Source organism: Danaus plexippus (assembly GCF_018135715.1).
Source record: "Danaus plexippus chromosome 13 unlocalized genomic scaffold, MEX_DaPlex mxdp_15, whole genome shotgun sequence".
NCBI lineage: Eukaryota > Metazoa > Arthropoda > Insecta > Lepidoptera > Nymphalidae > Danaus > Danaus plexippus.
Window position 1 is genome coordinate 5,609,102 of NW_026869849.1, and position 58,844 is coordinate 5,667,945.

The 58,844-nt window shown below is 28.5% G+C and overlaps 4 protein-coding genes across 6 annotated transcripts; 2 read left to right on the forward strand and 2 right to left on the reverse strand.

Moving 5' to 3' along the window:
• Window positions 1-959: 959 nt before the first annotated feature.
• Window positions 960-1,426, reverse strand: LOC116770095 (uncharacterized). Its single transcript, XM_032661448.2, has 2 exons — window positions 1,406-1,426; window positions 960-1,361 (listed from the first exon to the last, which is right to left on the reverse strand). Exons 1-2 carry the CDS (start codon window positions 1,424-1,426, stop codon window positions 960-962), a joined length of 423 nt encoding a protein of 140 aa, XP_032517339.1.
• A 376-nt stretch (window positions 1,427-1,802) lies between these two features.
• On the reverse strand, window positions 1,803-11,723 carry LOC116770244 (serine-enriched protein). 3 transcript variants are annotated; one of them, XM_061527870.1, is made up of 8 exons: window positions 11,461-11,723; window positions 6,794-6,987; window positions 6,587-6,722; window positions 5,410-5,527; window positions 2,709-2,866; window positions 2,511-2,642; window positions 2,205-2,387; window positions 1,803-1,985 (listed from the first exon to the last, which is right to left on the reverse strand). In XM_061527870.1, exons 2-8 carry the CDS (start codon window positions 6,979-6,981, stop codon window positions 1,821-1,823), a joined length of 1,080 nt encoding a protein of 359 aa, XP_061383854.1. In that variant the 5' UTR covers window positions 6,982-6,987; window positions 11,461-11,723; the 3' UTR covers window positions 1,803-1,820. The 3 variants fall into 3 exon arrangements, with proteins under 3 accessions (XP_061383854.1, XP_032517531.1, XP_061383855.1); XM_032661640.2 differs by lacking the exon at window positions 11,461-11,723 and adding an exon at window positions 7,334-7,456; XM_061527871.1 differs by lacking the exon at window positions 11,461-11,723 and adding an exon at window positions 7,334-7,456 and having other exon boundaries at window positions 1,827-1,981.
• A 20,117-nt stretch (window positions 11,724-31,840) lies between these two features.
• On the forward strand, window positions 31,841-32,900 carry LOC133320193 (uncharacterized). Its single transcript, XM_061527748.1, has 3 exons — window positions 31,841-32,093; window positions 32,279-32,362; window positions 32,746-32,900. Exons 1-3 carry the CDS (start codon window positions 31,916-31,918, stop codon window positions 32,898-32,900), a joined length of 417 nt encoding a protein of 138 aa, XP_061383732.1. The 5' UTR covers window positions 31,841-31,915.
• A 301-nt stretch (window positions 32,901-33,201) lies between these two features.
• Window positions 33,202-35,704, forward strand: LOC116770272 (putative polypeptide N-acetylgalactosaminyltransferase 9). Its single transcript, XM_032661680.2, has 7 exons — window positions 33,202-33,205; window positions 33,325-33,489; window positions 33,645-34,090; window positions 34,224-34,406; window positions 34,943-35,050; window positions 35,160-35,288; window positions 35,483-35,704. The coding sequence occupies exons 1-7, from the start codon at window positions 33,202-33,204 to the stop codon at window positions 35,660-35,662; spliced, it is 1,215 nt and encodes a 404-aa protein (XP_032517571.2). The 3' UTR covers window positions 35,663-35,704.
• Window positions 35,705-58,844: the final 23,140 nt, after the last annotated feature.

The following is a 58,844-nucleotide window of genomic DNA, read 5'->3' on the forward strand; positions in this document are numbered from 1 at the left end:
TGGTACATGGAAAGCTATGTATACCTATAAGTAGAATATTTGTTTTAATTTTGAAAGAAATTTAAAAGATATTACAAATTATATCATGGTAAAGGAAATGCAGATGTAGTTAAGAAAATAAATTATAAAAATGAAATGGACTTAAACAGAGATCACAGGAATTTCACAGTAGTGTCTTTATTAAACGATTAATTAGTTTCAAAATAATGTAAGATAAGTACTAAGAAAAACAAGAACTCACTGTAGAGAAAGAAAAGTTCCTTAAATCTAATTGTTTAAAACATTTATAATCATATCCGTATTCTACATACACCTTATAAAAATAATTTAACATCAGACATTTTGTATAACATCGAAAATACACTTAGAATACATCAATCATGAAATTATTGTATAAAATTACATACTAACCACAAACGCTTCACGCACAAACGCATTCAGGATTCTTTGTGACGAGAAATTTAGTAGAAAACTGAGCTTAGTGATTTACACTTACAGGCACGTTAATATAAAAGGATTCTTATCAAATAACTTATATTTATCATTAAATGTTAAGATATTCCTATTTTAATTTCAAACACCAACATTAATATATATAATGCACATACGTTAAGATAAGTCATGCATATAAATGTGTTCACATTAAAATTATATTACATGTATAATTATGCAACTCTTATTATATTTTATATTTACTGCTTCACTAATGGTCATATTTGGACCATTTAATTTAGCAGTAAAAGCATAAATTACAAATATAAAATGCTTTTAAACATTCATTTTTTTATATTAAATGATAATTGCCCCCCAAATAAACAATTTTTTAGTTGTTAACTTCAAGCAAAGAGTTCAAGTATATTAGCTAAACTATGCTAGCTTTTACTATAAATCGGAGAATAGCGCGTTTTTACCTCGAGTACTCCACCACCGGTTGTTGGCCGCGCTTAGAGGAGGTACTCTCATTGTTCTGGTATATCGAATGAAGTATTCGGAGTGCTTTCTACTTTCTTCAGAACAATTTTAAAAGCAAAAGTATGTTTTGGCGAAACAGACGCTGGCCTTGGTGTTTCTGGAGAACGCGGTGGAGGTTGTGATGGCATTTCTGATCTGGTTCGAGTTCGTCTTGGGGGATGTCCAATCGCAGGTGCAGATAATGGTTCTTTTGGTCGTTGTGGTGAAATCCGACTCGGCGATAAATGACCCGGTGAAGGTTCAGGTGTCGTCGGTGGCAACATTAATGGCGGAAGATTTGCACATGGAGAGCCTCGGGATCCACGGCGTTCTTTTAGGCTCATCGGTGGTGGAGGTGATACTGGTGTATCATCCTCAGCAGCTGCAACCACTACCACTGGTTCAGTTCTCTGAGTTGGAGTTTTTGTTTCCGTTGCATCTGAAGTTATCGAACGTCTAAAATAGTTAAGACCATTTTCGATTTCTGCCAGCGCTCTTCTCACAAATGGAAAACTTTCGGAAACTTCTGAAGCTGATTTCCGCACTGGAAACTCTGTTTCGCTATCACGTTTTCTCGGTCTACAACGCTCAAAAGTTGGATCACCTGAGGCTGCCACTGTCTCAGAGATCTGTCTTGTCAAAGCGGCATGCTTAATTGAGTCTGATTTTGATCGAGGTTCTCTTGTTTTGGGTGTTGGAGATCGGCGCTCAGCAAATTTCTTGCTAGCTGCACGTTTGATTGAGGAGAAAAGACCTAGTTTTTCAGGAGGTTTATCTTTGTCTGTTGCAGGTGTTGGTGTTGGTACGGTTGGTGCAGTGGAGGGTCCGGGGACGGGATCAGGCGCGGGACGGGGGACGTTCCCCTCGCGTTAGTTGTGCCGAGAGTCTGAAGATGGACCATCGCTAGATCCGGTCGAGGAAAGGGTGGTGTTTGAGCCGTAGGGGTCAAGCGATGATTGAACGGACATAGAACGGCCAGCGCGCCGGATTCGCGCAGGAGAGAGTTTGCCTGGATCTACGCTGGCCGGGTCTGCCTGCAACATTAGTGTTTTCAGCACTCCACAGAATATAATTATTATGCATGCAGATATTTTTAAGCATATTTACCTTGTTTTATTACGTTCAATACAATTTTAAAAACTGTGTTATAACTTTAGTATAATGGTAAAACAAATAAACACTCAAAATAAAATATAATATATGAATTCTGTGATCTAGCAAAAATTATGAAAAAATAACCTAGTCTTACGAACCTGATAAGCTAAAGCATTCATAATGATAGAGTAGGGAACCAATCCCAGAGGATGTACTTCTCTCATTAAAACATTTGCTGGAATCTTATGGAATTGTATATATTCTAAAAAATTTCCGATAACATCTTTCAAAATCATATTTGGATTTGTATCACAATACTTTTTACTCCACATAAGTGCAGCCTGAAAAATTATTTTTATATTTTATAAAAAATATTTGATCGTTAAAAGGTCACATGTTTAATTTATTTTATAAAATAAATTAACAAAGAAATAATTATTATATTAAATACATATAAATTTAACCTGAAATTTAGTGAACTCGTCTGCTCGGAGCTCATCTCGTGCCAAAATTAGCCTGACAACATGCTGTGGAAGCAGGGTAAATGAACCCAAATTCAACACATCATTGCCATGTTCATCTACAAACTCTAGTACCTATAACAAAAATAGAGTAAAAATCTTATAAACCTAAATATTGCATTCATATTGTGTTATAATTACCTTCTGAACCAGAGACTTGGTACATTTGTACTGTATGTATCTCTCTGCAGATGCTAGAAGAGCGCACACCGTATCAACAGTGATACAGCATTGGACAAAACCAGCGCAGGCGCGGCGTAGTTCATCCAAACCATAATAATCGGCTGCGTTCATTACTCCTAAAAAACATAGATATAAAATTATTTATCATTTTACCTAAGCAAAGGTTACAAGGAATTAATAGATTTAATATACCTTATTTATAAAATGCATTTTACAAGAATTGTTCAAGGCACATATTAACATGTTATTATAATTATAGTGGATATTAAAATAATAACCACTGAAATTAAACAAAACCTAAATAATTTATATAGAGCTCTTCTCTCTCGTTTTGTTCTCAACAAAACCAACAACAAATGCTTTGTAGAAAGAGAACAAATGCTTTTTATAAAAAGACTAAATAGAATATAAATCCAGATAAAAAACTGAGAAAAGACTTAACATATTCAATTCAAATATTGTGAGGAATTATTAACTTTATCAAGGTCTGAAGTAAAATCGCGATAGAGTACATCAAGTACCAAACAATGGTCGACTGTTTTGTTCAATAAATCGATATAAGGCATTAGTATTCAAAGACCATAACTTGATAGATACTGGCGGTCACAAAGTGGTATTGTTAAAAGAGGACAAAACAATTGTCTTAAATTTTTTAACAAAGGCTGACCAAATTTATGAAGCAATTGAGGAGCAAATTTAACATTTCCAATTGACAGTGTCGTTTACATTTTGTCATGTGAATATAAATAACAAACGAGTAAAATGTTTTATATCGGTTTAATACGACTGAATAAAGCAGATAATTCGATTATCTCATTGACATATTCATGTTATATAACGTCTTGTTTCCGTTTGATAATTATATTTTATTGAACGTACAAGCTTTTGTGATGAAATAAAAGATTAAATATAATTTGAACTAGGTACAGTTTCTAGTATCTCAGAATGCACTTAGTACAAACTTAGTTACCTTTAGAGTAATAGAGCTTTTGAAATTTAAGTAGGAAATTGCTTCCGAAGAAAGTTTATATGATAAGTTCATTAGAAACTAATTGAGTCTTGTTAGATGTAACATCACTATGTTTATGTTGAAATTCAATTTCTTCTCATCACAGATAAATTCCTATATATTGGGTAAACACGTAATTTTTAGTTTTATATATAAAAGTAATTAAATATCAGCATACCTATAAAATGAGTAGACATAATATGTATTTTATAATAATTGGCTTAATCTTGTTTAGAAAAAAAAAACAAAAAATCTATTTTATATAAAATTAATACCGTTTTCTCGAAAATATACTGAAAGCACGTAAAATATTGGAGTTCTATTTTACATTTATTTCGAGACGATAATACTTTGACGTATTGAAATGGAATAATTGTGTCATTGATTTCTTATATCCAATAATCTTTTCTGGATTTGTATCACAGAACCAAGACTTATTGTTTATGCACGAGCTATCAAGATAATACGTTTTAGAATATTCTGTTTTGGAGATAAAATGATTTTGAATTCATTTTATTTATAGACTTTAATGCTTGACAATGAATATACTTCTATATTATATGACTCGTCATAAAGTGTTTCTGGGACACAGAGAACTTTACTATCGGAAATTTATGAAGAGATAGAAGCGTACTTGGTAATATTGAATCTCTATAATACAACAGTAATTATATGCCACATATAAACTGTGTCGCTATAATATTATTAAATTTATTTTATCTTACATTTAATAAAAGCCACCGATATAATATTTTCTTTACATCATTTCGTAAAATACACCGCCTATAGTTTTTAATACCTGGTATAGGCTAGACGATAACGCAATTAGTCGATCATAAAAGGCTCTCAATATTCATTGAGCCATTTAAACGACAATTTAGTAATTGAACAGAATCATTGATTCCGTACTTAAGGTTTTGTGGAAGAACAAAAATGGAATAATAAAGTAATCTATAAAAATATAAGGATGTAATTACTTTCAAAATATACTTAAATAATGTATAAAACTAGTGTCGTCACTTGCAAGAGTTTATCATTCAGGCAAGATATTAAAGTATTAAAAGTATTTATCAAGTATATACTTGATAATATTTAAATGGCCTATTGATGATAAGATTCATCGTTCTACAAATGCCACCTTCTAAAAATATTTACAGGCTGGAGACCGATCAGAATATGACATGAACGAATAGCCCTTGTAATAGTTGTAAATACCTATTTACCGTGAATGAAAATATAGTAATTACTCCAAACTCTCAGTTACGACTCAGTAAGGTCTAGCAGATTCCCGAAGTAGGGAAAAACGTTCGATGTGGTGAAAAAAAAAAAAAGAATAATTGTTGAGAGTTCCACACAGAGGGTTTGCTTGTATTTGCAAATTGGAATCCTATAGAAATAGATCATCAACTGTAGTAAAGAGTTGACCTGTTTTAGCTGTAGGCGCAATTTTTACTTTCATTTATGACTTCTTAACATAAAAAAAATACTAAATACTTTAATATTATATTGTTTTTATAATGAAATTTTTAAGTTTTATAAAATATTCTGAAATAATAAATTTTTAACATCTATTCTAACTCTGTAATTAAATATAGAAATAATATGCAGCCTCAGATAACAGATATTATATATCTATTTAATATGACTCACCTAACAATGTTCTGGGCTGTAGTGTGACGCAGCCAGTATGAATGTATTCGATAAGCTGACGAAAAACATCAGGCTCAAATTCTTCTATGATTAGAGTCTGATGCTGTTGTGAAGAAGGCTGTTGGTAAAATATACCATATAATGAGATTATTAAAATAGTTTTTGATTTTTAAAATTAATCAAATTCACAACATTCATAATTAGTTTCAAAATATTTACAAGAGCAAATAGTGTACCTAAATTTATGAACTTATTAAGAGAAGTGAAATATTTTACATGTGGTCTCGTCACTAGTATATCAAAAAAAAAGGCAATAAAAATTAATCACATAAAAATTTGCAAAAATTTTTAAAGGTAAAAAATTATGTTGTGTAACTGTTTGGCTTCGATTTCCATTATGTCAATATTCGTACAAAAACCAATAAACTCATTAAACAAAGCTTAATTTAAATTAGAAATAGATGTGCTGTGTAAAATAAGACCTTTGTTTAAAACATGCTAAAGTGCCGTAATTGATAAAATGATAACTATAACATTTATTGAAAAGTGGTGAATTTTGAACAATTACAAAAAGAACTCGCCATATTTGAGAGTAGTTAAAAAAATATCTGGACTACAAAATTATATTTATTTTATTAATCAATAAACGAAAAACACGTGTACTACTTAAAAAAGAAATATTGTTTCAAAGATTTCGATGCTACTGTAAACTGTGAAATAAATGGTTAATGTACATATGAACATCGAAAAAATTTATAAAATCCTACAACACCGTCAATTTTGAATTACCTCTTGAATTGGGGCCAATTGCTGCGCGAAAGTCGATCTCTGCAGTAAAAGATGGACATAGTAAAGATGGACTTTAAGTTTTTACCTTTTATAATCATTTTCACACAAAAACAGTGAAAAAATTTTTTCTATAAAGGTAACGAGAAAATTTCTACGTGAAGTTTTGTTCTTGTAAATAGCCTTTACAACATTTGGTTGTTGTTCCTAATTTTTGTATAGCACCAGAAGATGCTACTAAATACATTTTTGTTAATGCCGCAGTATTTCAATTCTCATTGAAATTAATGAAAGGTGACAATGCAGTCTATGGCGATTGAACAATTTTACGTTCTTAGTAAATGTAGAAAGGTTGAACATCGAATCAACTGTAATTAAAAAATAATTGTACCTGTTGAGCTGCATTCTGAAGATTAAGAAGAGGTTCAGATGATCTCTTTAAAAATAATCTCAATTTATTTTCCCGAGGAGCTGGTTCTTTTTTTCTTTGTGGACTCGGAGCTTGATAAAGCATTTTTTGGAAAACTCTGTAATTATTGATTATTTTTGACTTTATGTAATAAAAAAAAAGTAAGTTGATTAATGTTATGAAATTTACCTGCTACGAGCTGCCAATACTGCTTTGACTGCACATACTGGTTCTCGAGTATCTCCAACAAGAAATGTGACGTCACAGAGCTCAGGCATAGAGGCAAGAAACTTCATATCTTCAGCTAGTCCGGATTTGTTTTCAAAAGTACTGAGGTCCGGCTCCGCCTCCATTGCAACTAACGCTCCACTTCTCATTGACGACTATAATTTAATGAAAAAAAAAATTATAATGTTTTATAGTTAAGCATTGATATAAATATAATATTTTTATCAAATGATCTCAATTTAGATATGTAGTTCTCGTTTATCAGCCAATAAATCAGAAGATCATTGTAATATAATCCCTCTCACATTTCATTTGTTAGAGAGAAAGAGGGATTTATTGCAATCGATATCAAGTTCCACAATCCACTATATTCAAATAAAATATGGCTTTCGTATAAAAACATTTAAAATTTTGGGGCACATACATTTTCAAATATATTTGTGGAATCGGATACGTCGTCAAATTCAAAAAGAATATTTTTTTTCTTTTTAATATGCTTACCTCATCTAAGCTGAAATGACGGGTCATTGTAATATCCATTTTAATGTATCGAATTAATAAAACACTTCAGAAATATAATATTAGCTATTTTCATTGAACGACTTTCCAATCCGAAATTCTAGCGACGACTGGCAAGGGGAAATGAAGGGGATGCGAGTCGCGGTGTGATGAAAATGTGTTTGGTCTAAGTTTTTCTCAAAATGTTTTAACATTGAGTGTTACTAAAGAAATTTCCTTCAAATAAATAATGAGTTGAGACATATTTAGATTAAAAAAAGGATAGATGAAAGTAAAAAAAATAATAAAAAATTAATAAAAAATTAATGAATACTTAATTGATTAAACATCAATATACTTATATTTACTTGAATATATATTTTGTAAATTAAAGAATATTATCGCTTAATAGTATTTTAATTGTACCATAGTACAAATAAACTAGGAACCGACGCTGCAGGAAACAGATAGCGGTAGTCAAATTATAATTAAAAGCTTTTATGATGGTTATTGCTTTACTGCATTATGTATGAAATTTTCTTCTCATACATATTCTTCATGTTTTAATATAAAGTATTTATGCATTTAAATCTAACTTTTGTATCATAGTTTTATATGGTTAAATGTCATGAAAACTGACTTTAATTTTTCTAAAAAATTATACAATGACATATTTTTTTTATTGCAAAAAAGAAAACAATAAAGTAAAATGAGATGTGAGACTTTCGCGAAATTTATTCATTTAAATGAAACTAATATTTTTCGGATATACTAAGCGTGCTTTTTTTTTGGTTAAAACTACATACTCCCGACGTTTCGGTTACTTTTCAGCAACCGTGATCATGCGTAGTATATCCGAAAAATATTAGTTTCATTTAAATGAATATATTAAAACTTTTTTTTAGATTGAATGTTAGCAACTTAAAAGTTTTTAACAATAAAAATAGTTTGGAAGCTTAATACACTATCTTATAAACTACACAATTTTTCCTCTCAAAATTAGAACTTATGTTTGATATCGGAATGTTAAAATTTTGGCATTTGTTAGAAGTATGTTTATGTATGCATGTTGTTAGAAGTATGCTTATAATTATATAAAACAAAAAGTTTTAAGGGTCTTTATCGTGTATTATATATATGTGATTTTAATCAAAAAATATTTTATACGTAAAACGAGAAATATTCCCAAGAATAAATTTTACATATTTAAAATGGTGTAAGATTTAGTTTTACAAGTGACTATATATGTATGTTTTTAATTTTTAAATTTTGAACTACTTTGCTCTAGTTTGTGGTTATACATGTGTTCCGCTATATACTACTTACTATATAAGGCTTACTCGGTGAAGCAAGAACAGGGAATTTTATTTGGAAGAAAAAAGTAGTCTAATTTTCTTTAAATGACACAGATTCAAATATGAAATATTTTTTCATAAACATTTATTTTTTTTCCTCATTGAAAGGATGATTAAAATATTTATTTTTATTGCATGTAATTAATTAATAGTTATTTTCTGTGTTAGTCCTAATAAAAAATCCGTTTTTTTTTTAATTTTACTTTTATACTTATTTGACATTTTAATGTTCATATTCGGTCCAAAATTATTGTAAAATAGACTTCAATAATTTTCACTATTATTCAATTGAATTAAACTTCTTCAATACATTTTTTTTTATACCATACATGTGGGCCAGAATATTTCTCTTACAGATAGAAAGCAATGATACTGTTACCATTCCAAGGCAATTCAAAATCACATGTGAAAGATGCTTTCGTCTAAAAGATAAAGTTAGAATTAGCTAACATCTGTCTTCCTGATGAGTAAGGATGAATTCTGTGTTGCCTAAAAATTTAACATTATTTATTGCCTTTGTTAATCACCTTACGCCTATTTCATATATTAAAAAGTGATTTCACTTCAGAATTGGAGACAATAAATATGTATTCTGAAAATACCTACTTTGGGACATACAATATTTTACTTTATAAGGTTATTGCATGTGAAAGTGATCACTGACAGAACATCTTGGAAAATATTTTAATTAAAGTTATGAACCACATGAATGAAGGCAAAAAAAAATTATTCGAATCCAATTCGAGTGCTATTCTTTTTTTCATGGGTCTACTTTATGGGTAGTAGTCACAGTTGCGCATAGACATCTGCAACATAAGAGATGTTGTGGATGCGTTGTCGACCTTGGTTGTTGAGGAAGGAGAGAAATATGGGAATAGAGAGAGAGCAGGAAAGGGTGGGAATAGGGAAAGGGCGACCGGCCCTCTTACTCATGAGACGAAATGCAGCCAATAAAGACTACTTCTATTGCCAAAGAAGGTGGTACTTCCCCGGTCGAGCTAGCCCATATTCGAGCTGTAGTAATTTGACCACAGTTAGGATCTACCATCTTTTAAGATCACCTAGTGCATATAAAATTTCGTTGTGTCTTTTTTTTTAGAAGATATGAAATGTCATGTCTGCAATCATTTTGAAAGATTTCGAGACACAGTTATCGCGGTCTGCACATGTTTAGATCAGTAGCTGAGAACATTAAGAAATCGTTGGCGATAGATGACTAAAAACAAGACTAAGTGAATATTTTCATCTACGTTTTCACTTTCATCTCGACTTTAATTTTATGAAACGGTTTCGGTAACCTTTTGATTACTTTATAAAAGCTGTTATCACGTCATGTTAGTATTTAATTTACATTAGTAAATAAATGTTAGTAATGGTAAAGTGGAGATAAAAAACAAACGAAGTTATCTCCAAAACTATAGACTTGTACATATGCTTATTAAAGCAGTTGTGAAACACCGAAATTATGTATTTGCATATAATTAATTATTATTGATTGACTTCTTTGATATTATTGAATTTTTGTAATGATTGATTTAGTATTACAAATTTTAGGACCTCGTTCAACGTTTGCTGAAATTGACATGAGAATATTCGTAAAAGAGTTTTCATATAAATATACAGATAATGACGTTAGAAATTCCAGATAAACACTAAGATTTATGAATAGTTCTTGAGAGGTAATAAAAAAGAAAAGTTGATGCTCAGATTACTGGAAATTATGACTTTCAGTAATAAAAGGTTATTCATATTAAAGACGGACATTAAAATATGTGTCCATTAATTTCGATTCTCAGTTAAAGTTAATAATGAGAATCATTTATAAAAATTGTATTGTATATTGTAAATTTTTTAATTATACTTTTGCCTAGAAGCAGTACCTCTTGCCTTAAGATAAGAAACCTGAACCAGTTTAGGCAAAATTGATTTCTAAATATCTATGAATGACATTTAAAACTTTCTTTGCTATAAAATTTGTCTTCCAATGCATTTTTTTTTCAACGTGACCACAGTGGTTAGCATATCAAATGAAATAAGAAGTACCATAATTCTATACAAATTACAGAAAAACTCAACGTTAGGGCCTCTATTATAAATATATATACATTTTTTTTTTATTAAAATTCAATTAAGTCAGGTAATTTAGTTTTATTACTAAAATAAAATTTATATCCCTCTTCTGGTAATAGATACTTGATTTTGTTTTTAAATTATAACGAAAGAATTTTACAAAACTTGAAAAAACTTGATTTTGGTATGGGTTGTAATTGGTTTCGAATAAGTTTAACAGTGATATGACGTGTTGTGGAAACTCCGAGCTAGTTTTATTACTTCAGTGTCGGTGGCATAGATCGTTATCGTAGTATCCCTAGCAGAATGTAGGACAGGAGCACCGACCCGAAAATACATATCACAATTATTGATTTTATGATATACGTTACACTTTAATGAAACTACATATACCTACTTCTAAAAAGTAGTTCATAAAAATTATCTCAAACATATGTAAAATTCGTTTGAGTTAATATTAAAACTTAAACTAAGCATTAAATAAATCGTTACTTTTTTTGGATGACTTTGGATCATACTTAAAACATTTCTTTGTAAATTTTCAAAAGATTGTTGACCAATAAAATTCTCTTGTCCTTATTTATCCCTGAACCGTCTACGACGTTAAAATGCTCCACCCACGCAGAACGTCTGGAGTAACGCCCACGCGTCTCATTTACACATCTATATTTCTAACAGATGATAATAAGTAAACATAACACGTACCTGTTGGTTGAAACTCTTTAAAGCTGCTTTGATGAAATTGCTTTTAAAATTCGAATACCTCCAAAAAATTAATGAAGCGACACACTGACATACATTACAATTTTCAACAAGGACTTCAACTTCATATGAATAAAATTCTATAAAACAGACGTTTTACTGTCTGAACTATGTACTCTAAATTTGCTGCTTAGCAGTTTAAAATATTTAATTTAACAAAAGCTTATTATTAAGGCTTGACAGATTCTACAACATGAAACTAGGTGTTTGATGTACACAAGGTCGACATGGAAATACGCATGCGTTACCAAATCCACGCGCATGCTCCGAATAGCCATCAATATGACACGCTCCACAGAGCCGGTGGGTATTCAATGGACTATGTTTAATGAATGGATCCCAATTAATGCGATTAAGTTCATTGTAATATGCATATAATAAAGGGAAAATGAATGAACAACTTACTATTATAATAAGAGTTTTGATACGTATAATACGTCTTTGATGCTTTTAGTTGTTGAAATTGATCACTCTTATGTCTTATGTTGTAATTTTTCTAGTGTAATTAATCAAAACTGTAATTTTTTGCTATTGATGCAATAGAAATAGCATTAAATAAAGTCGCCCTTATATTTTTTAGGAGAATTGACTGCGAAATATATTAATATTTTTATTCAATATATATTTTCTTATAAACGACATCTGGAGTGTTGAAATGGAATGATTAAGGTACTTATATTGAGAAGTGCGGTACAAAGTCATTTGAATTATTATAGATGACTTTTTTGTTTATAAAAAAATCACGAGATGGCGTTTGATTAAAAAGTAGCGTAATCAATCATGACTGGATATGTAAAAAGTAAATATATTGGAAAACATAGATTATGTTAAACGAGAAAATCTAGATAATTTATTTATAGGGCTATATTTCAGAATACGAATAGTGGTCATAAATTACATTAACTTTAGGTTATACGAAAGGCTAATGACAGCGTTTGCATTTTGTAATAAATATTATGACGAAATGAGAATCTTTCATCTCGTGTGCCGACTGCCCGTAATCACGGTTGCTATATTTGAACCCGTCAGGATTATGTAAATATAAAATAATAATAAAAAATGCATAGTATCCAATTTTAGTTTTCTTTAAATGTGTACTCGCGAAAATCTTAGATATCATTTTTCATACCTTTTTCAATTCATTGGCATATAGGCTGCTGATAGACAGAGTAGGTAGCATTATAAGAATTTATAATATTTGCCATAAAAATAATTATTTATTAAGATTTAAGATGTTATCCTACACCTACATCCTACACCTAATAGTATTAAGTTGAAGTTTATTCAGGAATAGACTTCAATAAAGATCAAGAAGGATCTGAAAGAAAGCATCGATTGAGGTATTAATTGGAGGCTTCAGTTTTGATCCTCTTAGGGGTGTAACAGTACTTCCACGTAAGATCTTTAATTATACAGATGAACTACGTAAGTAAGTAAAAAATATTTTCCTAATCGATAATACCTTGACGATTTGTTCTAAATAATTGACAGAGAATTGTTGAGGGTTGAAATATTTTATAATTGATATTTAAAAATTCAGTGGTGTCTTGACATGAAATGTGATCTAGTTTTATATTTAAGTATATGTCAAAGGGCTCTTGGTATAAATAAATAAATTCATTAACAATAAAATTTAATAAAGTCTCGTATGGGTACACATATCTATTAATAGAAGTATTTAAAAAATCGCCCTTGAAATATTAATATATATTATAAATAATTTATAAACAGCGAAACCAAAGACAACATTGTTTGAGAATAATAATATATTTCACAAATAATAAAATTACAGTATACAATAAAAATTGATTTTATCTCGTATTATATTTATATCTCAAAACTTCCTTATATTAAATTAATGTCGTAAATTAAGTACTTTTAATAAATGTAATGTAAAAATATTATAACATTTAAATTTTTATTAATTTTCATACGTGTCAATGTTATCAAATATTATCTCCATTGACGTTATTTCATTTCTCCAACTGAGAAAACTGTTTGACGGCTATTAATCCTCTAAGGGCTCGATGTGGATTTGCAATATTTTCTCAGATGACGTGAGTCGACCCAATTTCGCGGTTAATTGCTCATGATATTTCTTCAGAATTATTAAACGATATATGTTTCCCGTAAATAAAGAGTTATTATTGGATCACTACAATTTAATATAAAAAAATCGTGGGATTAATTTCACTGTCTAAAGGTAGACCTTTAGAGAATCTAGAGAATTCTAGAGAATCTAGATTATAGCGATCTAGTTTACGTTGTATTATTACTGACATCTTTATAAATCAAATTCCAAAGTTATTTATAAAATGTTGAAGGAGAAGAAAATGCATAAATGTGATTTGTGCCTTTTGAATTAAGTATTAAACTTCACATACTGTACGACCTCTAAATTAACAGAAGTATAAAATTTTCGTATAACTTTGAATAAGATACCTCAGTAAATTATAAAAAATAGTACGTATATTCTATTTTATCGCTCTTATAAAGCATTAATCTCTTAAGAATAAGCTATCTGTTTATTACCGAACGACATTCAGATGTTTTGAATATTATTTTTGAAACAACATATAAACATATATATATTTACAAGAAAATAATATGGGACGGTATTAACAATATATACATATATATATTTACTGAGACTTCGATTGCAGATGTTAATCTCTGTGCGTCTTGTATTCCATTAACACGCTTCTCTTATTTAAGCCGCAAGAGGTCGCACAAGTTCATAGTTCGTTGAAGGTATTACGGACGTCCGACATTAGCAGACCTTTGTTTTTGGTTAACGTAAACAAATACTACTTTAGTATCCCTACACTAAAAATAAGTAGATAATTTAAATATAACTAAAAGTACACAGTTCTGATCGTGATCTTAAAACGAATTATAGCAGAGATACACCAAAAATTTTGCTTAATGGATACGTAATGGCTGCGGCAAAGCAATGACGCAAGTAATAGGCCCAAGTGAGATTAATTACCTGGAATCAAATCTCGATTGACGGTATTCAAATCTTGCATTCACCTATGGTAATTATGTTAAATAGAATTACTATTAAGCTGATTATTATATGACAATTTTTTACGAGAAATTAATTATTAATTTATGCTTCTTTCTCTTCTTAAACAATGTTTCCTTATGACAATATATATATTTTTTTTATTTATATTAACCACTGTGTTTTACTTTAAAACATTCTGTTTTAAAAGGATTTTTTCCTTGAAGAAAACCATTTCCTAAAGACATATTTTTACATTACACATCATTTATCTTTTGTTAACATTGAAAACATTTATTATTTTTATCCATAGCATTATGAAGGGTCGCTTAGCATTCTGCCTCAACCTTCCATTATTCGTGACAAGATAACGTTGATACGTGACAAACAGATATGGAGACATCCAATGAATTTAAGAATTTTTATTTTTGTATATAGAGATCTAAGACTTTTGCGAGAATTCATTAAAATAAAACTAATATTTTTCGGATTTACTACGCGAATTTTATGGCATCTCATCCGCCCGTGGTCACGGTTACTGAAAGGTAATCGAAACGTCGGGATTATGTACTTTATAAAATAATAAAATTCGCGTAGTAAATCCAAAAAATACTAGTTTTATTTTTGTATATTTATAATATTAATATTATTTACGAGATTGTTAAGGGCATTATATAATTTTTGGATATATAAAATTGTATAATAAAGCAACAATATTTAAAAAACTGAAACACTAACACAGGCATTTTCCTACCTACCGTAGCTCAGTTGTCAGGTCACTCGGTTAGTTATCTCACATATTAACGGTTCTGGCCGCTTTACGATATGAGGGATTGCGTACATAAAATGAGCAAGAATATCTTCGCAAACAAACTTAACTTTCCACAGCTAATAAGCAAATGGCATATAATATCCACGAATAGCTTAAAAGAATAAAAAAAAACCATTTTCATAAAAATTCTTATAATATTTTTTTCCTATAAAAGTCACATTTAAAAATTACATTACCTCAAATGTCTGAATGTATTTTACACCTAGCGTATATTGGCTAACTCGCACATGTATCCTGTGAGATCAGTTATTTAGTTACGTGTGTAGCCTTTAACGAATATTAAATTCCCGACTCAATAAGGCACCTACATGTATAGGCAAAGTTTCGAACGAAAAATTTTAGTTAGACAAAACATGTTGAACGTGTTGAATATGAAGAAATTTTATTCAAAAGGTTCCAGTCACTAAAATGTCTGACGACCAACTATATTCCTAATAAGAGTTGATACGTTCCAGCAGCATGGAAACCAATCCTTGTTCCCAAATCAAATTGAATTGTTAAGAAAGTATACGATCTTAAAATATAAATTACATTACCAAAACAATTTATTTCTAATTTTCAGTCACGTAACTTTTATAAGGTAATCTATTTCATGCACTATACTGCAGTGTATAAATTCTTTAACAACTTTTTGTGCTGCTAACTATTGAAGAGGGAAGTCATAAGTGTATACTTCTTATTTGCTAATAAATAGCTATGGTTATTATATGCCCAGGTAAAGTGAAAAAAGGTTTAGTAACTATATAAAATATTATTGAAGATTCTGTTTCAAAAATCGAGGCGTATGCTTGACGTTTATTTTGTCAATGATCTATAAAATACCTAAAGCCGGTATTAATAGCATCAAAATAAAAATAAATTCTTAAATGTTTCCATTACAAACCCAACATAGGTTAAGCATTAAAATTGATATTTTGGCTTTATTATAATGAATAGCTATTTTTATTCGAATAAATTTTAAATTTTCTATCATTTTTCGATAATGTTGTCATGGCAATATCTACCACTAATTAAATTTATATGAAGTTAATTCCAAAGGAAGCTAGTGAGGCACGGACAGTGTCACTTTGTAACACGACCTCATTAACAGCGAAATGTCTACATGACTAATAGTTAAGTAAAAGATAAATATGAATTTTTTTTTTTTAAAGGAAATAGAAAAAAAATATGAAATTGTAACTTATATCTCACAAACGACGGGAGACCTACATTATACTTTAATAAGGTTTTTTATTGGAAATAACAGTGATCTAATGAAAGAAGTTTTTATTTTATCAAGATTATTATGAACCTTTCACATGAGTAAGGACAGTTATCTGATTCATATTAAAATGAAGTAAAGGCTCCGTTGAAAGTATAATTTTAATTACACAAAAAATCAACATAGTTTTGAGAATATATTTGAGATTTATTAAACTGTTTTTCACAGCGTCGATGATGAATATCGAATTAAACAATTTTCATCAAAACACAGATTACAATATAATTGCTTTTTGAATTTAAATAAATGACACTTACATATGTTTGCATATATTTAAAAAAAGGTCACAATAGTCAAGAACCTCATTTTATTCAAGCAATCAATATTATCCTTTATCCAAATATTAACCTTCAAATAAGAACCACCTTGGACATAAAAAATATATGATTACTTCTTTAATATACCGTTTAAAATAAGTTTTTTATTATTGTACTCGTATACTTTGAGGGATTTGAAAGATAAAGGTAATTTTTTGACAATAAATGTTAATGGCGTTTCACTACTGCTTCAATATACAATTTTACTTCCTTACGTAATAAATCTATGAAAATCAACTTATATCAAACTTAATGGAGTATTTAAAATGGCAGTAAAGATTTCAGAAACCTTGTGTAATTCTAATACGTTTCACAATTCTACTTTCCAAAAATCCCGGTAGGTTTTTTCAATAACAGTCTCTGCTTAGACTCCATGGCATGTTCTAATTAAAAAAAAAAAACAGAAAATACCCTAATGTATTCAAGCTGCGATGATGAAAATGGAACTCTCTAGGTATCACTACAACGACATATTTTGTAAAGCAAATCCCTTAATCTCAATCGCTTGAAATTTCGAGTACCTGACGAAAAATTTCTTCAAATTAACAATGAAATCCAGTTTGGAAAAAAATCGATTCAGGCTTAAATAAAATAAAAAGAGAAATAAAACGATTGTTTTCATTCGTATTTAGTTAAAGCCCTTTCGTTGAAAGGGATATTCATAACGTTACCTTATTGGCTTAGAAGGACGATACTCGACATTTCATTCGCACATGCCAAAATCAGTTATAAAAACTGATTTATTTTGAATTTTTACGCCTGGAATTCATATAAAAGATTTTGAATATTTTTCCAAGGATAATAATTGTTTAATGTTTCATTATTCAATTCACATACAAAGTTTAATTAAAATTCATTTCCTGCATATTAATTCAAATTTATTTTTACTGGACTATCAAAAGGAATAATTATAACGCAATATTTTATTTAAAATTAAAGGTTGCGTAGAATGCATTTTGACAATTTTTGCTCGAATACCACTTTAAGCTCATGTTTGTTTAAGGGTTAACAAAAATCGCTCGAGTACTGTTTGACCGTCCGTTTACACCATATCACATGCGTCACACTCATTTGTCCTTATAATTTTTTTTTATGATTGTTGCCCTTTATTTGACTTAATTTTTCTTACTGAATAACTGAATTAATTAATCAGAGTTCACCTTTTAAAGAGATGTTTTTTGTTTTTTAAGATAAACATGAATGAGTGAGCAACCTTTATAAAAGGCAAAGATCAGTATAGCATATATATTTTTTTTATTCTATACTTCTCTACTCATAATTAATGTATTTTATCATTTTTTTATTTTTTTTTATGCTAAGGGGGGCAAGCGGGCAGACGTCCTACCTGATGAAGGTAGTACCGTCACCCATGGACATCCACAATATAGTTTTGCGAATGTGTTGCCACCCTTGATTCGGAAAGATGAGGAGGAAAAAGTAGGAAAGGGAGAGAAAAGGGAAGGGGTAGGAAATGGTAAGAAAAGGGAAAAGGCAACCGGATCTCTCACTGAGCAGACGAAACGCAGCCATTAAAGACTACTTCACGCCAATCTTCTGTGAGTACTTCTCCGGTCGAGCCAGCCCATGTTCGAGCTACAGTAACTTGACCACAGCTAGGCTGTACCACCTTAATAACTTATTTCTATTCAGCTTAATTTTGTAGTAATATATACACCGATTTTCAAGTGATCATCGGTTTCACGTGATTTATTCAAAACGTTTTCAATAAATATACCATGAATAATAAAAATAATAACTTTATTAAAAATAATCCTTCTCGAAAGAATAACTTACATATTTACAATAGTTTAGCATTAAAAAAATGTTTTGCAAAATTTTTTATACTCATTAATAGTCTTGGTCATTTAAATGACTAGGCGTAATCATTTGTTTTGAAAAATTTATGTATTAAAAATTTCTTGTATATATTTATTTTTCTTTTCACTTTTTTATACAGTAAACAATAATAATGCTGTACAAATTGACCGAAGCTAACGAGCGTTGGACATTTATAAAATATTCAACTACAGAAAACTAAAGCTACATTCCAGTCAGCTGCTCTGCTCTACCGAGATAAGTTAAGTGCAAATAAAAAATGTGTTTTAGTTCCGAAATAAATTTTTACGATGATCCGAAACATAAATTTTTATTTATTATTAAGTATCATAAAACTCTCATTCGATCTATATGGTTTCCACAATACACTTTAAGAAGGGATAGGTGGTGACATAATTTTTATTTTAAATTATATAATACGTGAAATATATGATATGATAGAGTACGAGTAAAATATGTATCTTTAGGTACTGCAAGTAACTGAAACTAAGTTTTGCGGATACGTTTCTTATTATTTTATATCAACATAATCCCGTCGTTTCAGTTTTTGTGATCATTTCATATTGTCCGTGATCACGGATACTGTAAAAGAACCGGAACGTCAGGATTATGTAGAAATAAAATAATAAAAAAAACCGCTTAGTATTCGTAAAACTTAGTTTGACATTCTTATATTACTTGAAGATAAATATTTTATTAAAATGTGTACATTCGAAAATCTTAGATACAATTATTACAGATAACGTTTATATGAACATGTTAATACATCTGTAATTGAGGTTCAATTTGAAATTAAAGTTTTTAATTTCTTCAGTAGAATGTAACACGTTAAGTATAAAAAATAAATAAAGTTTTATGAATTGAAATACTCCTAAATTAACAAATCCATGACACGGAAAAAGTCTATCCTACTTCTTGAAATCCAGAAGTGAATATAAAGAAAAATGTTTTAAGGGCAGGCAATATCTACTCTTAGTATAGGTTTGAATTTTTAACATGACACCGTCGTGTTCAATAGTTTTCATTTTTGAATTGTCAGTGATATGAATACGTTCGAGTATTTACGAACGAAATATTTTTCACCTAGCAGTGTTAAAGTAAGTAAGAAATAAGAAAAGAAAATTATAAGAAAAAAAGAAATTTAGAGATCTACTTTTGAAAATACAAATAAGTATAATAAAAAACTGTGTTCATAAATATGTTTACTTTTTTAATGAGGTGCTACAATAGAGTAGGCTATGTTCCCTTAAGGGACTGTGTGGATGTATACATTTACAATAATCTTAAATGACTTTTATCAAAAGCTCTTTTCATATTTTATATCAAAATTAGTAGTTCAATGCTTTCAATATGATTCGGACTCCAAGTTTAGTTTAAAACATAAAAACACCAAAAACAAAGTTTGTGCATTTTAAATCGAAAAGTTGCAGAACGTAATGTATATTTACCTTAGTCGGCAAATAACGAGAACAAATTCAAATGTCCAATTAATACTGAATGTTTACAATGCAAAATTTCCAGGCATTTGTTTACTTTTGCGTTATGTTGTAAGTAATTTGACACTTTTTAATTTAAATTATATTTAATTTTATATAAATTATCAGCGTAAAGACTAACGATAGCGTTTAGGTAAAAGAAATGTAGAATAACCCGCAGCACTATGTTAGGTTGACAGGTAGCGACTGGATACGGGCTGCCTAGAACCGTGACAGATGGCACACTTTAGGAGAGGCCTACGTTTTAGCAACTGACGGCGATAGGTTAATTTGATGATGATAAATACCGACCATAATATGATATGAACTAATAAATTTTTCATTAAAAATAAACTCTTAAAAGCATTAAAGGAAAAGTGGTTATAATAGTAATAGCACATTAGTATGAACATTTAAAGAGTATCGCTCTTTATCCAATTCCCATCGCAGAATTCTGGAATGTTGCAGCGGGAATTTTACCTTTCATAACTGAAGTGCTGTTTAAAAAATATATTTTAATTAGAATTCTTTTCAGGTTCTTGTAAAGTTGAATGTATTATTTGTTCATATTTATACTTAAATTTTATTAAGTTTAAATAAAGATCAAAAATATCCGTTTCCTATAAATATTAAAACAAATTATATCTTCATAAGATAAAGTACAATAAAATTGTGTGACTTAAGTTACATGGTGCCGAAATATAAATATTAATATTTTAAAATTTAATCATCTAAATTAAAGTCGTAAAGTATAGTATTCAAATAATGAAGATATGCATATAATAATTTAATATTTTTATTTTGATTATAAAATCTCTCAAGGTTTAGCTACGACATATGGAAAAGCAGCAAATAAATTTGCTCTGGCTTATATTTAACGCAACGAGTCCCAGAACACACTCGGTTCCCCAACCCCTGACCCTAATGAGGACCATACCTCCTCTTTGTTGGATTTTCTACTGACCGCTAGCCCGGACAATTACCAGGTGTTCGTCAATGCACCGCTTGGGTCATCTGACTACTGCCTGGTGCACTCTGAGGCACAATCGGGTCAAAAAAGGACTCCCCATCCACCTGGGAGACGTTTTGTATGGCACTACAAGTCAGCAGATTGGAATGGATTGCGAGGCTGTTACGCATCCTACCCCTGGAAGCAGCTTTGATTTTCTTCGGAAGATCTTTCGATCTTCGCCGTTGCGGAAACAATACTTCAGGGAATGGAATGCTTCATTCCTAGCTCTGTTATTCGCAAGGGAGTTAAGTCGCAGCCCTGGTTCGGTAAGTCCTGTATAGGAGGGTTACGCTCGAAACAACTGAAATACCGATCATGGGCTGCGGCACTAGCTTTGAAGAATCCAAAGGTCTCCAAATTGAAAAAAGGTTATAATGCTGCTTCTAGGTCTTACAAAAAGGGGATTGCAAGAGCAAAGATGGAGCACAGACGGAGAATTGGTGCGAGACTATTGGATGTCCCCTCAGGAACTCGTTCCTTTTGGTCTCTCGCTAAAGTGATACAAGGAAATTTCTGTACGCCCTCTTTACCCAATTATTTTTCGTTTAAATATATATTTTATCAAATTTAAAGTTGGTTAGTTAATTTGATCGCTTTAGAATAATAATAATTAAACATATGGGTATAAGAAACTCAATGAAGAAAAGAATAAAACTGTTTTCATCTTTAAATTTCTATGTGTAAGTTATAACTGAGATATCATCCAAAAAAATATATATATTTCGTCTCGTGTACAGTCATCTCACAAACCGTTTTTTAAAAGACATAAGTAAAATATCAAACTGCTTTTTATCCTCACGGAGAATTAAAAATGTAAAAACGATCTACAGAAGTGAAAAGAACTCTCGACAGCCTCGGTGAGTTAAGTATTTAACCGCTGTACACACATCAACACCAACGAATGGCATCTTTATTATTTACTACTTTTGTCGTTTATTTTAGATCTTAGAGACTTTTTTATAATACAAAGGAAAATTTTATTGAGTAAATATAAAATTTATATTTAATTAAATCATTTCTACGATAATCTACAAAGAGAATTGTTGAATTATATGACGAAAAGAACAAATGTGGAAACATTTACTTTCCAAGAAATATTTTTTAAAGTTCAATCAGTTCACATAACCGAAATAATGTGGTGTACAAAAATGACTTTCAGGGTATGAATATATCAAAAATATTTTTTTTTTTCAATTTAAGAAGCGAAAACGGAAAATATTAATAAAATATACAAGAAATATATTTTTAAGTAATCAATTTTTAATTGTGATATTGTGAATAGAGAAAAATATATTTCAATACACTGATTCCTGTTAAAATATTTTTTACGTGGCAACTGTAATGTATTACAATTACTTCTTCACATACACACGGTCTATTTCCAAACTGATTAGTTTAGTTTATACTCTAACTATAAGAAATTGTGACATTTTACTATAAAAAAATAATTCAAATGCGACTTGTCGTGAGCTTCTGCTCACCATCTTAAGATAGCCGTTTTCTTAGTTTATAAAGTAATCCCCGTCTAGACCAAAACTAATTGTTGTTTTTGTGTAAAATCCATTACCAACTCTATCTCATGTTTTAGTCATTGTCATTATTATGATTTTCATTATCTTGTAGCCTAAAAATAAAACAAGTATTAGTTATTTGTAATATTTTAATAAAAATCGTAAGTTTTACTATCTCCTATTCCTAAATCTTATATCATATCACATAATAGCATTGCCCTCAATTCCTACATGTGTCCCTAAGGTTGTAATGCGTAAATTATCCTCGACACCGTCTCGTTATTTAAATAAACTATTTCAAATATTTACAACTGGTATCCTTTGGAATTAAATAAGTCACAAAATTATATAATAACATGAACATTTTCTTGGTGTAAGTGATGGTGGTTGTACAAAATCGTATTAAATTCAGAGATTGTTATTTTAAAACAGTTTTTCTGAGGATAACTAAAATTCTTAGGTGTGGAACATATTTGATAAAGAAAAACCAATAATCAGATGCTCCTAGTATTCTTTTCTTTAAAACATTTGGAAAATTCTAAGAACAGCGACAAAGCTGACAGTGTGCTAAATTTTTTTTTTAGTTGTAATTTCAATTTGCTGTGGTCCTAAATATAAACATGAAGTTACAATATTGTTCCAAAGTAATCTAAATTTCACAGTCTGATTGTATAAGATTGTTTAATTCAAGCGAAAAATCAAATTTTTAATTAAATAGGTTATAATGTATCTGGGATAAAAGAGAAGGATATATAAAATTCATTTACAGAAATAGTAGTCGGATAGGAGTGTGTTAAACTGTTTACATTTAATCTTTCCAAAACCACACAAAATTTAACTCGTAAAAATCCCTTTGGAATCCGTAGGACATATTCAAATGATTAGGTTTTTCATTAAATGATTCAGCAATTATTTCAAGAACTGAAAAATAGTGGTCCATTGACTAAATTTGTTATAATGAAAAACAATATTTTCGAATCAAAAATCCAGGTTATTTCATTTTCATCTTCATATACTATGTATGCAGCTTATGTTAAACACAACTTAATTCACACTGTTGGTGGTTTTTAATATTCTTTTAATATTCAGTACAGTTAATTTTTTTTATATAACAATCGTATAACTAAGAGGTTATCAGTGAGACTAGAAAATAAAATTCTAGTCTTTATATAGTATATTAAATATGTATAATTACTGATATGTAATTACTGTTAATTCAAAATTTATATATTTATAATTTTATAAGTCTTAGAACTCTTTCTATATATAAAAAAAGATAAATAAACGAAAATTTACACATGCGAACGTTAATTTTATGTTAATTTTTATTATTAAATATCGATAAAGGATTTTTTTTAAGCCAACATTAATTAAAACGTAATATATAATATAAAGTAGTGTCGTATTTCTTACATATTTTTAGATCTTCCTTAAGATTTCAATAAAATGATTTAATCCAGATCTTTCAAGTTTAATTCTTTTTATACAGTAAAATCTTGACTACAATTTGAATGTCAGATCAAAGTATCTCACATTTATCATTCCCTCCTGTAATGAAATAAACATTGATATCGTTAAAAGTTATTTATTCACCAAGAGTGCACAACATAAACATTATATAAGCAAGTTTCGTCGCATTGCACGTATTGAGAGCCATTAAATTGCGGAACTGCACTATTATAGTGCTTTGTTCAAATCTAAGAAATATTTCAACTACAGCATTCTATTTATAGCATATTCTGAGAAGATAAATATAAAGAACTAGACGATCTCTACTTTTTTTTTTAATAAAATAACGAACACCTATTCATTCTTTATCATTTGTGAGACATGATAAACGACAATATCTTTATGCAGCCTGTAATGTCAGGTGGGTTAAAATTAATATTTAAATGAAACTTTTATACTCCTAATAACCTTTTATTACATTATAAAAATTAGGAAGGATGAAATACTGCAGCGCACACAATTGTTACATATTATTTAGTCACCTGAAACATTCATTTATAATTCATATTACATTTATAATGGTAATGAAAATGAAAATGTGAGTAATGTTATATAAACATAAAAAATCGTTTCGTACATCGTATTTGTGTATAATAATTATTACTATAATGATCAATGATTGTAAGCTTACCATTACTTAAACACTCGTAAATACTAGATAGACTTTGATGTGGGTATTTTTGTTAAACTAGAGATAAATTTCATAAAGTAAATTAATGTATCTAATGTAAGATTTCGGATGTTTAAAAATTATTTGTTGTTTACAGTATTATTATGAAGAGGATTATACCTTAACAAGTGCATCTTCATTAAATAAGTTTTCCAGAAGCAGACACTTCCAAAGACTTGATAGACGGGATACGCGAGCCTATTGTAAGAAAGACGATGTGTAGGATCGACATGATATGTGGCGACTCACAGTACATGATCCACACGAATGAAGTGTCGTCTCAATCGTTCCGCGCTTTTCTATTTCGAAGAGGTCCAACGCTTATCAATAATGATGTCGGATAGGATTATGAGTTCGGGATAAGCTCGTAGCCGCAACGAGAAAGCTAAAATATTGTTATTAATATTAAGAACATAAAAAAAAGTGCTATTGAAAAATCCTATTGAAATAAATAGCCTGCTGTACATAACTCATGATCTGGGAATCCAGGAGTATTTCCAATAGCCGGCTATGCATTATAAGGATTAATATAAGCTCAACAATGAAACAGGCAACCTGTCATTCGACAAGAGATAACGATACATTTCTACTCGGGGGAGTCTTCAGAGACTTTTAAACAAATAGAGAACCGTCGATTTTCTATTTTATATACCTCTTGTATTATAATATATTATTATACCATAAACAAGACGAATAAAAAGTTAAATAGACTCAAAAACACTAAATTGTCCTATTATAAATTTTGTCAGTTTAATATAATAATAAACTAAACTTGTCGAGTATTCAAAATAATCATCAAACTAACGGTTTGATATTGTATTCAGAAACGTTTAACGTTGTAAAATATATTAATACAACGTGGTTCAAAAAGGGCTTGACTCGGACTATAACGGAGTTAATATATTAATTATACTAAGCAGTCAGATCCTTTCAGATCCTTTAAATATACATTTTAGGTTATGCAAAAATAATATTGCTATATTGGGTCCACCTGAATTATATACTAACAACTCTGTAAAATCAGCGGAGAGACGTAGTTTGTAAACATTAGTTTAAGCTTTAAATATAAATACACTATATACAAACAAAACCTATTTAAACAAATAAAAACGTAGAAAAATAATATTCTTAATATGAATACCGCTTGGGAACGGGTGAAGAATTTAAAAAAATCAGGAGTTAGGGCATAGAGGGATTATAGAAGCGATAAATCTCAGGAGAGGTCTTACCTCATTGAGCACTTTCTATCCTTTAAATGGGATGTGTTCCTAGGAACTGTCAGACATTATGCCAACGGCCACTTTTTATCATTATACCGCTTACTACAAGTGAGTCTTCTTGACACTTCGGCTCTCCAAGTGTTGCGCACAGTACGGTTTCAGAGGAATGTTCATCCGCAAATGTTGGCGCTGTAGATTAAATTCCCTGCTAAGGTTTTTCTAAGGGATTACTGTATGAGGTATTGAGAAGAGTGATTTGATATTAAAAGGATCGCCAAACCGCAAATGATACCACTGGAATTACAGACTTCTATAGGCCACGGTGACTGCTTAATATCGGGCAAGCAGTACGCGTGTTTGAAACCGTTGAGGAATAAAATAATAACAAAAGAATAAAAGAAACATATTTCATTCAAATACAAAACAAAATTTGTAGCTGCTATCTTCCATTTATTTTGCAAATAATATTATAGTACTAGCTTTACGTATTCAAAATTAATTATAGCCACGTATTTTAGCTATTCGTATTCTCTCGGAAATCCTGTTTTAAATAAATATCTAGTAATATTTTAATTGTGTGTTTACAACAATAACTATTATTTATTAGGAAATGTTTTTGCTTTCAAAGTAGGTTACAATAATAAGGACGGAAAGTTATTAAAAAGCTGTTAAAATAAATATGAGAAAGCATATAAATTATTTAGGTATGATCTTACGAACGTGAGTATTCCAAATCAATATTGACTACTATAGATGTTACTTACAAAGAATTTCCTTACAAGGCGAACTTACTAAAATCTTTTAATATTTTTTTGTTTATTACTACAATTTAATTATATGTTTCTTTCTTGAATGTTATGAAACTTGACGGCATTCTTACAACGATTCATTAAAATGAACGCAAAAGATTGAGTAAGTAGGTGAAATAATGTTTTAGAATAATAATAAAAAGAGCCTCCAATCTACCATTTCATGTATGAAAATGATGACTTGGAAATAAAGACCATGTGTGTCTAAGTCGATTCAAATACTGCATGATCATCTATATACTAATGTAATGTTTGTGACGTCTTCGTCACGTTCGTCGTTCTTAGTCTTTTTTACGATAAATTTACAGTTTAAGGTACATTTTGTTAATGATATAATAATTAAATGACATTTAAATTTTATATTATTTCAATTATGCTATGAATCCAATAATTTTACATCTCTAATACATACATATAACTGAGTTCTAAAACTATATTATTTTAGTATGAGAGATGACATCTCGACTGCCCGTGATCACGGTTGCTGCAAAGTAACCGAAACGTCGGGAATATGTAGTTCTTTACAAAAATAAATCACGCGTAGTTTATCCGAATAATACTAGTTTCATTTAAATCTTTAAGTTGTCAGTTGTAGTGAGGGAAAATCCAGATGTAAAAAAAAAATTGAAATCAACTTAAGAAATACAGATTACTTGATGCTTTGTGTAGCGATATCGTGATTTCTATGATTGATTTCGATGGCAAAATTAATGCTTTAATATACCTGCAACATAGCCGGTAAAAATCATAAAATTATTGTTAGTAAATTAAGACTACGCTACGAATACTTTTATTCGGAGTATGAAGTTTAAATTATTTAATTGTCAAATCGATAATAATGGTTACTGATAATGTTGAGAACACAGATTTAGTATATTGACCTCTTAACTTATATTGATTCCAATAAATCTAGCTATCCCTACATAATATACTATACACGTTTCCATTACCATTAAAAAAATCCATAGTTCAAAAATCACAGACATCACGGATTTTTTTATCATCATGAAAACCATGTAAATAGAGTTAAAAAAGGCCTATTAACAGATTTTTTCCCAAATTTATTACCACTTAACTAGAAAACGCTTATGAAAGCAAATACTGTAATGGCTATCATTAGTGTTCTTAAAAAAGTTAAATGGTTCACAAATTTTTATTTTATTCTGTTACATTCCTTAGTGTATGAACCTGCATACATTTGAATTAAAAAACTTATGAATGATAAGATATTTCACAAGTTCTAGAAAAGTTACGTAACCTTACAAAAAATATAACAGGCAAGGAACACCTAAAAAAATAAGTCACATAATTCTCCTGCTAACAATTCTATCCCGAGGATGGGATTACTAATGCCAATAAATGGTTTTACAGTCAGAACAAATAAATTATTGTTAGTTGAAATTTTAGACGGTATCGTTTATTTAATATATTTTTTTGGAAATAATTAATTTTATTTTAGTTACATCATACATTTTGAAGTCGTGGTGGCCTAGACGTTGAAGGTTCTTATGCACGAGGGCGCGGATTCGAAACCTGACAAGTACCAATGTGATTTTTCCTAGTCATATTTACTTCCTAAGAGTATTTAGACACCACTGAGAGGCACTGAAGGAAAAACATAGTGAGAAAACCTGGACTTAAATATTAAATTATAACTTTGAAATCGCCAATCCGCCTTGACCAAAATGGTAATTAATGCTCTAACCTTCTCCATGTGAGTAAAGGCCTTAGCTGAGCATTGGGCATCAATAGCTTGATGATGATCATATTTCTTGAGAATAACTTATTTATGATATAAATTTTAAGTAGCAATTTTTTTTATATGTACACAACAAATTTATCAAGCTATAAGTGAAACTAAAAATAATTATAAAATAATAAATACAAATACGTGGATCTTTTACTTACTTTTATTTATAATAATCGTTAAGATAAATCTGTACAACTATTGATTTTCTTTATGAAATCTCTGTTTTTTTTTTCTTATGGACATTTTACTCTTTAGGAACTTTAAAAATATAGACAAGCTGTAATAACTTCTGATCAATGTATCATCATATATTTTAACAGTTCTATACACTTCTTAGAATAGTTTAATAATTTGACAAAGGATAGTATCACGACCAATAAATATTTGAAATAAACAATGGAGACTACTTGAACCCATAAAAGCACACAGGAGGCATTTTACTCTGCCCAAAATATAATAACAATGGTTGTTCAAATATATGCTTAAAATTTTCAAGGCCTATATATCGCTAATTGTATTAAAATATCCCTAATAAATTAAGGAAAAGTCGTAGAGTCTACGCAAAAAAATTATTTACACGGGCGCAAGTGGTTGTATGGGCAAATCCCCGATAATTATTTTGTTTGTAGAAATTTAAGTCCTATGGGATCGCTGGATTTATGTATTGAAAACTTGAGGGTTTTGCTTTGATTTATGATTAAATTGAAGTTTTACTAACTCAATTAATAAAATTTTTATTGATTTTTCTGAGGTACCTGGCCCTTAAACATTAATCAAAGTAGTCAGTGAGTGTGTGTGATTCGAGGAAAGCCATTGTATACCGGGACAACTTAAATATTCTGAAACTTTTCTTATTGCAATAACATCCTTCATTTTCTTTCGATACAAATTATTCTTATTTATAATGGAATGGTTCATACTACTACAAACTGATATTAAATAAAATCTTTAAATTTAAATCTATAAATATATCGGTTTCCAATATAAAGGTAATATTGTTGTGAAAAACAAGATAAATCAACGCAATATGCTTTTAGAAATGATGAATCATTTCGTTACTAATTATTTATACATGTCACATTTAAAATCAAATTAATAGGGTTTATTTAGTAAGAATAAAAATAAGCGTTAACTAAAATATTTTATGCGAAAAATTATGTTTATTGTTGTATATTAATACAAAGCAATTAATCGTCCCAAGTTAGCGTATCGTAGCGCATCCAGCGTACAGTGTGTTCTCAAAGAAACGAATGGTAATTTGAATGTAGTGTCAAAAGGTAATCAAAGAAATAATCATTTTTAGTTTGTAAGTCGTAAAACATATTTTGGTTGATTTTAACTTTTTAACTTAATCATACCTCCGATGCAGCTTACCTTCCTTTGGCGTGAAACATCAAACAAGTTGCTTTTAAGCAACAGATGCAACTCTGTGAATTTGTGAATATTTAATAAGAGAAACTCTTTGCAATCACCGCCACATTTTATATTAATTTTTGAGAGCGGTTTTGTTAGAAATATAAGAAAATAGGTATATATATTAATAAATGCCTATTTTCTTATATTTCTCTATATTTCCGTAAAGCAAGATTTTAATAATAATCTTCAAAATTTATATAACATGTTACTATTTTAAAGATATTAACAGATTTTAATTAAAAATTTTGAAGGTGTGTTTTAATCAAAACTGGCTTCAAAAGTTCTTTCTAAACTGAAATGTAAAGTATGAAAGAAAACTATTTATGACTTTGACATCCTGTCTCATGTTTATGTTATTTTTAATATTCGCTGGACTATTTTTTCTATCTTGTAAAATCAAATTCGAAGAAAATTAATTTGATTTTGACCTCCCGAGTTATTTTGTTATTAAAATGTCCGAAGAAATTGTTTTATAAATGAGATTCAAATTTATTATGACAATTTTGTATAGAATATCTTTATACAATTGTGAAATTTGATATATTTTTTATTATTAAATGAATACTTTATAATAGATAAAAAAAAATTAGAAAGGTCCTACCTATCCTACCTAAAGGTTTTACCTCATAAAATTTAAAACTGCTCCATGAGTTATCTTAACTTTTTTTGAATTAGATTTCAAAAGCTATGTTCTTACGATTTTTCGTTAACATAATAATTTTCAGTTATTGTTATAACAAAGTTTTAATAATGTAAATATTACTAACTTAATTTGCTTTTATAATAATCAAGATATTGCATCAATGCTTGGGCTTAGTGTGAAATTTCCAAGAAATCGTTGAAGAGGTGGACTTATAAATAAGACAAAAAAGTATTTGAACTGTTTAATACAGATTATCTTAAACCTAAAAATTAATATTTATTATCACAGAGTTTTCTTATAATTTGTCGTATAAATAGATTATTTGATTCTTTTGAAAATATATATCTACATCACACATTATATGGGTGCACGTACGTAAATAGTTTCCGAGATATTGCACGAACCCGTTTTTACAAGATGGCAATCAACAATGGTAGATTTCATGATAAGCAAGTGAACTTAAACTAAAAATTTTTTTTATCGGAAATTCATATCAAGGTTAAATCCTATTACGTGTACTCGTAAAATAATTGGCAAAAGAGCCTAAGCGTTGTGGTAGTATTTAATTGCAAATATTTCAACTATTATTATTGTTACTTTATTGAGACGATTGATTTGTGTGAAAATGTTTATGGTTTACAGTGTGCTGTTCAATCAAACGCAGTTCTCGTAACCTAAAGACATAATGTTTATCTTACTCTTATTTCCTACTATTCTGAAGTCAAATAATAAAATTTTGATTAAGAATTAATATTAGTTTATTCGGAATAACTTTCATTGGAAGAAAGTGTTTTTGTTACTCTTGTACTTCTTAATTGATTTTAAATAATAATTTTATAAGTGCTGGAGTTTTTTTTATTTTTCCTAAAAACGTCATGTAAGACAATTTGTTACGAATTCACGTAAATTTTAACGTTATTTCTTATGCATTCATACCTAAATACTCGATAATTTGTAAGTACGTGATAGTTAGCAATTTGTTTCATAAGAAAGCATTGACAAGAATAAGTCTTGAACGTTTTCCTGTCATTATTTTTCACAGTGCTCTCCAAGACGTTCGACTTTGCTTCAACAGTGTTAACTACACTATTTAAATTCAATTTATTTCCAATGGGAATAATTGAACAAAAATGTTAAAACAGTGCATTAAAATTTTATGTTTACTCATTATAGCGTGGGTAGTGACGCTATTTACTATTTACAAGGAGTATAAAACAGGCAAAAAAATACTGAGTGATGAACAGTTGTATGAAAATAGCTTAAAAAAATTTAAATCAATTAATCTTATGGCGCCATTTCAGCTAATGGGTTAGTATTTATTTTATGTTGTACAAAAGTGGAAATTATGTAATTTAAGGTCTAACTAGGAAGCCACAAGTAATATTTGTAATTAATGAATCTATGTCCCAATTTTTGTTGTTGTCCCAAAAATTGTTGGAATGATTGTTCTGAAATGTCAAAAAAAATTATTTAAACTAATTTAATTCTACCAGGTTGGGAATCCGTTGGTGCTAGCAGTCCCCATTTAACTTACAGAGATCGTATTACTGCTATAAAGAATAAGGAGTTTCCACTTGGTAAGAAACAAATTTTGTGATTAATTAGGTTGAAAAAGAATAAGGTTTGCAATTTGAATATTTTTTTTTATATGTTTGTTAAAAATATAAAAAAATGGTGACATAGGAATTATTATTTAAATTTCGAAGGTATGTAGAAAGCAGACGACATTGATAGTCGTGACTGAGTTTGTAAGGTAGTTATAAAGATTCTGAGGATTAATGTTTTTATACTTGTATATGCGTTTAGTAATGTAAAATAGTTATGTCACAGATATAAATTCTTTAAGGTTCTTCTTCCCCTAAAAGACTTGAAATATATATTCTGACTTTTATTTTATATTTAAGTATACTTCTAAATTTGGTTTCTGATATTTTTAATAAATTCGTGAACGAATTTCTAGGTAAGTTTGGAAAACCAGTATTTATGGCTAATTCCATCAAAGGTACTTTGAGATTGATCATAAAAAAAGGCTGGGAAGAAAATGCTTTCAATCAATTTGTTAGTGATTTGATACCTATAGACCGTCCTTTGCTGGATTTGCGGGATAAATGGTAGGATTTTTTTGTAATCATTTGTGAATTCACCATTTTAGTTTAAATCAGAGAGCAGTTTTTGGTTATCAAAGAATAAAAGTTTATTTACATTATGATCCGTTTCTTTTCTAAGATATAGCTTTATTGAATTTAATTTTAGGTGTCTGGAAAGATATTCATCAAAATTATTACCACAAGCGTCGGTGGTAATATGTTTTTTCAATGAGGCTTGGTCTACCCTTCTCAGAACGCTTCATTCAGTTTTAAACAGATCGCCCCCGCATCTATTGAGAGAGGTCCTATTGATTGATGATTTTTCTGACATGGGTATATCGGACACTTATTTCCGCTATTATAACTTTATACAGTTGCATTATTTAGTAACATTGTTGAATTTTTATATACCAGCTATTGTACAAAAATTTATAATTTGAATCTTTTTCCAGATCATATTAAAGTTCGTTTAGAAAATTATACTCGAAAGTTCCCTAATGTTATTTTAATACGAACCTCACAAAGAGAGGGTTTAATAAGAGCACGAATCGTTGGTGCTAAAAAGGCATCTGCCCCTGTTTTAGTTTTTCTCGACAGTCATTGCGAATGTACTGAAGGTAAGCAGTTTTAACATACATATATGCTTTATTAACAGTTAAAAAATATAAACATATATACTTATGTATACGAGAAATACATAATATTAAGTGCCTCTTTAAATTTTATCCAAAAATAATTTTATATTAACAATAATAACATTTTGTTTCAATAGGTTGGCTGGAACCTTTATTAGAACGCTTGGTTGAAAATCCAAAAATAGTTGCTAGTCCAGTTATTGATCATATCGACCCAAACACATTTGAATATATTTCTCAAAACCCAAAAGACATTTATATTGGAGGATTTAACTGGAATTTAAAATTTATATGGAGATCAATAGAGTATAAAAGAGAAAATTTTCTGTTACCAATCAAAACACCTACTATAGCAGGGGGCTTATTTGCCATAGATAAGGAGTTTTTTTACAGTATAGGATATTATGATGAGGGTTTTGATGTATGGGGAGGGGAGAACTTAGAATTGTCATTTAAGGTGTGGATGTGTGGTGGCTCTTTAGAAATCGTTCCTTGTTCTCATGTGGGACATATTTTTAGGGAAAATTTTCCTTATTACACTTCGGGAGAAACATTTAAACGGAATGCTGCGCGATTGGCTGAGGTTGGTGGAAAAGGTTTCTTATTTATATTAATTATCTATAAATTTATTACAAATACAGGTAGCTGAATAATTATAATATATGAATTAAGTATAATATATATAGCACATGTATGGTTTTCTTTTCATATGTTAGGTTTGGCTTGATGATTATGCAAAAATTTTCTACGAGAGAATCGGTAATGCGGATGTTAGTTTTGGAGACGTTACCGCACAAAAAGAATTAAGAAAGAAGTTAAAATGCAAATCATTTAATTGGTATCTGCGTAATGTTTATCCTGAAAAGAAAATACCAAAAAGTAATGTAGCAAGTGGACAGGTAAATAAATCTTTTATGAGTTATTTATGTTCAGGTTGTACTTTAATTTGTAAACATTGCTATCACTTACATAATTTTTAAACTTATGTGCCTAAAAGTTATCATGGAAACATTGTAAAATTTTCATCTATATTTTGGGATTCCATCCAAAAATACAGTTTGGTTATATAAACACTTGTAAATATGTAATTCAGCTCAGCCTTTACTTCCAAGCTGTGAAGATGTTTGTAGAAAAAATCTATACACACATTTTTATTAGTTAACAGACCTATTTTTAAAAAGTGGAAATTTTTACAGCCCAAAACCATGTTGAAGGGTATAGTTTTAAACCAAAATTTAAAGTAGCTGTTTTCTTTTATAATGAAGCAATTGGAAGATTAAAAAATATATTTTTCATTAATATGGAGTTATGAGAGCTAAAACGAAAAAGATACCTTAAACTCACTTAATACTTACCTATACTTTCACTACTTCACTTAATACTCGATATCTGGTTTGTTTTTAACTGTTATTAAGTTATTGTTGTTAATATTTAGATTTACAATATTGGGAAAAGAGCTGTTTGTCTTGATGCTTCTGTTACACCTCCACAAGTCACGGGTTTCATTCACATTATGCCCTGTCATGGTCAGGGGGGAAATCAGGTCACTAAATTCATTATATTTTATTATAAGCCAGAAATTTAATGTTATTAAAACAGCGTTTTTTTAAAACAACTAATATTTATGTTTGTCAATTCTATGTATGGTTCAGTTTTGGGAATATACCAAAGGTGGAAAAATTCAAAATGAAGACTATTGCCTTGATTATCTTTTTGGGTTAATCACTCTTTTCTCATGCCGCGATCGAGCTGTGACACAAGTTTGGTTGTATGAAACAAAGGTAAAACTTATTATTGTTCTGTTAAAAAAAAGGCAACAGAATATTTTATTAACAGAATATTTTTTTCACAGAATATTTTAGTTGTTTGGAAAAAAAAATCAATTTTATTTCTTAAAGGTCACATTTTGAACTGTTTAGTTTTTAATTTGCAATGAATATTATTTTCAAAATACCCAAGGAAATTTAATTTTCAGACTAAATTTATTCAACACATACAGACACAACAATGTATTAAAATATTTAAAGATAAAAATGAACTTATCCTGAAAATGGCCGAATGTATAAATGATACAACACAAGTTTGGAATATGGAAAATTATAACATTGAGAATTTAGATCCGGCGCTACAAATATATGCCAAGATGAATAATTAAAGGAAATTTTGTTAACAATCTGTATTTTATATAAATAATATATTAAAATAACCTAAAATATGATATTATCGTTTTATTTCTAAACTTATTATTAATATATTTATGAAGATGACATACGCTTTGAAACGCTTTTCCCTTGTTCTTTTTATAAGCAGCTGACGGCCGGCCTGTTAATACGACTTCCGCGCAGTTTATGGACGCCATTTTCCAGGAGTATCACGAACAATATCTACCCTTCAAATACCCGTTTATTTCTTCCTGGATGAACCTCTTACTGTAATACCTTGGGAAAATGAGGGAGGTTATACCATAATGCGGGCGTTTGCAGGAGAACATTCTTCTGAACCAGCAGTGTTCGCGACATTGGGGAATCAAGATATGAGTATGAACTCCATGTCAAAGGAGAGCGATCTGATGATGTATTATAGCTGTTAGAATCATGTTAAGCAATTTCTCAGAAACCTCACTTTGTTATTTCTGTGAGCATAAAAAAGGAAATTATTTTTACCAATATAATGAAACATGATGGTGAATCGAAAAAAACTAAATATATATTACTAATATTGCCATTAGGGTTTATTAAATAACCAAAAACTGTTTATAAATACAAAGACGAGCACCTATAACAGGTTAGTACTTGTTGCTAACATTAGATTTGACCAACCTAACATTTCTGAACTCTCATGACGCTTACGGCGTATATTATTTAATTCAGTTTTAGAATTATGGGTTTTATTATATCTGTAACTAATGTCTTACAAAACAGAGACGGCAAGAGGGCCAATGGGAGTTTTGAAAAATATCAGTATTAGGTACTAGCACTAGTCATAAAAGAAATAAAATTAGTAACTTTCTTATTAATGATACTTAAAATCTAATCAGAGCCTTATCTCGTTCCATTTGAATTATTATTACCAGATTAAATGTTTGGAACCAAAAAAATAAAAACAATGTTAAAAATTAAGTTGGCATGAAACCATAAACTCTCCATGGACGTTTCAGATAATAGAAGTAGCTAGCAGAAGCATAAAATTTGTTATATGGATGATGAGACATTTTGATAATGTTCCTTATAATTTAGAAATGCGTTATTCTGGAACTCGTTGAAAAGATTTCCCTCGCTGGCGTGAAAATTACACTTATAAAGCAGCTACAAGTTTTAGAGTCCAATAAATAGATGAAACATTTTTTTTACTTATTTTTCTTTATAAATTTTATTGTTACAGTAAAAAATTACAATGTTCGCCTTCATTACGATGGCATTCGGGTCTTGGCACTCTACACTGGTTAGATTACCTTTATTTTAATATCACAAAATAAAAAGATACTCACAAAAGTGTCGAAATCAAAAATTATCTACGTAACTGAATTTAATTAATTTTTCGAACTCATTTCCTGTAAACAAAATTAATTTTTATTAAAAAAATTACATTAACATTAATTCCAGAGTAAGAAATAACGTAGAATCTAATTACATAAAATAAGCGTCATGATGCAATAATAATTTAATTTATATATATTTTTAAATGATATTTATTTATTTTAGGATAAGATATCAAAAATATTTTTACACTTTAAAATATAGGTTTTTAATTGATAATACTTTAGCAGTCATATAGTCACTTTAGGTTGTGTTCCATATTAATGATAATGTCAAATTTTGACATAAGTAGGGTGTTGACTTTAACCCTAACCTAACCATTGGGTTAAATAATAGCTTTTCAAAGTAGTACCAACATACCGACATAACGGCCTTGTCATTTTAATCTTCGCCCTAGGGGGACATCATCAACATTTCCTGGATGGGTACCATCTTTAGAGTATGCGTGTCTTGAAGTACTTTTATTCCATATACTTGCAATAAGTAGAGTGACCCCCATTTCGAGGTACAAGGGAAAGTTACCGTATGGAAATAATTAGAATTCAAGTGTAGTGTAGATCTTCTCAACAAAAATGCCCTTAAAAATGTATTTGCACCACTGTCTTATGCAGATGGTCGTAATCCGTTTGTTTGTTAAGCAAAAGCAATAGTAGAAAAAATATTATAGAAGTAATTGTAGCACTAATAGCAGAACTGTCTACTAAATTAAGTGAAATGAAAATATCTTGCAGAGCCAATATACACATATTTAATATTTATTCAATATACATATATATCATCAGATTTAATACAAAAGCGTTGTTTTTAAAGAGAGAGATGCCAGCCTCGCTAACTGACTTCAATTCTTCCAAATGTTTTTATATTTCTCGAAGGTTCTTCATAGTCACTTTCTTCAACAGTTCGCACTCACTGAACTCTGCTGTCGTGCGTCCAGACATCGTATTTATACCAGAATTCAAACATAGTTCTATTCTGCTTTTAAACAGTTTTTGATTTCGTTTTACTTTTAATAATAGTAACGACTACCAATAAGTTTTTATAATTGATGACTGCCTCATTTTTTTTCATATTGCATCCATCAAAAAAGCTAGGTAATTTATTATTTTTGACTTAAATTTATTTCGTTTCAAAGTGTGAGTCTGATGCGATTTGAAAACATTTACTCCAAAATTCAAGTCAAAATGTTGCTAAAATAAGTAAAATATGTTTGTTGTAAAATTTTCTTATCGTGCTGTAATTAACCATTGAAACTCAACCTTTACAAGGACAAACAACTTACCCTTCCTTATAAAATCTTGAAAACCGATTTTATTCAATACAAAGACAAAAAAATATATGATTTTATCTTCAATTGCATATTTATTTTGACGTATTTGGAAATTTTCTACGTTTCTAGTAAAATATGGAACAAAACTTATCCTACATAAGTTTTATTCTCTAAATATTATGACAAAAATCGTGGCGAATTCTACGAACCTTATAGTTCTGAGGGTAAGTTCGTACATTGTGCTTCAAGAGTGAAGTTAAAAATGCAGAACCTTTTTACTGAAGTAAACATCTCTTATGACTGCACCGAGGTAGTTAAAGTGTATGAAAGCTGTTCGTACACCATGTGCCTCTTCTGTCATAAGAACACTATATGTTGCAGTGGTTTGAACTATTTAGCAAGATATTACGGGATTTAAGTTCGTCGGCACAATGAAATACTGTATGAAGGAAAATAAGACGAAATAAAATAAAGATCAATTCATACATTACATTATTTGTGTTATATTGGATTTAAAAAAAAAACGTTATTATGTAATATTATAATTTTTTTACACATATCAGTTCTCTTCAAACATAAATAAAATGAGTAATTTGAAATATGTAGTTTAATATCTATACTTTATTTATTATAATTTTAATATTATTGTTAAAAGTTAAACTTCTAACTAAAAGGATATACTTCAATGTCTTTATTTCTGTATTTAAGATTGAAAAATCCTTTTATCGCACTCCAATACGTTTCTTTTATCCTGTATTGGTAGAATATTCATTTTCATAACTAAGAATGCGAGTGTTATCCAAGATAATGTCTTTACCTTTTGCTCTTTTCTATATCCGAAAACATGTTGAGCAGAATTGACAGTTTATGAAATAGCTCTTTATCGAAGGCCTCGATTATATTTTCTCAATTAAATTAAAACTTTAATTGGCTCCATTTTAAGTATCCTGCCTTTTTTCCTTCCATTCCATTTTCTTTTTTAAAAAAATAATTTTTAATCTACATTAATATCTAACTACTGTATAAAAACTTCATTCTTTATTCGTTTTGCGGCCTATTCTTTCCCTGGCTATCATTTAGTACAAAACAATTGTATTTAACGGACTGATAGTGGACTAGCAATTCTTCATGTTTATACAATATTATAAATGTGTCCCGACGTAATGTACACATTGTTATATGTGTTTGCTGGAGCACTTATCTTACAATTGATTACTTTCTGTCCTATGCCATAGCACCTCTTAAGCTCAAAATTTTATTAGAAAGCTTATAAATGAGTACTGTTTATCTTTTTAATCGCAACTATTTTCCACAATAAGTTTGTCTGGTTCCAATGGAACACTTTCCCGCTCCTTGACTAACCGACTTTATTAAGAAACTACACCCTAGTAAAGTTAGAAATTAAGCAAGATATAACAACAATTCTTATGATCAAAACCAAAAAATTCATGTCAGTACTCGAAATCGTACAGAAATTATCAACGAAGCCACATTTACCATTGTGTTGTGGACGAAAAAATGGTGTTTCACAAATCCCTCGAAGCTGGAAGTAGTAAATATAATGTTTTTGATGCTGATTTCAATAGTCTCAATTAGCATTTCTCTTCTTCTAAGTCTTTTGATGACTCCGCTTTGTCACAACTAGTCACTTACTTAGAGTCCTTTCCTTTCTTATTCCGTATATACATAGTTTACATAGATAGTTCTTATACTAAGAAAAATTAAAATTCTATGAAAAGGAAAAAATATACACCTTTCCAAATGTTATCTTTATCTTTACTTCTTCATGATAAGTCTTAATAATTATGTTAAAATGATTCAGTCCCAATTTATAGATATTCTAATAAAAAAGGTTAAAAATAACATAATCGTTGATGGATTTCCACTAATCTTTATGTTTTGATACACATCGTAAACTATAAGCATTACTATATAGGATCGTAACGTATACGTAACGTATACGTTACTGTTGAATGCATCAAACGTTTACCGGCTGCTAGTATTACATATGTAACTCTTTTGATAACGATTTGTAGAGATATTGTAGAACATTCAAACAGGAGAAACCTTTCAAAATATAAAATTTTCATTGAAATTTATGCATTTATAGGATATTGTAGAGTTGCTCTACAACATTTTTCTTTACTGGATAGCTAAAATTAAAGTGTTATTTGAACAAAAGCATTTAGTAAAATCTTGTAATCGAAGAAATTTCGAGATGTTGCTTGAATTTTATTTCATAAAACAAAATATTTACACATTTCAAATAGAAATTGTGACTGTTAACATTGGAAAATCTTACATTTGTTCTAAGGATCTTAGGATCTCAAGAATTTGTCCTAGGAGTGTCAAATCGTATAATTGTCGACTATTTGAAAGTGTTACTAAGTATTAAGAGATCATCGACTGAAGTTTTTGCAACGAAATAAGAATATGAATTTAATCCCAAATAATAAATTTATATTAATGTGATATAACAGTGTTAAAAAAAGTTATCCATTTGAAGATAATTATAGTAATAACATAATTACGTTAGCGCCAAAGACATTATATACGATACTGTTAATTATTATACATTTATTTTGTTTTTGTCCTATTTTATTTGTTAAGACTTTAGATGTTTAAAAAATTATGAAGAGAAAATTACGTAATGAAATAAAATAAGGACTTCCAATCTGAATGTATGAAATGAAGACCAGTTAGTAGATTTATTATTTACAAATAACAGCAGTTTAGCTAGAGACGGTAATAATTTTTTTTTTAATATATCCGGATATTACAATAAAAATCTAATATCAACATAATTACATCTCATTCATGACTACTTACATTGAGTAGCGATAAGTAATAAGTAAGGATTAATTAAGTCATATTCGTTTTATGTATATAAAGATTAATTGTATTGTACTTATTCTTATATATATAAATTTATTAAAAATGTGCTCAACGGATGTTAAATTAGTGGTTGTTAATTAATTGTAATTAAATTTGATATAATATGTGATAACAGGAACTAGAGAGCCAAGCAAAATTAATTATCACATATATATATGAATCAACAGAGCGAAGAGTTATATTATGTGAGTGAAATAAGTACAAAATCAATTGGTTAAAAACGATGAGTTTCAAACAAGAAAAAATTTACTTATTGAAGAATTCAACAGATCAAACAATATCATAATGTAGGAACGAAGTGCAAAGTTAATACGCAGTCAGTCAATGTGTCAAACTTTTTAAAACGCAGTTCTCATTTTAAAATTTAAATTTTTCAAACACATGTCTTCTATGATAAAAAAACACTAATTTTAAGTTTAATTTTAAAATCATTAATTAAATTAAATTTTATTTGTTATTATAAATAAAATTATTTTAGCACACAAATGCGGTCCTTCCCCTATTTTGTAAGTGAACATGACCGGTGGCCATTGACCTGTCTCGATAGTTCCTTGAATCAAATAATAATATCATTATTCACCCACCTATAGCTTTAAAACATTAATAATTTAAAATTTTGAACGAATGTCTATTCGGACAAGTTTTGAGGTTTGATGTAATATTGTATAGTGGTTCTTGTAATTGAAATATATGTAACATTTTAATAAAACGGTTATTAAAATATCTGAAAGACATTGTATTTAAAATAAAATTCTAAAATTATTTAAAATATTACTTTAAGCACATAATAAGAAATTTTGTTCCCAAACTTTAATATGCGTATACAATATAAAAAACACAAACGGAACAAAGAATTGTATATTTCGTATTATAATTATAATATATTTTTAAACAATGTTATTAAAATGATAGCTATACAAATCAGTTCAATACTTGTTACGGCCTATGTTACAGCACAATAGGTTTTATTGCCTTTATACTGAAATAGTTCACAAATAAGTGACGCACATTTGAATTTCGAACAAGTAACGTTACAGACAAGACTTTTTATGTAACTATTTCTGTTTTTAAATCAAATCCATTCTAAGGAAATTTAGTACTCATAGTGACTTTTGAGTGATTATGTAATTTTTGACGGTTTTATGTATCCCGGTGTCCAAAAAAAATTATACTCAATAAATAAATAATATATTAAAAAAATACTTGAAGTTTATAATAAAACGAAATTAAACAAGATACTGGTTTTGGCTCTTTGTATCACATCCCTTCGTTTTTATTCTTTATTAAAATTAAAAATTACAATAAGACGATTCCAAATTTTAAGACTAAAAAGACTTTTTAAACATTTTACAGTTATATACTAAAAAACATTTAATGAATTTAATAAAAAGTATTTAATATTATAAAAGTATTAAATTTCCTTACAGTTTATTGGAAACATTGATTTATGTTGTAGGTGATCTACTGAATAACTAATGAAAATACTGAAATTAATATATAATAAAGATCTAGTACGATTTTAGTTTTTAAAGAGCTGAAAGATTTGTTAAAAACATGAAATTTCCTTTAAAAAATCTAAGAAATGAATGGTAACGTAATGTGTATCATTGAATGGATATAACTGAAAAAAAGAAGTTATACCGTTGCCCTTTTCTTTTCATTCAATATTTATTAACTATTTTTTTTTACTGAATATTCAATTCATTGTTCGCTCCATTCATTGTTCTCGAATATCACATGAAGTGCATACTGGTATCAATGACAAAATTTAGTTATTGGGTTTATAAAAAATGGAGAAAACCTATGTATAATAAAAAAAAAACTAAGCAAAAAAAATATTTTTTAAATAAATAAATATTACTTCTGTAAGACAATACGGAAGAAAAAATACCACAATATTAAAACCCAATTTGTTGCATACGAAATAATTTATCATGACAAAGACCAGGAAGTTTCCTTGGCAACAAAACCGACAAAACCAAAATGCCTTTTGTCATAAACATCATACATTTTCCACTCATACATGTTTTTGGGAGACCGCATGCCGACTACCTTCGAAAAGATGTCAACAACTTCAATGACGTATCAACATAGGGCTTGTATCGGTTCACGCTTGAATGATTTATCGATTTTAACCTGAATGTATTCTTCGTGGCAATAAGTTGTGTTGATTCGTTGCCATGAATCGATTTTCTGTTTGCACGTGTTTCGTTTTGCTCCTCCTTTTGTAGAAATCTATAAAAACTTATATGATAATTATCGTCAAATCGGGCAAGTTCAAAGAGAGAAACGACAAAAGCTGTTATAAGATTTTATATGATTCTGTATTAATAAACAATAAATTATTTGAAACTAAAGTTTCAAGAATAATTTTCTTATAGCAATTAATTTTATTTGTATAAAACTTGAGCAAATAAGTAGGAAAGAGAAGACTAGAACAAAGAAAAATATTTTTAACAAAACAACAACCGACTTCAAACGGGAAACTAAAAAGTAACACATAGATTTTCCCAACCCAGAGTAATGGGGATATTGATTAACTTAACAATATATTATTAAATAATAATTTTATTACTTTAAAGTCACAGTATGTTTAAAATACATAAATGATAATGATATAAATACAAATTTTAATTTAATTACAACAAATTCAGTCATATGTATTAGTGAACACATATCTACTTTGACTTATTAACGACCAAACTGATTTGAAGGTAATTTTTAACTTTGAACTCAATTTTTACATTGTAACTAACTGTACATTTTCGTTTACAATTAAAATTGTAAGTAAATTTAAATGTAAAATTCGTAATTTTGTAACCAATCATATTCATGCAATAATTTTGACTTACATTCAACAACAAAAAAATGAATGGGATTGCTTAAGTTTTTATGAATTTATATTTGACAAAATATTTTTTTTATTAAACTATACATTCGTGTATGTTTCTGAGGTATAGTAATTTTATACGATTATTAATAATTCTTAACAATATATAATCGTCGGCTTGCCTTAATAATACGAAAGTATATTTATATATTAAGAATGTAATGAATTTAGCAAACGTATTAAAACGAATTTATTTCTAGAAATTTTTTTTTTTTTTTTTTATACGTTCTTCTGTTCTGTGTAACAAAATGGTTTATTTAATATGTTTTGCAATTATAATAGTTTTAATGCATGTTTTATATATTTAAAAATTATAATACTTTAAGGAAACATTTCGTTGAAATTTTTTTTTTCAAATTTCATTTTATGATCTTCTGTAAAGCAATTATACGATTAAGGGTCTCACATCTAAGAGAGCACAGTACGCTCGCCAATTTCATATGTAAATTACCCGAAGCTGGTAACTTTAACGCTTCGTGCACTGGAACAGATCTCGTCACTCAATTGCCTAAATTGGTGTGTGCCATTTTATCCTATTTGTCAATATCAGTTCAGTTCATAAACAGCAGTAATATATGTACATTATAAAAAGATAAAATTGCTATCGTTTTTATATTTTCAATTAAAAACTATCTAATTAGCATAATTTCAGACCACCGATGACAAACAAGACAATCTGAATTTTGGGATGATAGCTCACATTTATGTATGTGTACAAAAGTTGGTGACTTTACTAACTAAAATTAAAACAATAAAATCTATAATTAAAAGGTTAATAAAATAAAAAATAATAGAATTTTCAATAAGTATTATAAATAATGGAAATAACTAATAATACTGTTTAAACTAGTCGCTCGATCATTTGCAACTGACATCAAAGTAACAAGGTATTAATTAGGCGTTACTAAATATAAACATAATTGTTGTTACTGCGTACTATTTTAATTGATACCACATAAATTATATTCATTCATATATTCTGATTATAATTCTTTAAATTTAAATATTGATTATAAGAATGGAATTAATTCTTAGAGAACATTGATGTTCATAAATTCTAATACCATCGTGTTTATTTATATACGATCAATTCCTTGATAAATTACAGTCGCTAAATTTAACATTGTTAAGTATTAAATAAGCTAATAACTTAAATTGTTAAGTAATAAATTCTATTATTTTGCAATCAAAATGATGAGATGTTAAATCAACGACACGTTAAACCTGGCATGGGCTTTACTGATATAGTTTGAAGCAACATTTTACAAACAAACATGTGACCTTTGTCCCAAAAAACAATTTTTTAATGTATTCGCTCATAGAAATACCCAAATTGATTTAGGTTCACCTAAAATTTGTGACATTTATCCAAATGTAATACGTATGAATAAGCAAACCTTTCCCTAAGAAATTATTTTATACCCATATTTAATTCTTGTGAAGATATATTCTACTAGATTGATGCGTAAAGGTTGAGGCAATTCTATGAGGCGGATTATCGAAGGGTAAGATTAATTACCTGGACACTAATCCTGATTGACGACACGAAACGCTTACGAATACAGAAGACTAATAAAAAATTGTGTTTTTGTTTTCTTATAAAGTATTATTTAGTTTTTAAAATAATAAAATACCTACGCTCAGTAATCCGAAAAATATTAGTTTCATTTATATAAAATATCATAATAAAAATAAGGAAATTACAAAAGAAATTCTAACAAGTACGCTTTTTTAATTCTTGACACAAAAATTATGCACTTATTTAATTAATTTAACTCCTATATATATATATATATATATATACATTTATAAACATATAAATATAAAGAGACAGTAAATAAAAAAAACTATAAAAGTATTTAAAAAAATTATATTCATTATAGTAACAAAAACCAGATTCAATTATTAAAAAAAAAAGCAAATTAATCTTCATGTAATATTAATAGTCCATTTGAAATGATTTACCCTTATTTATGTAAATGGTTCGCAGAATGCTTGGGAGCAATGACAGTTCTAAAATAAAATCAACTTATTAAGTCGGTAATATTTGATTACCTACTAGTAATCAGTTGTTTTTGAATAAAATAGCAAGACAATGTGAACATAATAAATTTTCTTATTCCTCCATTCAAATCTGAAATTTTTACAAGTTTTGTAATAATAAAACAGTAGAATTATACTGTTTTTTCAACACTGGAAAAATACATAACACGCTGATATTACATTTTGTATTTGAATATAGAATACAATTTAACAGAACAAACTATAAATTCTATGTCCGTAACACAATTGTAGCCTAACATTTGGGCATTACAAGTTGGGAAGCTGTAATATAATAACTATTTTCAGCCTTATTCCCAAGTATTAAAGATGCATATGTTGAAAGAATGCAAATTAAAGGGCTCAGTTTTTGAGGCACGATGCCAAACCCATTTTTCTCGATCCTTCCCATATGTTTAGTGAAATTTACCATCGATCTTCCATGGGTACCTACTGTTACGTAAATCGCTAAAGTGTTTATTATGGTATCAAAGTTAAATTTTTACAACAAAAACCATCAAAACAGGAACTGTATTTATAATGTTTGATAAATACTATATTTGTGGAAAATAACTGAAATATCATATTTGAAAAATTAATACAATATTTTTAAAAGTTTTAATTTGTAAAAGTACTGTCTTTTTTTTGCGTATTTTTCCCTTCTCGTTTATTTGATAACTATGTACTTTTATTACCAATAATATTGTACAATACGTACATTAAGACTCAACTCTCATCATCATTGCCCTCGTCATTCTAAATTCACATCATTCGCAGCTCGAGCCTGTAGTAAATTGAATCGATGGATTCAACACTGTTCCACTAAAAATATTGCGTCTCCTCTATTATATTTCAAGTTCCTAATACATATTAAGCCCTGACAAACTTATTAATTATGAACAAAATTTTTTTGAAAAAAAGTTACTTTGTCACGGACCGGGACGATACTTTAACTTCTTAAGATAGGACACTCCGCGAATAATAAGATGGGACACATGACATTAAATTACTTAAATTTATATCCTTAATGTCGGACATGATGACAACCACGCCAAGAATAACTAACGGATAATTATCTACTCCAATAATTCTAATAACTTTTTGACGTTTTGATAAGGTTTGATAGGCAATGGTTTGACAGACGGTTTATGATAACTCAATCATGTGGGTTTAAAGATGTAATAGAGTTGGATTACTTTGAAAAAAATTATGAGTTACTTGGTGGTAATAAATGGCGTGAGAATAGTTGGTTTTAAGAACTTAGATATCATTTTATTTAACTAAAATTTTTTTTTTTATCAATCATTTATTTGTTTATTTACCAAACATATTGTTAATAATTTGTTCCAAAATATTATCGACCGAGTTACAGTTAAAGGGCACCCAAATTGCTATCAAAACAAGCACTGAGTCTATAAGGTAGTTTGTTTTTTATTAAGATTTTTATTGATATTGAGGAGGCACAGTGACACGTCACCCTTAATTTTTTGTGATTTTTGTAAGTCAATAGCTTTGAGGTCACAATAAAAACGTTAGCGACTCGGTACACCTGAATTAAAATACTCTGAGGTGTTAAAAATTCAACTTCTGTATTAATTAATTCAAATACTGTAATAAATAAATTTACAAATCCAATTCAAAAACTAAAATGTTAGACATTTCATCAGATGGTTGGTTTTTTTAATATAAATATATATATAATTATATATATTTATGTTTGTTTTAATATTTTTTGTTTTTTTTTTGCTTTAAACTGATTGATCTTCCAGACATTTAACTTAAACAATACAAATGTTTTCAAGACTGATACATTACTTTCTTTTACAATTTTGGTCTTTTATTCTTTTTGTTTTTCTTTCTGTATTTAACTGCATGATAAAATTATAATCATAATAATTAAATTTATTCTTTGTATGTGGTAAAAGGAACTAATTTGTGAGCAGTATTTTCTGTACGTGGCAAAAGAAAGTTCAAAGTAATTATTGAAGCTAGTACGTAATTAATTTAAGCCAATACAAATCGTATCCAAGCATTGTCTTACGATGACACTGTTATTAATTACAGTCAACAACACAGAATCAAATATGATACCTCAAAATGTGTAGCGATAAATACAGAAATACTCCAGAAAGTGAATCATTTATTTATAATAATTTCATGGAAAATCTGGTCAAAAAATGATTCTTACTTTCATAAGTGCTTTTAAACTTTTGACCATTCTTATTTTCCAATCTTAAGATATTTTTTGAATAAATTTAGTCAATTATAAGATCTTATAACTGTCATACTGCTTTGTTTCCATATATTATGATTTGCACGTGTTTTTTTTCCGTCTTTCGTATAAATTTGTTCTTTATTTTATACGTACTATAAGTCATCTTAACATTGCATAGGCCTTACCTTACTCTCTCTTTTAAATCCAAATTTTTACTTAAAAACTTTAAACTATTATACTCTCTTATATAAGAGTTGGGTTAGGATCAAGTAAGAAGGGCCAAGACACGGATATATAGAAGTCTTTTGTTCGGCAAAACGAGAATGATAAAATTATACTTCAATGCGTTCTAAATGACTCTTCCAGATCCGAGTAATTTAGTAAGATGGGGAAGAAGTAGTAAGATTTACCGTAAGGATAAGTTATCGAAAAAACTTGCTATATCTGTGGGAAGGCAGTTGGAACTGCTAAGCATTTGCTGGTGGGATGTAAGGTCCTCCTGGATAGTGGTCAATACTAGTGTCGTCAAGATAGGGTTCTGGAAATGATACATGAAGCGGTTAGTCTTTCGGTAGCCAGAGCGCAAAGGGAAATAACCACAAACGAGACGCGATCAGTAGTTTTATTGGGAGAAGGTACAAGGGCTATACATCAAAGGTCAAGCCTTACTCTATCCTTAAAGTGGCTTCAGATTAGACTATAATGATGGATACGTCTGACAAACTATACAAAGTTTCTTGTCATTGATTTCTATATTTAGCCTGAAAGTGAAGTTTATTTAGCAACGAATTTAATCTTTAAGTCGTTTCTACCTGACATCGGTTTATTTTCATTCATTATTTGTGTGTAAATACATCTTTGAAATAAACAAAGTGGTTTACTTAAACGTGAAAGTTATAAAATAGACTTCTGTGTTGATTTTCTCAAGCTGTGATCAATTTTATCTAATTATCTATTTCACTTAACCTGGCCGTTTTATCGACTATTTTTACATCATATCTCTAAAATAGATCGTCTATTTCCTATATTCCGTGTATTTTATTTATTTCAGATATTTTTCTTAAGAGCACAAATTTGTTCTTTATCTTCTTCTTCTATTTCGTGTTTATCACTCATAATCTTCAACTCTTCGCTTACGATATTTTTATCTTTTACTTAGTTTGTTGTTGTTTAACTTTCATCAATTTTTTTTATTTATTGTCATTCTACCCAAATCATTTATTTCTCTGATTGTATTTACTGATCATAAATAAATTGTTATAATAGTTATTTAAAAAAAAAAACTTCTTATACGATGTTTCAATCACCTGGTATACAAATGACCTAAAGCAAAACTTTTATACTTATCGCTATGGGTAAAGTGAACTCTTAAAAATATATTATGACATATTTTACAAGTAATAACCATATATTTGATCATAAATTATCTTGAAATATCAAGAATTGATCATAAGTCAAGCAACACATCATTTTTCAATAGCAACCGTTTGACACGCTTAATTTATCATGTAACAACTGCACTTTTGTTACACTTTTCATAAACTATTTTGATACCTACTGTTTTATAGACAAGGTATTTAATATACCTCTTATATATTTAATAATACAATGTATTTATAATATTAAAGTGAAAAATTTTCGGACATTGCAATAATATAATCAAAATAATTTATTTGTAGGGTGAATAATATAACATAGCTTCTATTTTAATATTTATTAGTTTTATACAAATAAAGCAATTGAAAAAGTTTAAATAAGTTGTAGGATATATATATATTTGAGAAATAGGAGTAATTTAGATAAGAAAGTGTTCATTGTTTTATAGTATTAAATAGTTTAAATGTCGGTGAACAGTTTTGAGAGTACAAAGTAAAAGAAGAGAGCTTGGTGTGACGTAGCTTCCTCTTGCACTTTGATTCAGCTTATATTCGAATGGTCTCATCCCCAATTATTATCTTTATATTTTAAAGTATTACACAGAGACTATTATCTAAAATTTGTCTTGTTAAAGGTCGCCAACAAAATATTGTTGTTTTGTATAATCCCATTTTATAGCGAGACAATAACCGACGGGTCTTTTGCTTTTTTAAAATCTATGCGACATTTTTAGTGAAAACCGCTCAGTAACAAATAAATAAATGTAAAATAAACCTCGCTTTCATTGCAACATACTCATAATAGAAAGGAAAATGCCTGTCCGTACCTAATAATAATAATTTGTTTTGATTTGTAATTAAAAAATCACAGATTATATTAACAGGGAAAATTAAATTTTGATACACAATTGCACCTCTCTACCTCTTCTATTCACTGCCTTTACAATGAAAAAAACACAAACAAAAAACTGAACAAACCTTAAATTTGTGCGTTAACCTGGAGATAAATAAATAAATATTTTTAAAATGATACTTGGGAAAAAATAACATAAACATCTTAATTTATTTTATTATTGGGTCGTTATTATACTTACAGCACATCTTAGTTTAATCTTCAAAACATCTTAGGAGCATCTTAATGTATTGTACTATATTTGTTAATCTTATGCTTACGTCTTAGACACTGCTTTATTCCAGGTCCTTAATTCAATGTTATTTATTATTCATTTTAAAATAACTTTTATTTTTAATTGCAAATGTACATTAGTTGTATAAAATTTATAAGATGTACAATAAAATAATTGATTAACAGACCTAAATAGTAAATTCCCTTGCCATGTTATAGAATAAATGACGTACTATTATATATACACTATCACCTTATATAGATTCTTATATTTTCTTATTTTTCAACTTTTTGTTTATTATGTTTATGTTAAACATAAAAATTTCATGTTTCAAACCTTAAAGTATTAAGTTTTATTATAATAGAAACAAAACATAAGTTAAGCTTAAATTGGTTTCTGTACCCACTGAATAACAAAATATATTCTTGATATAATCCTGGCACATTAGTTGCCATAACGCTCTTATGTACTCACAGCTTTAACAAATGCTTTTATCTCCAAAACAATATCAGCGTGGTCGCTGCATTGTTGGAACAAATTAATTGTGTTCGTAAATTGTAGTCATCGCTACATTTCCACAAAATTATTTGTAGTATAAACTCGTTTAAACAAAGAATAGGCCGAAATAAATTTATACTTAACGTGTAAAAAAGATTATGTAATGTTTATCAAATGAATGAATGATAATTCCAATGGAAGTCAAAAAAATTAAAAGCAAGAATAAAAAATTGAGTAAATAAAATATGTGTAAAAAAATCCCCTAACCGTGGTTTGATTTTGATACAACTTTTATTCATTTGAATTTTGATTTTATGTTTTTTTGGGATATGCTGCGCGAAAATCGTATTATTAAAATATAAAAAATATTTAAAAAATATTTATATATTAATATATAAAAATTTTTGGCTATAGCTTCATCGGTTATGTTAGGTTCTCTAAATTTACAGGGTCAGCTATATTTTTCATACTTTCAGTATCGTTCTCCTCACCTTTGACAGTTTAAATTGGTAGTCAATTAATATATATCTAACTATAATCTATATTATAAGAAACGCCTACAATTTATTGCTATGTTATTTTTCCACCGATTCTATCTTTTATCTAGAAAATCACAATCCTTTTCCGCTTAATTGAACTATTTGTTCATATATTTTCGTTAGACTACAATTATTATAGCTACCATTTTATAAATTTATTTATCAAAACCGTTTAAAAAAATATTATTGTGCTGTTGTCGTATACATCTAATAAAATTAAAGAATCCCTACTAAAGAATAGGTATTGCAAGACTTATGGTCTATATACTTACGTATGATATATTTTTCATATCATATATGGCATTTATATTGAATAGTTCGCATTTTTGTATAATTTATTAAAAATATGTATTAAAATAATAAAACTATACTTTCATATTTTTTAAAGCATCACTTTTCCAAGAAAAAAATACTTATTACGCCATTAATTTGTGAAGTTGTAAAGAAAAATCATTATCGGATAATAAAAAGTTTGAATGAATATTTTAAGTTAGGTGAAGCGTATCAATATGTACATATATTTTTCAATTACCATTATTTTGTCTCTTAAAAATAAAACAAATCGCCTATAATTATATAACATTAGAGATTCACATCGTTCTGAGAATATAAACTATTTTTTTTTTGCCTTTAATCTACAAAACAAATATGTAGAAAGCTTTTCATTTGATGATTATGCAGTTAAGTAACTTCTGCTGGAGGAGCAAAATAGCTACTATATCGAAGGATTGTGTATCTACATTTGTTGATACTTTTAATTCATAATTGATTTCAAAATTAAAATACTAGCTTTATAATACTTAGGTTTTTATTCACTCACTCATTTACTAGTCACTCCTTTTTAAAATATTACAAAACCTTTTAAAAATAAATTTATTTTTGTTGACATAGGAATACGCATTAATAATCAAAATATATTATAAAAAAATCTAGCTATTGAGAAAATCAGATGACTTTATAATGTCTATAGTATCTAGTTCGTAAATGTCACATTATTCACATTTGTCACGTACGTTATCTTGTCGTAGATAATGTGAGATGGAGCCAGAATGCTAAGTAACGGCAAATTAAGATAAGAATATTACATTGTACAATAAAACGTTATATATGTAAGAATTAAATATATATCTGAATTTTCCTTACAACCTTTTTCCTTATATATTAGTCATCATCATCAAGCATAAAATTGGTGACTACCCACCACTTTAAACGTCAGTCCATCATGCTGCAAGGCAACCCAAAATACTTTTACCTCAACGCGGTCTCTATTCTCATAAGATTCAGCTTCATCAGTCCCTCAGAAGTGCTTGCTTATTCTGATTCCAATTTCAATAACTATGCATATCGTGGAGATAATTTTATTCGAAAATTTATCATGCTCATTGTAGCTATTGCACAAAACCCGAAGGCAGACACAAGAACCTCGACCCTCCAGAATCTTAGGAGATTCTGGAGGGTCGAGGTTCTAGAACCCTAGTTCTAAATGGTCTGTGATCCTATAGGATCGTCATTATACGAATTACGTGACGTTGTATGGAGTGAAGTGGAAAAAGTTGGTACTTCGGGTATTTGGACCAGACCCGACCCCACATGGAGTATATATGGGTTCACACCTTTACTTTGTATAATTAAGACAAGTATACCAGTATAAACTACAATAGTCGTTGGAAATGTCAACCCTAATCCCTAATCCCTACATTTTTGCTGAGCTTAAGGGGAATGTCCTGGAAAATAAGATCTATATTAAATAGGGTTTTTTAGTGGTAAACGTACAGAGTTGCTTCAAAAAGTGGTTGAACTGAACAAGATTCATTTTTGTCAGCAAGGAGGTGTTCGCGATAAGCTCGTAGTCAGATGGATCTATCCAGTTACTCTTCTTGAGAATAGGGTGAACGTTAGCTAAGTTTAAGCTAAGACGGAACGGCATCTGTGGTAGAGAGGAGTAAGAATAGGTGCAGTAAGACCAAACTCAACTCTGGAGTACACATATTGAGCATAAAAGCGGGCCTTTCAATCAATAGACTTCTTGACACTGACAGAGTTAAAAACATTCTAGTCCAGTCATTTTGGAGGGTTGACATCGGAAAATCGACATATCTAGTATATTACCGGAGAAAAACTTATATTTTGGCATCCTAAAACTTATATTTCATCCTAAAACTTATATATTTTTTTTTGTTTACGTTATAAGTTAATGCCAAGTTATACTAAAAATATATGATTAATAATGTTATTATTTACAATCATTTATTCATTTTGACATAAAGTTAGTATAAATTCAACAAAACAGCGGGTAGGAAACGGCGATAGCATAAACGCTATATAAAGACATCGTCTCCACCATCAGTCGACTGATGACCGCCTCGTTAATCATACAAACAGATGTTTCAACTTCACTTGCTTCAGCATTAAGCCATAACATTTTATTGATAGAGACGATTAAAATATAGAGTATGCAATTTTTTAAATATATTTTATAAAATTTTAAATATCATGATGTGCTGAGTAAAGAACAATTTAATACTTTATATTTTCACTTCAAAAACTTTAACCTTATAGCTTAAAGATTTGATTTTTGTTTTATATAAAACCTTAGAATCAGGCAGGAGATACTAACCTGTATGTATGTCTTTTAAACAATGTTTATACTTTGTTGTTAGTAAAAAGATTTAATGGCTGTATTTTAATATTAACATTGTATTGTTTTTTTTTTTTCAATATTTTAATTTATTAGACCATTGACTATGAGGAGACAGAAAAAGTTTTCATTAGATTTCATTATATAATAAAAAACTAAAGGTTTTTAGCTTTAAATAAAAATTCACTTTATGAGAAAACCATTTTTACATTACTCACTTAATATAAAGTAAATAAAATATTTGCTTATATTGATATTCTACTTAGAAATTTACATCGAGATATTTCAATTGTAATTTGTTATGTCAGATTATCATAAGTTATTTACAATTTCCGCTTTTGACAAAAATGCGAAGATATATTTTTATCTTGTCTTCCTGCTAAAAGAACTGGTTTGCTAATAATTTTCTATAGATATTTTTAGTATAATTATATAATATTACGATATTTTCCAAAATAGAAAATTTTATCTGGAAACCATACTAACATAAACATTTTAGAAAGTAGAATAAATTAATAGTCGTAACTACAAGCGGATATTGAAATGTGGTACCTCTAATTTGCTTAATCTCCGCATTAATGAGAGTGTGACTTGGAATACCAAATAAGTTTTAGACAGATTACAATCAGATGATCCTGAAACTTTATCAAGATCAACAATATTTAGCATGATTAATGTGTTATTAATAATAATGCATACGGAGCTTGTTCTACAACATGTGTTTAATTAATTTATTATATACGATACATAAGTCAGACTTGGAATTTTTTTTAAATATTTATTCTGCTATTTCTCCTTACTAAGAATATCAAATCAATGTAAATTGTCTCATTGTCAACAAAAATGATGGCCATATAAAAGTTTTCATATATGTACGTTTATGGACATAGTAATAGAAGTAAATACCTTAAATAGTGTACTGTGATTAATTTTTATATATATATATTTATTCACTTTATTTATTCGCTTTTATATATTTAGTCAAATAGCTGATGAAGAAAAATATCGTATTGGTTTTACTTAAGGTAGCACACAAGTCTCGTTTATTTAAATATTGTTTCAACTATCTGCAATTTAAACATTTGGATATAAATTTCAAAAGCTCAAGAATATATAAGAGACTTGTCTTTTTATAAAAGATCATTTGTTGTTTTTTTTTGTATTCTATTAGAAATTAAGGTTGTATTGTTACACAAACAGCTTTGTTAAAAAAAATTTTTTGACCTCAAGAATATTTAACTAGGTTTATAAAATTACATATATTACATGGAAAAAAACATATTTTGTTTTGTAAAATCCTTCACCAGTAACCACATAAAAGTGAAACGTAATACTTTATTTCAAACATTTTTCGTGGCTAAGAGAAAGAATTTGACGGTGAAATATTTTTCTGTATTCTATTCTGAACATTTTAGTCACCTTTTTGCTTGGTCCATTTTACGTGTCATATTAAATTTTTATGTTAATGTGATACATATTACCCTTAATTATTAATAAAATATTGAAAATGTTACAAATAGTTGAATTAATAGATCTCTGTAATGTAATTTCCCAGACATATTTGAAGACAATTAAAGTTCTGGCACACTACAATTCAAAGTCTCAAAGTCAACATGACTGAACTCTTATTCAAACCATTCAATCAATAAGTAATTGCTAAAGCCAATAACGTTTCCATAATTCATTCCATATTAGTTGACTGAACACAATATTTGACTAACTACGGATAACAATAATTTGCATATTAACCAATCAAAGCCTTCTTAATTACTTGTATAACAAATAACAAAGACAGGCGTGTTTATTATAAGCATTTAAAAATTATCTAGAAGGATATACATTATAAATATATTTTTTACTGGCATGCATGGGTGATAAAAATCGATATAGAAATTTTTTCACTATATTTTTTCATACAATAAATTAAACATTATTAAAAAATAAATTAACACTAAGTCCTAAATAAATAAGAATAAAGCTTTAATTTAAATGATACTAATATTATTCGGATATACTACGAGTGCTTTATTTTCACATCACATCCCGTCTGCGCGTGATCACGGTTACTGAAAACTAACCGAAACGTCGGAAGTATGTAGTATTTTACAAAAATAAAGCACGCATAGTATATACGAATAATATTAGTTTCATTTAAATGAATAAAACTCGTGAAAGTCTTATATCTGATAAAGTTAACCTTTAAAACATGTCCAGCAAGGATAATTTATATTTATATGCCAAGTAATATAACCGTCACTTTAATTAGTAAACTCTAACAATAGAGTTACAATATAGACATAAGCTTGTTTCCTTATCCATACCGGCATTATAATAAACAGTTTTCTCTCTTGTGTGTTGGAGTAGTGTAAATTGATCTTCTTCCAGTCTCTATATATTTAATTTCACAATTGAGAAATATAAGTATCTAAAAATTTTATATAACGTCTATTACCATCATAAATATAGAATATATAACTCTTTGTATTATTAATAAGGGTAAAAATTTGTAGAGTTAATATTATCTTGTAAAGTATTCCATTGTTTGTTATTTTTGGCAAGTCTTATCGTAAAATGATCCGCTGTCAAACATAACACGGGTTTATATTGGTTCACTACACAAATGCTCGTATGTTAAGGCGATAAAATATCATTTGTAAGCTATTTGTTATCCTGTATTTGAAAGATAAACAATATTTTTATCTTCGTTAGAATAATAACTTTCATACGTTATAAGTAGAAAGTCATAGCAATACATAATAAATTAACGTTTTTGAGCTCTGTCGATTGACCTCAAAAATAATTTAAAACAAAACGGAATTAAAATATTTTTTCCAAAAAAAAAATGACTTCATCTGGAAACTAAATGATTTTGCAACACAAAATAAAAGGTACTCTGATTTTATTAATAAGAAATTACATCAGCATTAGCTAAGGAAATAAAAATATAAATGTATGGTTTCTTACTTTTATTCTATTTATGTCAGGTTTTTGCAAAATGTAATCTGATTTTAAACCTATAACAAACATTATGTACATTCTGTATTACGATTTGTCATCACCCTGTCTTGTCGGAATACTATCATTTGTCTAGCGCTTGTTCCTGCACGTTTCCTCTCATATTCTGTCTAAACTAAAAGTTTTCATTATTTATACCGCATTTAAAAAAAAGCTAATTACATGTCTTTTTATATTCCTTACAACAATACTTATATGATAAAATAAAAATATATTGGAGAATTTTAATTCCAATAAATTGAAAGCAAATAAAAATGTTTAAATTTCCTAACCTATGCTGTATTCAACATTCTTTTTTACTTATGTACCTCTAAATTAATGCTGGAAATTCCTCCCCTAAAAATAGAACTCGTAGGTTTCAAAGTTCACAAAGCTTCACAAATTTATAAATTTATAACAAAATATTTCACATCATTAAATCTCAGATATAACACTCTTTTCATTATGACAAAAATAAAAAAAATTAAACAGATTTTTTTGAAAACCAAAAGGATTTCCGTTATAAGAAACATATGTCAACAAGATCAATACTTTTATTGGAAAGAAATATTGTTTAACATGTTAAGGTAGTGAAATCATGAATCACAAATATAGACACTTTGGTTTCCACTGGGATCAAAGTGTTTATTTATATTTAAAAATCATTTCTATAGCTATTGACAAATCCTTACACTTGGAACAGTACCCTTAGTAACAATCACTTCTTTTCTATTTACGTCAATTCAATTTTAATACGTAATTTCGAGTAGGACTACTTTAAGATTCCGTAGTCTAGCTGTGAGTAGGTATAGGATCAAGAAACTTTAAGCCATTAAATCAATTAAAGCTATCTTCGTGAAACTATAGTATCTGTATAATGAAGGAAGTTGTGAGGTGTTAGTAGGAAGCTTGGTAATACAATCATAACCCTCCTTTAAAGAAAAATTAAATCATTTAAAATTCGTAATATATTAAAATAAACTTGAATAAGAAAGACAAAACAGAACATTGGTTAATATTTTAGAAGAATTTTATACTTAAAAACAGATTTATTTAATGGTTTTTCTTGAGTTAATTACAATATATGTATTCTTTAATATGTTTATTTTTAGGTAAAGATATAAGATATCAAACCTAAATTTTCATGAATAAAAAATCCACTTCATTCAATATCGATCAGTTTCAACATGTTTCAATTGTATTTGTAAAGAATGTTTTCTATGAAACATAATTAAAAACGTCTGTACAGTGTACACTGTTTTAAAATAATTGTGTATAAATGTTAACCTTGTTAGATTTAATAACCACAAAAGAGAAAAATA

Excerpts from the sequence above, each read along its gene's own strand:
- LOC116770095 (XM_032661448.2), bottom strand. The coding sequence starts at position 1,426 with ATGGTCTTAACTATTTTAGAC. Across the intron at positions 1,362-1,405 it reads TGGTCTTAACTATTTTAGAC|AGAACTGAACCAGTGGTAGT; the intron begins GTTCGATAACTT and ends ACTCCAACTCAG.
- LOC116770244 (XM_032661640.2), bottom strand. The coding sequence starts at position 7,372 with ATGGATATTACAATGACCCGTCATTTCAGCTTAGATGAG. Across the intron at positions 5,528-6,586 it reads TTCAGAATGCAGCTCAACAG|CCTTCTTCACAACAGCATCA; the intron begins GTACAATTATTT and ends TTTTACCAACAG. Across the intron at positions 1,986-2,204 it reads TGAATGCTTTAGCTTATCAG|GCAGACCCGGCCAGCGTAGA; the intron begins GTTCGTAAGACT and ends CTAATGTTGCAG.
- LOC116770272 (XM_032661680.2), top strand. Across the intron at positions 34,407-34,942 it reads GTAATGTAGCAAGTGGACAG|ATTTACAATATTGGGAAAAG; the intron begins GTAAATAAATCT and ends GTTAATATTTAG. Across the intron at positions 35,289-35,482 it reads TTTGGTTGTATGAAACAAAG|ACTAAATTTATTCAACACAT; the intron begins GTAAAACTTATT and ends TTTAATTTTCAG.
- LOC133320193 (XM_061527748.1), top strand. The coding sequence starts at position 31,916 with ATGTTAAAACAGTGCATTAAAATTTTATGTTTACTCATTATAGCGTGG. Across the intron at positions 32,094-32,278 it reads GGCGCCATTTCAGCTAATGG|GTTGGGAATCCGTTGGTGCT; the intron begins GTTAGTATTTAT and ends TAATTCTACCAG. Across the intron at positions 32,363-32,745 it reads GAATAAGGAGTTTCCACTTG|GTAAGTTTGGAAAACCAGTA; the intron begins GTAAGAAACAAA and ends ACGAATTTCTAG.